The sequence below is a fragment of the Hippopotamus amphibius genome, chromosome 9, assembly GCF_030028045.1.
Source record: "Hippopotamus amphibius kiboko isolate mHipAmp2 chromosome 9, mHipAmp2.hap2, whole genome shotgun sequence".
In the NCBI taxonomy this organism is placed as follows: Eukaryota; Metazoa; Chordata; class Mammalia; order Artiodactyla; family Hippopotamidae; genus Hippopotamus; species Hippopotamus amphibius.
This window is the reverse complement of record NC_080194.1, coordinates 104,408,135-104,465,290: the sequence shown is the minus strand read 5'-3', so window position 1 is coordinate 104,465,290 and position 57,156 is coordinate 104,408,135. Positions and strand designations below refer to the sequence as shown.

The 57,156-nt window shown below is 53.6% G+C and overlaps 5 protein-coding genes across 10 annotated transcripts; 4 read left to right on the top strand and 1 right to left on the bottom strand.

The window, feature by feature from the left end:
* The first annotated feature begins 7,277 nt into the window (after positions 1-7,277).
* On the top strand, positions 7,278-11,005 carry FIS1 (fission, mitochondrial 1). Its single transcript, XM_057748380.1, has 5 exons — positions 7,278-7,419; positions 8,274-8,406; positions 9,738-9,814; positions 10,258-10,363; positions 10,696-11,005. The coding sequence occupies exons 1-5, from the start codon at positions 7,375-7,377 to the stop codon at positions 10,791-10,793; spliced, it is 459 nt and encodes a 152-aa protein (XP_057604363.1). The 5' UTR covers positions 7,278-7,374; the 3' UTR covers positions 10,794-11,005.
* Positions 11,006-11,150: 145 nt separating this feature from the next.
* CLDN15 (claudin 15) lies at positions 11,151-18,056 on the top strand. 3 transcript variants are annotated; one of them, XM_057748375.1, is made up of 6 exons: positions 11,151-12,684; positions 12,801-13,268; positions 16,024-16,188; positions 17,141-17,254; positions 17,349-17,465; positions 17,548-18,056. In XM_057748375.1, the coding sequence occupies exons 2-6, from the start codon at positions 13,052-13,054 to the stop codon at positions 17,973-17,975; spliced, it is 1,041 nt and encodes a 346-aa protein (XP_057604358.1). In that variant the 5' UTR covers positions 11,151-12,684; positions 12,801-13,051; the 3' UTR covers positions 17,976-18,056. The 3 variants fall into 3 exon arrangements, with proteins under 3 accessions (XP_057604358.1, XP_057604360.1, XP_057604359.1); XM_057748377.1 differs by having other exon boundaries at positions 17,173-17,254; positions 17,548-17,807; XM_057748376.1 differs by having other exon boundaries at positions 17,141-17,465; positions 17,548-17,807.
* Positions 18,057-23,857: 5,801 nt separating this feature from the next.
* On the bottom strand, positions 23,858-32,113 carry ZNHIT1 (zinc finger HIT-type containing 1). Its single transcript, XM_057748378.1, has 5 exons — positions 32,042-32,113; positions 24,983-25,153; positions 24,479-24,558; positions 24,183-24,352; positions 23,858-24,089 (listed from the first exon to the last, which is right to left on the bottom strand). Exons 1-5 carry the CDS (start codon positions 32,061-32,063, stop codon positions 24,068-24,070), a joined length of 465 nt encoding a protein of 154 aa, XP_057604361.1. The 5' UTR covers positions 32,064-32,113; the 3' UTR covers positions 23,858-24,067.
* A 173-nt stretch (positions 32,114-32,286) lies between these two features.
* On the top strand, positions 32,287-40,622 carry PLOD3 (procollagen-lysine,2-oxoglutarate 5-dioxygenase 3). Of its 4 annotated transcripts, none has more exons than XM_057748372.1 (19): positions 32,287-33,158; positions 33,538-33,629; positions 33,776-33,912; positions 34,021-34,184; positions 34,331-34,443; positions 34,615-34,678; positions 35,255-35,352; positions 35,599-35,700; positions 35,888-36,013; positions 36,193-36,314; positions 37,003-37,107; positions 37,219-37,344; positions 37,635-37,776; positions 37,865-37,978; positions 38,171-38,239; positions 38,734-38,838; positions 39,250-39,396; positions 39,712-39,837; positions 40,184-40,622. In XM_057748372.1, exons 1-19 carry the CDS (start codon positions 33,047-33,049, stop codon positions 40,337-40,339), a joined length of 2,220 nt encoding a protein of 739 aa, XP_057604355.1. In that variant the 5' UTR covers positions 32,287-33,046; the 3' UTR covers positions 40,340-40,622. The 4 variants fall into 4 exon arrangements, with proteins under 4 accessions (XP_057604355.1, XP_057604353.1, XP_057604356.1 ...); XM_057748370.1 differs by having other exon boundaries at positions 32,289-33,158; positions 39,250-39,483; XM_057748373.1 differs by having other exon boundaries at positions 32,290-33,158; positions 39,337-39,396.
* A 3,048-nt stretch (positions 40,623-43,670) lies between these two features.
* On the top strand, positions 43,671-46,796 carry LOC130861001 (2-acylglycerol O-acyltransferase 3-like). The gene is given in 8 exon segments (XM_057749509.1): positions 43,671-43,708; positions 43,966-44,267; positions 44,489-44,596; positions 44,681-44,747; positions 44,999-45,207; positions 45,517-45,691; positions 46,257-46,459; positions 46,548-46,796. Coding segments are annotated over 8 exon segments (1,257 nt in total). The 3' UTR covers positions 46,703-46,796.
* The last annotated feature ends 10,360 nt before the right edge of the window (positions 46,797-57,156 follow it).

The following is a 57,156-nucleotide window of genomic DNA, read 5'->3' as shown; positions in this document are numbered from 1 at the left end:
TAATGATCTAGAATATTAAATAAACTGGATTATTTTTAATATCATTCTAGTATTGTTTAAGGGAGTGTGAAATAATAGAAAATATATGTATCAGTCCCTGCCCCCATTCATGTACAGAGCTCCTAAAACCCTTGTAATTTCATAATAAGAGCAGTAGGAGCATAGGGACATCTTTTGTACTGATGTTTGGTGTTCGACCCTGGTTCCTGACACACGGTTCCTAAATCCCTCAGAATTTTTCCTGAGTGATAGGAGCATCTTTTGTTCTAATAGCATGACTCCTGGTGAGTTCCTGAATGAGAGACTGGTTACCAAAAAGACCAAGACATGATGAGAAGCTTAGGACTTCCAGCCCCACCCTCATTCTCCAGAGAGGGGAGAGGGGCTGGAAGTGGAGTTAATGATCAATCATGCCTACATGAGGAAGCCTCCCTAAAAATCCCCAAAGTTTGGGGTTCAGAGAGCTTCTGGGTCAATGAAAAAACCCATGTGCCAGGAGGGTGGTGCACCCCCAACTCCAAGGGAACAGAAACTCCTGAGCTCAGGACCTTCCAGACCTCAATTTATGTATCTTCTCATCTGGCTGTTCATCTATATCCTTTATTATATAATAAACAGTAAATGTGTTTGCCTGTGTTCTGTGAGCCGTTCCAGCAGTGGTCATGGGAACCTCCAATTTGTAGCCAAGTCAGACAGGGGTTACTGGTAATACTGGGTACTATTACTTGAGACTGGCATCTAAAGTTGGGGGGCCAGTCTTGTGGAACTGAGCCTGTCACCTGTGGGGTCTGCGCTAACTCTAGTGTCAGAATTAAATTGAATTGAATTGTAGGACACCCAGCTGGTGTCGCAGAGAATTGCTTGGTGTGGGAAAACCCCACACATCTGGTGTCAAAAGTGTTGCGACTCTGGTTGTAGCATGAGAGTAAAGGAGAAACTCAGGAGGAAGAGTGAATTTTACACACGCAGTGAGCCTGGGACTGAAATTACAAAAGAAATAGATGACATAATATATTAGGAGGTTATACTCTATCTCTTCAGCAGGTGGAGAGTGATTCAAAAGTTTAGTGAAAATATTATTTCTCAACTACCTTAATGAAAGCATTATTATATTCAAACAAATTCCATGCTAACCAGATAGGTTACCACACCTCCCCCCATTCCTCATTCCTTTTAAAGCCTTTTTCTGCCCCTGTCACACTCGTGAAATTACTCTAAGCTCTTTAGGCTCTGATAACTATTATAAAATGTTTATTATGTGTGTCAAGTACTTTACAATCATCTCACGTTTCCTCCTAATAGATTCACTAGAAAGGTATTTTTTCATCCTGATTTTTCAGCTGATGAAACTGAAGCTTAACTAGATAAGGCAAATTGACCACAGTCACAAATGTGTAGAAATGGGGCTCAATTTGACTTTTCCGCTGTCCAGGGGCTCTCAGACTCCAAAGTGCATCGGAATCACCTACAGGGCTTGTAAAAAACATCGACTGCGGGGGCCCATCCCGATTTCCTAATTCCGCAGGTGTGGAGCCGGGCTCAATAATCTGCATTTCTAAACAATTCTCAGGCGATGCCCAAGCTGCTAGTCCGGGGAACGTATTTAAGAACCACTGTTTCACACCTTTGCTCCTCAAAGTGTGTAAGAGAATCCGCAGCATCGGCGTTCTGTGGGAGCTTATTAGAAACGCAGCATCTCTGGCCTCACCCTAGACCTCCTGCATCAGACTCTGCACTTTTAACGAGATCCCAGGTGACTCACGTGCACGTTGTGTGTACTCATCACACACTTTTGAGCCAAGGCAGACTCTAAAGGAGACAGCAGGTACATTTTAATTTACACAGAGCGTCTCTGGGGGAAGCTATAGCAAGGAGGACTTCGCTTTCCCCGAAGCCCCAGGGACGAGTGGTGAGTTCGGGGACTTCCAGACCTCGGGACCCACCCGTCCACCTCTCACGCGCCGCCCCGCCCACGGAGCTACGCCCGTTAATTGGCCAGCGGAGCCCCCGTGCTCCGCCCCGGGCTTCTCTCGGCTCCGCCTCCCTGCAGAGGGCTACTACTGCGCAGACGCAGACGCCTGGCTCGGCCCTCTCGAATCTCTCCAGGTCCTCCGGACCACCGAGCCCTCCTCCTAGAGCAGCCCCTGAGGAGGCACCTGTGCCCACTTCTCCCATCCTCGGGTGCCGACCGAACCGCCACCCGGAAGTGCAGACGTCTCCGAGGTTCTTAGCGCCTTTTTTAGAAAGCCTGCCGTTGCTCTTTCAGTAACCCCACGAACGATTCTTGGGTGCCTGCCCTTTGGCAGAGAGATGAACAAGACACGGTCCCTGTCCACATAAAGGATTGTAGGACTGGGTGATAATACTATATACCTTGTAGGAGCTGGAGGCGCGGGGGTCGGATAGAAGAAAGCTGCCCCGGAGGGCAGCGGCCCTGAGCCTGGCTGTTAGTTGCCGGCCATTTAGGGACTCGGGTGTTTGGTGGATGGAGATCTCCGGTTGGAGAACATTCCGGGTGGAAGAAAGGTGGCCGTCATGAAAACTCGCCGTGTGCAGGGCGCGTGGATGCCTGGAGATGAAGCTGGAGAGGTAAGCAGAGACGATCCTGAAGGGTTTCATTTGCATGATAAGAAATTTAAACAATGTCCTGAGTAATCTGGACAGAGATGTGAGGTCTGATTTGCACTTGAAAATGCAGCTGACAGCCAGGCTGGGTTGGAAGAGGAAAACATCTGAGGGCTGTTAAAGTATGACGACAGAATGGAGACAGCGATGTCCTGACATTATGTGTTTATTCGTTAGCTGTCTTTCTCTTCCACTGAGATGTAACTTCCATGGGAGAAGGACTATGTCTGTTTACTTCATTTCCCTTACCCAGCACTTAGAAGGCTGCCTGGTACACAGTGGACCCTTAACAGACGTTTGTTGGATGGATGGATGAATGAATCAATTTGTGGTTGATAGGACTTCCTAACTAATTAAATAGTAGATCAAAGTGGGAAGTAGAGGAGACTGATCATTGAAGACTGGAAAAACACAAATAGTGAAGTCCTGTTTAGTGGGTGTTTGCTGAGAACTTCTCCTGGGCTGACCACTGACAAGATGCTGTAGGGCAGAAGTTCACAACAGGCTCCAATTTCTGGTGTAATAAAGGGAAGGGAATCTGCCACCAAGTACCGTTCTAGGTTTTAGTTCTCCCAACAAAAAATGTCAGTTTCCCTTCTGCCCACTCACAGTACTGAATTTGAGAAGTACATCTTTGTTTTGTTTCGAATATTATCAGCCACACGCCTAGAATCCAGATGATTGTGACTTTAAAGCTGTTTATTATTATGTTGATGTAACGTAATATTGATGTACCATCATTTAATAAAACCATTCCCTGGTGATTTTGATGTTTATTTACCTTTGCAGATATACAGGAATGAATATCTTCATGGCTTTTCTTTTCTTTATTTTTCATCTTTTTTTCTGGCTTTTGTTGAATATTTTCCCCCCACAGGAATAGAATACTAGTCAAATAATATTTTACCTTATAGCTCTTACTATATACTGCCTGATTCTTTTCCAAAAAGTTAATCATGGCAACAGCAATATCCATTTATGCAACAATTACAAATTGAGTATCTACCAGCGGTAGGCACTGAGCAGAGGGCATAAGATGCACAAAACAGACCCTGCCCTCTTGTAGCTTCCAGTCTAGTACAGGAGGGTGGCATTTATCAGTTCATCACACAAGTTCATCACAATTAGAAACTAACACACAGCGTAAACTAAAAATACAGGCCACTTGCCAAGAGGCGGAAACCAGTTTCATAACAATCTCAGCAGCACTGGTGGTGGCTTTGGGGGCTTCGTTTTTAATTTTACTCCCGTATTTTACTTTTAAAAAAAAAGGTTTGTCAGCATTACTTGGCCTGTTTTGATTTTGAATCAATCTAAACTGTTCCTTCCTCATTCATCTGCTGCTTAAGGGAAATCCTCTACTGTGCAAAACAAAAAAGTTACAAATTTACACCTACTTTTTTTAAAGATGAAAAACTAGAGTGTACTTACAAACTTGTCATATCCTTTCTTTCTATTTATTCTTTAACTGACTTCTCATCTCTGAAGCTGAAGCAGGACTCAGGCTTGAATTCCAGCTCCTCCACTTCTAGCTCTGTGACCTTGGGCAGATGACTTAAGCTTTTTGAGCCTCAGTTTCCTTCTGGATCAAAGGGAGCTCATACCTTCCTGGTGTGATTTTGGACCACAGGTCACGTGTGAGCATTCCTTTGGGGGAGTGGAAAGAGATAAGAGCAGAACAGAGTCTCTGGCTCCTTGCAGATGTTATTACCATACCCAAACCAATACTTGTATGGCTCACACAAATACAGGGCTAACTAAGAAAGGAATGAGCAGGTTACAGTTTTATATTCTGAAAATGTAGGATGGGTAACGCTCTGCTTTTCTACAGGAGACCTCAGTCTGGATGCCAGAGAAGGCCCTTCCTAAGGAAGAGCCTTAGAGCTTAGAACTGAGGGTCAGTAGGAGCTCACCAGGTCACTCAGGGCACACACCTATCTGTCCTCCTACCCCCCCTCACAAGTCTAATCCATCAGCAGATCCTGCTGACTCTACCTTCTGGCCACATATCCTGAATCCTTTCACCTCCACCACTGCTGCTGTAGACCAGGTCACCAATGTCTCTTGCTAGGGCCCCACAGCAGCTGCCAGAGGGATTCCTTTATGATGGGTCATTTCATCCTGCTGCCCAAAACCCTCCAGTGCTTTTCCATCATCACTCATCAAATTAAATCCACATTCCTTCGCAGAGTCTACAAGGCCCTACATGATCTGCCCTGGCCCCTGCCTCTGCCCTCATTTTCTAAACAACTCTTGTGTGTTCATTCCTTAAGGCTTCTGCACTTGCCGACTTGTCTGCCTGGAATGTTCTTCTACCATTTACCTGCAAGGCTCATTCACACCCTTCAGTTCCCTGCCTAGGTGTCACCTCTCAGGGTGGGCTTCTTTGAGCTCTCCTCCAATAATATCCTCTTCTCTCACAATCCCTTTCCCCTGCTTTGTTTTCATAGCACCTTGAAATCCTGCCATTATTGTGTTTTTAGTTATTTACTTGTTCAATTATTTTTTCTGTTTTCCCCATTAAAATGCAAGTTCTGTGAGAACAGGAACTTTATTCAGTGCTGATCCCTAGCACTTAAACAGTGCCTGGCACATAGCAGGTGCTCAATGAGTATTTGTTGAATGAATTAAATCATGAATGAATGAGCCTTATAAACAAAGGGGGAGGGGAGAAATGTTCCAGATACTGGGGGCTGCATGTGCAGAGGGCCTGTGGCCACTGGGAGTTTCAGAACTGAAAGAAAGCCTGTGGGGCTGCAGTGCAGACAGGGAGAGGCAGTGATGGAGGGATGAACCAGAGAGGTAAGCACGGACCAGATGCCAGAGGACCTTCTAGGTTTTGCTATGAGATTTTGGCCTTTGTTCTAAGGACAGTGAGGAGCCATTAAAGGGTTTCAGATAAATTGAGAATTGTGTTTTCATAGGGTCCCTCTGACTGCTGGGTGGTAAACTGACAGTAACAGGGCAAGAATGGATGCGGGGGACCAGTGAGCTGGCTGTCAGTGTCTCCCAAGGCAGAGATGACAATGGTTTGCATCTGGATGTCGAAGAAGATGGAGAAGCATAATTTGGATGTAAAGTTAACAGGCATTACTTATCCCTATGATCCAGGGTGGATGCCTGTGCTAAACAGACCCGAGAAACACAAACTCAGACTTAGGCTCTCTTCATTGGCACAGAATTGAGCCATGTGAGTAAGGCATTCTTCCACCCGCCCCCCCCAGAACTATACATTTAACAAACCCTGATGGAGCTTTTGACACATGCCAGGCCTGTGCCAAGAGCTGCAACAGATACAAACATGGATAAGGGGCAGCAGGCCACCCGTGGGAAGTAACATCCTGATAGAAATAATGCCCTTTGGCCCTTCTTATATTCCCTGCCTTGCTAATACTTGCCCTTTGTGTCCAGTCCTGTTTTCACTCATCTGCTTCATATTATGCACATCTTTTTACCCTCTCTGCTTACCCCCAAAGCCCAGCCAAAATTAGGTGCTCAATACATCTTTGAATGAACATGAAATTTTCTCCTTGACTATTATACTGCCAGTTTCCTAAACTGAGGTTTCTCTCAGAGTTTACTGAGCTCCTATCAAAATCATTTCAACTGTCCAAGCCCAACAGAGAAGAATAACTTGCCAACTTAACTCACAAGGCTATCATGAGGGGAAGAAAAAAAAAATTCAAGGGGCTTCGCAAATGTCAAAGGTGTTTGGACGATAATCCCCTGCATCTGCACTGCTGTCCTTACTATTGTTGGCTTTATTTCAACAAGTATTTATTGCACATTTACCTTGTGCTCAGAGCTGGAGATGCACGGATAAACAAGAGACAGTCTCTGCCCTGGTGGAACTTACATTCACATGTGTTCTGGAGCACTGTGGGTCAAAGTAAAAACAACTTGAAAATCATTACCTACCCGGTCCCATCACTGCACAGAACAGAGATGCCAGAGGGTCGGGCAGCATTTCTCCTTTGCATGCTTTGTTGCTACTCACTGTCAAGCTCCTTGTAGCCTATGAGCCCACAAAGCAGCCCTTCCCCCTTGGGTACACGCAGCGGATGCTTTATTAAATACTATTTAAAAGATGGGATCCTCTCTGCAAGCAGTGGCAACAGATTTTCTTTAAATTTCCATTAACAGCAATCCCCATTATTATGTGTTCCAGTCTCTGGGAGTATGGTTAACAGATCCAGTTTCCTTTCCAATAGCATTGTAAAAGCCTGCCGAGGCCCTGCAACCCCTGTAACTAGCTACGATTTTCTTGCAGGCACTGAAAAGTCACATAGCCTCTAGGGTCCTAGATATCTGGGAGGGGAGAGCTGGGTGGCCGGGAGAGCTGGGGGGCGGGGAGGAGAGAGAGAGGGTCCCTAAAATTATGTGATCCATGCACAGTTTCCCACCTTCTCTTTCCGCTGTTTTCAGTCTGGGGACTAACCACCAAGACATAGCCTCAGCCTTTATTGAGACAGCCTCCGTAGACGGAGGCAGACGCAGAGTACCCGGGAAGACGGACTCGAGGACAGGCCTGGCACCCTGCACGGGCCGTGGTGGGTGACGGGGGACTGTTAGAGCGTGCGCATCAGTGACCCGAGCGGCGCGGCGACCACGCGAAGCGATTGGCTCTGCGTAGGGGAGGGCGGTCCCGCTTCCGCTGGACGCCGGAAGTGGCTCTCCGCCCCTGTCAGTGGGCCATGGAGAAGGTGGCACAGTAGCGTCTGAGTTGTGAGCATTGCGGGGCCGGCGGCCATGGAGGCCGTGCTGAACGAGTTGGTGTCTGTGGAGGACCTGCGGGTGAGGCCCGGCCCCGAGGGAGGGAAAAGGAAGATTCGGAAGGGCGGGCCCTGAGGAGAGCCGCGTAGGGGCCAAACCCTCCTCCCGGAATCAGCTTTGCCTAGGGAAGCCGAACTACGGTTCCCGGCAGGCCTTGCAGCGTCAGGCTCCTGCCCAGAGGGTCCACTTTGCCCCAGAGGCTAATGGGAGGCGTAGTTTCCTGCGCCACTACACCTCAGACTCGGGGCCTGGAGTCTGACGGGTGCTGGGTGCGCGCAGGAGTTAGGAGGTCAGCGTGCGGGCACCTGATTTTGAGTGCTCCTTCAGTGGCGGGGGGACACAGCGACCACTGTAAAGTTTCACATATTACTCCCTGAATCCGGTACGGTGCTAAATACCTTGCAGGGATGTCTCGGTCTTTGTAGCTCTAGTAGGAGGTAGGCACTATTTTTATTCCCGTTTTTTAGATAAGAAAGGGTCCAGACCCGGCAGGGCGGAGATGGGAGAAGTAGTCTCTGACGAGGGCCGGCGTGGGCTATTGTTGAGCGGTGCTGACAGGGTGTTTACTGTTCAGCCTCTGGGGGTCAGCTGCTCCGGGAGCGGTGCCTGGAGCCGCCACCAGGTGGCATCTCCACTCGGTACCACGGGGTGGGGGGGGGGGGGGGGGGGCGTCCAAGGAGACAGCCCGCCACTTAGAAGCGAATGCCTGGTCCCCGGGATGGAGATGGCAGAATCTGGGGTGCCAGGCCCCAAGACCTGCAAGGGGAATGTGGCAGAGGGTATGGAGGGTAACAGGGAAAGGGACACCCAAGTCCTGCTAGAGCGTGGCTTGCCCCCCTTTACTTCTCAATGACTGCTCTCCTCTCCTGTGGCAGAAGTTTGAAAGGAAATTTCAATCTGAGAAGTCAGCAGGCTCGGTGTCCAAGAGCACGCAGTTTGAGTATGCCTGGTGCCTGGTGCGAAGCAAGTACAACGATGACATCCGTAAAGGCCTTGCTCTGCTGGAGGGTGAGGTGCTAGGCTGGCTCCCCAACTCTCCCCTCCCCAACTGCCATCGTCCTCTGCCACCACTGGCCTGGCTCACTCCCTCCATCTCAAGTGCGGGGATCCTTTTTCAACATAGGACCGCATAGTACAGTCACCTCAGTGAGTAAACTCACTGTAAAAAAAAAAAAAAAGGACTGTACTTAGCCTGGCTTCTCCCACTGTGCTTTTGGCTACTTGCCAGACAGAGTCATAGCATGTCAGTCCCCACAGGACTTTGGTGATCTGGTAGTCTAGACATAAGGAGAGTGACTTGTCTCAGGTCACACAGCTGGTTAATTAATGGCTGAATGGGAACTGGAAGCTCCTGGCTTGTGTGTCCCAGTCCTGTGCTCTTTGCCCTCCCACCATATTGCTTATTTAGCAGCTGTTGTTGAAAACCTTTTGATGGCAGGGTGGCATGGAAGAAGTACAGAACATGGTCCCCAAAACCTGTGAGCGATGGTGCTTTTTTGATCAGAATCCTATTTCCCGTTGGTTTTGGATGGGTCACCATTTGTCAGAAGCCACGATACTTGACCTTTAAATTTCCCTGTACCCCCTTCTCTTGGTGAAATAATGGTGTATAAGAAAACAATCACTATACTAACCAAGGATGCCTGTTGTAAATCCATAAAAGTGAGACTCTTACTTAATGCAAATCCTCTCAGCCTTCATTTGTCTATTTCTCAGGTTTCCTCTACAGCAGGGCACAGCTGTAGAAGTGGTCTCTAAATATAGCCAGTCTAGTTGAGGAGACAGTACAGACACTTGGGAAGATGTATAAACACCTGCAAAACCATTTAGCAACAAATTCTAATGCACAGGGTACAACTGAACACATGAGCCTCTGGAAAGTCACTTTCAAAAGTTCAGAAAGTCAGGTGGGGTCTTTCAGGGAGGGGTAATTGAAGGTGAGTTTGGAGCTGTTTTTTTAAAGGGGTAAGGAGTGCAGATTTATTTTGAACACTAGTCTGGGCAGCAAGCAACGGTAGTTAAAATGCACAGCAGATGCCACAGCCGAGTAGAGATGCCTTTTGGCTTCTCCGGTGCCTTGATTTCCTTTCAGTTCACTTGGATGAACCAGAGTTGACTGTAGTGTTGATACCAGGGTGTGGATCACTGGGGCATTGGGGCAGCCAGGGTTCAGAGCTCTGGCTGGGAAGCCTGGAGTGACCGGAGCTGAAAGGAGGCTTAGGACAGTGACTTTCTCCCAGGATCATATGGGGATTCAGGGGGTGGCGGGGGTCTCTGGGACACAAGCACTAGGAAAGGAGAGAAGGGTTGTTCACCCTCTGCCCTCCCCACCTCCCCAGAGCTGCTGCCCAAAGGGAGCAAAGAGGAGCAGCGGGATTATGTCTTCTACCTGGCTGTGGGGAACTACCGGCTCAAGGTAAGGCAAAGAGCTCCCTTCCCTTCTCCACCCGGCCTAGGAGGCCAAGCACACTCTTGCCTCTCTCCTCCATTGTAGAGCCCAGGCCCTCTGGAAGGCTGAAGAGGGCAGTAGGCAGGGGGTGGTGTTGGGTACAGAGGTGCAAGGTGATAGCAGGTCAGGACGCTGAGAAAAGGTGAGAGACAGAGGATCAGGGTGCCGAGGGTGTGGGGAGCAGTGTGACATCAGCATTGGGGTGCAGCCCCAAGCCTTGGGCTGTTATCTCCCTCGGCTTATCACCCCCACACAGTTGGGGTGGTTTGTGGACTCTACTCCACTGGGTGGGGCTGGAGCGAGGGAGCGGGTGGAGGTAGAAAGAGGAGCCAAGGGAGGGAAGGCCCCTGTGATGGGCAGGAGGAGGGATAGAATTCTGAGAGCTGGTGTGTTGTTTTCCCTGAGCGTAGGAATATGAAAAGGCCCTAAAGTATGTGCGAGGGCTGCTGCAGACAGAGCCGCAGAACAACCAGGCCAAGGAACTGGAACGGCTCATTGACAAGGCCATGAAGAAAGGTGAAGGCTGTCTTCTCTGCCCCCTCTTTCCATCTCCCTCCACTGCCCCCACTCCTGTCTCCTTGGCCCCAAGCATCCCCAGGTCCCTTTCAACTTCTGTAATGTCCTCTTCCTTCCCCTGTGCCTGGGCCCTCTGGGCTCTCTTCAGATGATGCCCTCTAAGCAGTTCCTCCTCAAACTCCCTTCTTTCTCCAACCTTCGGGGTCCCTCACCCATGACTCAGGTAGAGAGGCACATCTTCTATCGAGGAGCAGTGGGCAGCGAGGTGGTGGCCGAGATCCCCACAGGGACTGGGTTTGGATTCATGACGGTCTCCCTTTTCCTCTCCCCAGATGGACTAGTGGGCATGGCCATTGTTGGAGGCATGGCCCTGGGCGTGGCGGGCCTGGCTGGACTCATTGGACTCGCTGTATCCAAGTCCAAATCCTGAACAAGACGGCCTCTCTGCCTCTGCCTGGGGATACGTGGGAGCCCGTGGAGGCCACTGGAAGAGAGGCCTGCCCATCCTCGCCATCCCTTTCTTCTCCTGCACCTGTCACTGTCCTCTGTGGCCTTCAACATCCTCTCCCCTGAGACCTGTCCCCTGGCCCCAAATCATGTGTTTCGGGATGAGTGTAAATAAACTGGGGCTTTGGCTTGGGAGCCTCTGTGTCCGTGTTGAGGAAGGGGTGAGTTCTGTCGAGCCGGGGGTGGGGGTCATGCATGGGCCTTTCCTACCCAATGCCCTCCTCCTCCTACTCCCCAGGCTGGTCCCGACCCCACACTCTTCCTTCCTCCCCCTCTCCCCCAGCCATGTCCTTGAGCAGTGGCCGGCAGCAGAGGGACGTGGCCTTTGTATGGCCTTAGAATCCTGAGAAAAAGCAGTGACCAGAGGTGGGAAGGGCAGAGTTGAAGGGACAGGCAAGAATTTATGTCTCCCGTCTCCTCTGACCCACTCAGCAGTCTCTCAGCACATGGAGTTTTCCACACCAGGGGAGCCCCCACTCAGCTTCCTCCAAAACCTCTGCCCTTCCCTCCCTTTGTCTTCCTGCATCCTCTCCTTCCTCTTCCCCATCCCTCTCCTTAGGGAAGGGGGCCGCTGGTGGGGGTTAGGAAATGGGCATTTGGCATGGAGTCGGCAGAGGTCTTGGGAGAGGTTAGGAACCCAGGACATCTGAGTTGCAGAAGGAAGGTCAGGACCCAGTCCGCACCCAGCCTGCTCTGCCCCGCCCCTCCTGCCCCGCCACCCACCTTACTCCCCACTCCCCCCATCCCCCACCTCCGTGCCAGGCTCAGCGTGGGCCTGCCTTGCTTCACTGCATACCTCTCGTTCTTCAGCCCAGCAACCCAGCTTGGGGGGGCGGGGAGGGGATTGGGGAGGAGGCACCTGTGGGGAACACGGAGGAGCCTGACGTGGGGAGGGGGGGCTACACCTCAGTGCAGCGATGTCCCATGTGACTGTCTGGGTGTAGGATGGGACCCCTGGAACTGAGCCAGGGGAGAACCACAGCTGTCCTGGCTGTGGCCTTGGGGCAGGAAATGAGACCATCTATGCCAGGACAGGTGCTCAGCCTTACCTTGGGGTGGGGACCCAGAGGTTTCTAATCTGTTGTAATTAATAGAGCTGGTGACAGTTCCGATAACTCTGAGCTGCTTAGATTATCAGAGGATCACATCCTGGGCTTGTGAGTTCCCCTTTGGGGCCCCTTGGCAGCAAGATCAAGCGTTTTGCGTAGAGTCAAAGATCAACCCAACATGGGGGAAATTCAAGTTCAGGAAGTTGAAGTTTGGAGGAAAGCAACCTCCTGGTGGCCTCACCCTGGGCCTTGGGCACCCAGACCCAGGGCATTCACCAAGTATCGAGCCATTCATACTCACGGGGAGCTGTGGTCGGTAGTCATGATTCTTAATGCAACCTACAAAGTGCAGAGTAGTCGTTCTAGTTCACGGAAGCAGAAACAAGCTCAAGGGGCTCAAACTTCATGCCCATGTCGCCTTGGTAAATGATGGGACCTGGTTTGAATCCAGGTTGGGTGGATTCCAGAGCTGTGGATTTCCCCTGGATACTCATACCTTTATTCAACCTTAATCTTCCTTGGAGACTCAATGCCTCAACCTAGTTCTCACCAACATTCAGAGAGGGTGGCTCCGCTCCCTCGATCCTTCCCCACCGAGAGGCGCAGGGTACCCGTCTCGTCTCTCAGCCACCTTCTCTCTCCTTGTCCCTCTTGCTCCATTCTCTGGCCCCCGATGAAAGCCGAGTCAGAGGCACACGTTTCCCCTTGGCTCCCAGTGCCTCCCATGGGAGCCCCTCCTTGGCAGCATCCGTTAGTCACTCCCTGGTAAGTCCTCTCCCCCCACCCTCGTGGGGCGGGGAGCCCAGAGCAGCCCAGAGGCTGGGGGGAGGGGGTGGACTTTTGGCCCGTTTTGTTTATTCTCTCCATCTCCTCGTCACCAGCTGCCTCACGTACGCTCCTGGCTCATTCCTCTGATCAACCTGCAGGGAAGTGAAGAGACCCGGAGAGAGGGCAGGAGACCAACCGAGACAGACCTGGGCCAAGGAAGAGGCAGAGGCTGCAGCCTGCCTCCCTCTCTCTCCCCAGCCTGCCTTAACTGCCCTCCTTAGCCAAAGCCCCTTCAAATTCTCCTGGGGCTCAGCCCCTCCCCCTCTCTGGGGCCCAGGTGTCCCCTCGGGGTCTGTGTCCCAGCATGTCGGCGGCCGTGGAGATCTTCGGCTTCTTCGTCACAGCCCTGGGGCTACTGATGCTGGGGGTGACCCTGACACACAGCAGCTGGCGAGTGTCCACTGTGCACGGGAACGTCATCACTACCAACACCATCTTCGAGAACCTCTGGTACAGCTGTGCCACAGACTCCCTCGGCGTCTACAACTGCTGGGAGTTCCCATCCATGCTGGCCCTCTCTGGTACGCGGTGGGGAGAGCTGAGGGGGGCAGAGGGAGGCGGGAGGGTGGAGGGACCCCGGTGAGGCTGGGTGCTGCCTGTGGGCTAACCTTGGGGGCCATATAGACAAGGGAGGCCCGATCCAGCTGGGAGACCTGGCTTCCTGCAGCCAGGAGTGCGGGGGGCAGCCCTCTGTCTGGAACTGCGGTGGAGGCCTCGCCCCATGTGGCTCCCGCCTCTAATGTGACCCCCTGTCTTTGTGGCTACAAGCGCAGGCACCGGGGCCAGAGTGCTGCCTTCAGCACCTGTTGTTGACTGGCTCTGTGCCTCAGGCAGGTGATAAAATGAGCTTCCTTTGACCCACCTGTAAAATTAGGGTGGTAATAGCATTGGTTCACGGGTGGTCATAAGGGTCGTGTGATATAAAATGTGCAAAATGTTAATGTGATGTTAGCATCTCTCTTTGCTCAATCAAATTCAGCATTTTCGTTTCGGGGTGGGAGTGCTGGGGCTCATGGGGGGAAGAGGAAGCTCCGTCTTGGATTCTTGGGGGTTGAGATACTTGAAAGTCTCCATAGCTTTGCCAGGCTTCCCCTGGGGCAGTGGTCTCACCTCCGTGGCGAGTTCTAAAGGGAGTCCTCTTGCACGTCTCAGTGTCCACTATAAGCAGGGGTGTGTGTGCGTTATGTGTTTGAGGTTCTCGGTTGGCCAGAGACTACAGCTCTTTTGGCCCAGAAAGGCTCTCCCTGGTGTCTGCAGGATCTTCTTGCTCCCTGCTCACCCCATGAGTAGCACCCCCATCATTCCCCAGGGGAGTCCTGCAGGCGGCCCCTTGCCAGGCCAAAGAGGGGATGACCAGGAACCCGATGTGGTGCGGCTCCTGTGCCCTCACTGGGTGCTCCTGGAGCCATCATGCTCTTCCCAGCCCGCCACCTCAGAGGTTGGGGGTGGCAAAGGAAGGAGCTGAGGCCAGCACGCCACAAAATCGCCCCTGTGAACGTCAAAGATGCTCTGCGCTATTAGGGAGTCCAGGTGGGCCTCCCATGCCCCCACTATTCCCAGAATCTCCTGAGGCAGCTGCAAGGCTTTCATGCTCTCATCCTATCCAGGACACCACCCCACCCCCCAGAGAAAAAGAAAAGAAAAGAAAAAGCCCTCTATAAAAGTTGAGTACAGACTGGGCCAGACACGCAGAATGCTGGGTGGCCAGAGGGACATTGGCGGCAGCCGCTCAGCAACACTGGCCACCCCCACCTGACTCACCCCTCAGCCACACTGTGGTGTGAGGGGCCCCGCTTAGACTGCTGCTTGAAACCTCTTGTGAGTGCTGAGTGTGCAGAAAGGCAATGAAAGACGGGGGTGCGAGGGCGTGCTGAGGGGGAGGGCAGAGAGCACAGCTGCCCGGGTTGAGGTTCCAGGCCCCGGGCTGGGTGCTGCACATGCCCCATTGCAGCGCTGTTTACAGCCCTGCCGTTGGCGGTGTTAGTCACCTCATCTGCCAGAAGCTGGAAAACTGCAAGGTGACCTGCCCAGAACCACACAGGTGGTAAGAGGGCTGGAATCCAGACTCATGTGTCTGAGTCCAGAGCCAGCTGATAGTTCCTTCCCAGGCTGGTTCTGGTCCTGGGAGAGGTCCTATCAGTTATTCACACCCGCAGCCACGCAGCCCATGCCCTTATGGGTCCTTCAATAATCTCTGTCTAAGAGAGATACCTGGGGATCCTGAGCTGGTTTGCCCTAGGTGGGGATGGGTGGGTGGATGGATGGATGGATGAGGAAAGAATGTGGGTACAGGGAAAGGGTGGGAACTCTGGAGGGAGTGACGGGGAATAAGACAATGCTCCCAGAGAACTTTGTCTCTCCTCCCTGCTCCCCAACTCTGGGCCGCTTCACGTCCTCCTGGCAGGGACCCAGCCTTTCCCCTTCAACACAGGTGGTGCTGCCCCACCCAGGAAAGGGGTGCAAGGTCCTTGGGAGCGCTTGGCAACTACCAAAGGCGGAGAAGGAGGAAGGGGTGCCAGAAAGGGACCAGCCGTTTCCTTTGGGTTTGAGAAAGGGGAAACAGGCACTGAAAGCATCTGCGCTAGACTGACTTGGATTGGTCCTAGGCCCAGCCCACCTTCCAGATCAGAAGCTGCCCTTTGCCCAGTGACCCACAGGCCACTGCTGCCTCCCATCGGTCACTCCAGGCAGAGACTCAGTTCAGGATGTCCGACACTGCCCTGGGCACTAAATGGGACCCAGTAGATGTGGGGAAGGGGTGGGGGGGGTGCTCGGGTACAGGCTCTGTAATACCCAGCAGAGCATGGCAATTCTCAACCAGGGGTGATTTTTGGACAATGCCTAGACATTCTTACTGTCCTGTTTGGGGGGGACTGCTACTGACGTCTAGTGGGCTCAGGCCAAGGATGCTGCTGAACATCCTACAAGCCAGAGGATGCCCCCCAGAACAAAGCGTTATCTGGCCAAAGTGTCAGTGGCGCCGAGGAGAAGCCCTGTAACGGCGGTAGAGGTGAAGTGCGCTGGCGCAGGCAGGAGGGTGGGGAGGCGCTGAGCCTCACTGGCACTGAGGTGAGCTCTTGGGAGGGAGTGGGGGGTGACCCTTCAGCCTGACCCCTTAGGCTGGATGAGGCCTGAAGGGGAAGGAGAGGACTTGAGGGCTTTTCAGGACTGGGACCTGAGCAGGTTATATAAGGCGATGACTCTGTCATAGACGGGAGAGCAGACGGAGGGGAAGGGGCTGGCTCTGGGACCCATGGCTGTGCCCCATCTCCCCAGGATACATCCAGGCCTGCCGGGCGCTCATGATCAGCGCCATTCTCCTGGGCTTCCTGGGCCTCTTCCTTGGCATGGTGGGGCTGCACTGCACGAACATTGGGAGCCTGGAGCTCTCCAGGAAAACCAAGCTGGCGGCCACCGCAGGGGCCCTACACATACTGGCTGGTAACTGAGGGAAAGTGATGGGGGGGACCCTGCACTGTGGTGGGGATAGGGTGGCCCCTGGCCCAGACCCCAGGGTTGCCTCACCTTTCCCTTTGCATCGACACCTGCCTTCTCTCCCTACTTACCCCACCCTCACCCATACTCACCAAATCCCTTGGCTGCAAATCAGTCCATCAGCAATGTTTCCTGAGCCCCCACTAGGAGCCAGGCATGAGTGAGGTGTGGGAGGGACTCCAAAGGTGAGAGTTTCCGCCCTCCAGCGCTTACAGCCTGGCTGGGAAGACCAGAGTTAGGATGTGCGCACCCACACACACTCACACAAACTGTACACAACAGTACCATGCAACTCGCCATCCCTTTTTAATTGTCAAAACATTTCTAAATACATCACCTCACAACAAGCCTGTGAGGAAAGGTGGGTCTTGTCCTGTTCTCCAGGTGTGGAAACAGGCTCAGTAAGGCCATGTGGCTTACTGGAAGACAAGGCCCCAGGGGGTGACCAGGCTGGACCTGTAGTCCAGGGGCCTGGCTGGCCTCAGGCCTTCATGCACCGAGTGGTTTAGACTTGGCACAGTGCTAAGGCTCTGGAAGGCCAAGGAAAGGGGTGTCAGGGTAGGCAGGGCTGATCAGGGAAGACTGCTTGGGCTTTTGAGGTTGGGAGGACTTGGATGAGCAGGTTCCCAGCAAGGAAACGATGTGGTCCAGGCACTAGAGGTAGGAACGACAAGGCAGGTTGGGGATAAACGGGGAAGAGGGGCTGAGGAGCAGAGTGGGAGACTAAACGAGAGAGGTGGGCTGTAGTTGGGTCCTAGGTGCTTGATCAAGCAGCTGCAGTTGACCTAGGAAACAGAAGAGTCATGAGCTGGAGAGGGGAAACAAAAGGGATCCAATGAAACTTGCTCTTGGACTTGATGCCCACACCCTGCTCTCTGGGCCACCCCTTCCTCCACAGGGCCTAGTGTGGTTCTCCTCTCCCTCCCCCAGGTGTCTGCGGGATGGTGGCCATCTCCTGGTACGCCTTCAACATCACCCGGGACTTCTTCGACCCCTTGTATCCCGGAACCAAGTGAGTGTGGGAGCCCCACCCACGGGGGTAGTGGCGGGGCGCGGGGTCTCCGCCCGACCCGAGCTAGCTCGGCCTGCTCTTCTTCTTGTCCCAGGTACGAGCTGGGCCCTGCCCTCTACCTGGGCTGGAGCGCCTCCCTGCTCGCCATCCTGGGCGGCATCTGCCTCTTCTCCAACTGCTGCTGCTCTCAGGACGAAGACCCCATCGCCAGGTAAGGGAGGGCGCGCCGCTGGGGGCGGGTCGTGGGGGCGAGGGCCGCACCTCCCTCTGACCCGGGTTCTCTCCACCACCAGCGTCCGGCTTCCCTACAAGGCCTCGGCGATGCCTGCCAAAAGCCTCACTGCCCGCCTGCCTACCGCAGCATCAGGTGACGCGGGTGACAGTAGCTTTGGCAAGTACGGGAAAAAGGCTTACGTGTAGGAGGCCTGGCCATGGACCGCATTCCCTTCCCACTGCCCCCAGTGGAGAGGGGTACCCGGAACCCCAGGGCTGCAGGCGCTGGCCCCTACTCGTGGTAACGAGCTCAGGGCCAAGCCAAGCTTCAGGCTCCAACCCGGTGCCCGGATGCCACGCCCAGCTCTGGCCTCAGGCCCTGCCTTCCCTGTCGGAGCTCTGCCGTGGTCATGCCTCTTTCATCTGGCCTGGATCCTGTCACACCAAGAACCCAACTCCTGAGAACTCACCTTTGGCCCCTGACGCTGGACCCCTCTTAACTTTCTGAGTCTGGGTTTTGGGCCGTTGAGGGGGCGGAGGCATCCTCAGATGTTTGTAGTCTGTGTAAATACATGCATAATAAATGTGTATTGTGAACTGTTCAGGGGTTGGAGGTGTCATGAGGCAGTAGGCCCAGCAATGGGTGGCTGAGGCTGCACCCAGGGTCACTTCAGTTCCTGAACCCCAGGCTGTCACCTGTCTTCCTCTCCATCGCCTTTGGACTGTCCCATCCAGCATAAGAGAGGAGTTGCAAGTGAGTTCTAGAGTGTGGCACTCTTACAACTACAGGTAAGGGCCATCAAGGAGCAGATAAGGAACATCCAGCCCGAGGAACCCAGGAACCAGAATAGCAGAGATACCCTCTGGCCAGACTGATAACAAGTCACTCCTTTTCCTCCTGACCTTTCTCACAGCTGTAGAGGAGACAGCTGATCTAGAGCAGAGTTTCTTTACCAGGGCCTGAGAGTGGATATCAGAAATTGATAAGCCCTTTGCAATTGTGTCAAATGAACCAAGCCTGGTGCAAGTACATTTTTCTGGGGGTGGTTCAGTGACTTCCAGAAAAGGCACTGGAGGTCTGTTCACAGAGGCCTGCATATTGATGGTGTGTGTGACTGAACAGTGTCCAACCCAGATGGGGCACTGGGTCACGGGCATGCTTGGCACAGGCCCAGTGAGTAGTGAGAAGAGCCGCCGGTACCCACCTGAGATGGGAAACTGAGGCCGTGAGAAAGAAGCCTGGCGTGCAGTGGAAGGAGCGGGGGCAGGGCCCTATCCTGGCACCTGTCCCCTGCCGTGCTGAATACGGCGACCAGTCACTTGGGGGTGGCGTGGGTCTGACCTTGGCCCCCTCCCCTTTCTCTTCCATCTCATCTGCTCTACTGCACTGACTTTCTCCTAGGACATGGAGACCTCCCACATCTGCATTCTAAAGCGGGCCCTCTCTCCCGAGCTTCAGGACTTGTGCACCCACCGTGTGCTTTCACCAGGCTGGGTGAATTCATCACTTTTCCCCAAAGCCGCAGTTTGGAGTCTCAGAGATTGACATCCTCAGTCCTCTCTGGCTTCTCCCTTCACTTCCTCTTCGCCACCTCCCCTCAGTTGGCTGCCAAATCCTATCAATTCTCCTTTCACAGAGTTTTCCACATCTACCTAGTTCTCCCCCTTGACCGCCTGGTGTTGGGTCCACCCTTGTCCTCTCTTGCCCGGGCTCAGTGCAGAATTCCCCTAAGTGAGCCTCTCATCCCGTCTTGTGACTCCGTCCCCATTCCTCTACTGCAGCACTGTTCATTGTCCTGTCCCGGCAGCTCCCCAGGACCTCAGGAAGAAAAAAAATAAGCCACAATGCAATTACACCTTGACACACTGCCTGGCCCTAGCCTGCCTTTCTATCCCCATTTCTTACTATCCCTTCATACAACCGAGTTCTCCCAGTGAGCTGGGCTGCTCACTTGGACGCACATTCAGGGTTTTCTACTGGGCTCCACCCAGAAACACTTATGCTTTTTGCACTGTTCCCTACATAAAGCGTTCTGTGGCCTATCCCTGCCACCCCCCATACTCTGCTTTCAGACCATTTGTGGATGTCCCCTGGCCAAGTCCAAAGTCCATGTGGAAGGGACTGTACAGGAGCGTGGACACTGGGAAGCATATTTCATGCAGCCCTTAGTGTAACAATCTACCAGGGCAGCCCCAGGGCCACGTGATACTGACCTGCCTCTTCCTGCACCTTCCCCCATTCAGGAAAACAAACAAGTTTTCACATTTGAGCATTTACTATGTGCCTTAATATGCCATGGGTTAAATTTTGACTTCCTTGTCCAATGGCTATAAAGAGCGATTGACACATGTACCCTTTTTTATGTAGTTTTTAATTGAAGTATAGTTGATTTACAATGTTGTGTCAATCTCTGCTGTACAGCACAGTGACTCAGTTATACACATATATACATTCTTTTTTTATATTCTTTTCCATTGTGGTTTCCCACAGGATATTGAATATAGTTCCCTGTGCTATACATTAGGACCTTGTTATTTATCCATTATAAATATAATAGTCTGTGTCTACCAACTATGTGGAATCTAAAATAAGGCACAAATGAACCAATCTACAAAACAGAATCAGACTCTAGACACATGTACCCTTTTTAACACTTTTTTTCTTTGCTAGAATCTACAGCAGCAAAACCTGGCCCCTGCCCTCAGAGAACTCACAGGCCGGGTGCACATAGAAATGCAGACAGCGGACTTCCCTGGCGGTGCAGTGGTTAAGAATCCACCTGCCAATGCAGGAGACACAGGTTTGAGCCCTGCTCTGGGAAGATCCCACATGCCACAGAGCAACTGAGCTCGTGCACCACAATTACTGAGCCTGAGCTCTAGAGCCCGCAAGCCACAACTACTGAGCCCATGTCCCACAACTACTGAAGCCTGCATGCCTAGAGCCCATGGGCCGCAACAAGAGAAGCCACCACAATTAGAAGCCTGCGCATCGCAACGAATAGTAGCCCCCACTAGCCACAACAAGAGAAAGCCCGTGCGCAGCAATGAAGACCCAATGCAGCCAATTAATTAATTAGTTAATTAATTAAAAAAAAAGAAATGCAGATAGCCAGTTACCATGTAATCAACAAGGTGCTAAGGCTACTCCAGGAATCCTCCAGTTTTTGAGGGACTGGCTATGAGAAAGCTCAATAACAAACTGCATTAGGTCTTGGGCAATGATGTCAACAGCTGAGTACTTACCAGACGCCAGGTACTGGGCTCAGTACAGTCTCCTTTCATCCTCACAATTTCTGGGAGGTGGCTGTAACAGAGTAAGAGAGGCAAAGTGACCTGTCCGAGCTAGTAAGTAGTAGTAATAATTAGTAGTATAGTAATTAGTAAGTAGTGGGCCCAAAATTTGTCTGAGACTGAAGACCCAACTGGCCTGCTTCCCAGAATCCCTGGCTCTCCTAACTAACTCATGTCAATTAAATTCAATGCTCACTGGGACTTACCTGGCGGTCCAGTGGGTAAGACTCCATGCTCCCAATGCAGGGGGCCTGGGTTCAATCCCTGGTCGGGGAACTAGATCCCACATGCATGCTGCAACTAAGAGTCCACATGCCGCAGCTAAGAAGTCCGCATGCAGCAATGAAGATCCCATGTGTCACAACTAAGACCCGGTGCAGCATGGATGGATGGATGGATAGATAGATAGATAGATAGATGATAGATAGATGATAGATAGAGAGTGGGAGTGCCCCAGTCTCCAGCCTTCCAGATTCTAGCATCAACCTCTTCTGCCCCTGTGGGCCCAGGAAGGGGCTGTGCTGCCCTATCACATGACAATGGATCTAGCCTCTAGAAGCTTTGGCATAGTGTAGATTTCCCAAAGACCAAAGTGTTTCCCAAGGTGGGGACAAAGTCTCCACTAGTACATAGGAAGCTGGCAAAAATCGCTCAAGGATTTCCCTGAGGAGTTATGGTTTTAAATGGAGGTCTGGAGATCCTTCCTAGAGAAGACCAATGAATGACTTGTGGAGCCACTCAGCAGCATCAGAGCATCAGGAGGCCCCTGCAGTCTGGCTCTGTCCCATCAAGGTCAGTTGGGAAAGGTCAAGTGTGTCACTCAGTGGACAAATCTTACACCAAGCAGAGACTACATGATTCTTTTTATAACAAAATATGGAACAAAGTCAGTAAATTTAGGAAATAAACTAAAGAGGTTGTTCTGACTCAGTGGAAATCTGAAAGGAATTCCAACACAGGTGATCACAGCGATGCACAGAAGGTGCTTCTCAGCCAAGAAATAGTCTTTTCTTTTTTTTGGGGGTGTTTGTGGGATCTTAGTTCCCTAAGCAGGGATTGAACCCATGCCCTGGCAGTGAAAGCGCTGAGTCCTAACCACTGAATCACCAGGGAATTCTATTTTCTTTCTTGAGTGTACTTCTTGGTGGAGAGGAAAATAGAAAGGTTGGGATCCAGGAAAGTTTCCCCGCCTGAGAGCAAGATAATTAATCTAGGCCAGGAGTTAGCAGCCAGCAGACTGAATTCCTGATGTCCCAGTTATGATTGCTGTGTAACCATCTATCTCAGGACCCAAAGGCATGACCAGGTTTATTATACATGCAGATTCTGTAGGTCAGGAATTTAGATAGGACACAGCAGAGATAGCCAGTGTCTGCTCCATGATGTTGAGGATGCAGCTAGGAAGACTCAAATGGCTGAGGGTGACGATGTCTGGAATCATCAGGAAGCATCTTCACTCCTATGACAAAAGCCTGGGCTGGGCTGGCTTGAAGGCGTGGCTCAGCTGGACCTGTCAAAGGGAGAACTTGCAAGTGGCCTCCTGGTGTAGCCTGGGCTTCCTCATAGCATGGAGGCTTCGGGATGGTTGGATTTTTTTCATTTAATTTAATTTGTTTTTGGCTGTGTTGGGTCTTCATTGCTGCGTGCGGGCTTTCTCTAGTTGTGGTGAGCGGAGGCTACTCTTCCTTGTGGTGCGCAGTGTTCTCATTGCAGTGGCTTCTCTTGTTGCGGTGCACGGGCTCTAGGCACTCGGGCTTCAGTAGTTGCAGCATGCAGGCTCAGTAGTTGTGGCTCTCAGGCTTAGCTGTTCCACAGCATGTGGGATCTTCCCAGACCAGGGATCAAACCCATGTCCCCTGCACTGGCAGGCAGATTCTTAGCCACTGCACCACCAGGGAAGTCCCTGGTTGGATTTCTCACATGGTAGCTGACAGCTCCGAAAGCAAGTGTCCTAGGGACAAGGCAGAAACTGCACTGCCTTTTACCACCTTGCCTTAAGTGTCACATGGTCGCTCTTCTACCATTGTCTACTGGTCCAAGCAGTCATAAGCCTGCCCACATCTCAGGGCAAGGGGACTAAGCACCACCTTTTGATGGAAGGATGGTAAAAAATTTTACAGCCATTGTTTTAAAACCACCACAATGAGGACTATCTCTAAACCTTATCCTCACCACCATTCAACACAAAGCTGTCACCAACACCACTGGCCCAAACAAAAGTCTCCAGAGAAAGGCCAAGCACCTCCTCAGGAAAACACTGGGAATATCTGGGCCAACCCCAAAAAGTCCCACAAAGTGGGGAGAAGAGCCTAAGAAGTTCCCTAACACCAACTTGGCTGGATCTCATTAATATCTTTTTGAGGTAATTTGTGCAACAAATATTCCCTACGCACCTGCCTTGCTATGTTGCAACAGAGTACTGGGCCTTAAGACAGCAACTCCAAGGTACTTATGAGCTGACAGCTTGTAATCCACTTAAAGAAGGTATGGGTGTAAGAAGCTCTAGTACCACACAAGTTAAAGCATCCAGGGCCACCAAGAACAGGAACCTCTATACCATGATCTCCCTGATGCATCCCAGAAATTTCTGGGTTTTCGCAGCTTCTAATAATTTCACACACTGCAGCCCTGATAAGAGGGGCTTCCTAAGGACAACTGCTCCCTCAGACGGGCGGCACCAAGTAAGGGCACCCAGTCTCTCCCATTTGGTTAAGAACCAGAGGACAAAGAGCTGGCAGCTTCTGAGGTACCCTTCTCCCCCCCTCCCCAGCCTCCCCCACTTCCCCAGCACCAGTCCTGGGAGCCAGCAGTACTCAAAAGATACTCAGAGGAACTAGAGAAACAAAATGAAAGAAAGAAAAAAAAAGAACTAGATCAGTAAACAAAAAGTGACATAAAGAGGCAGCCAAGAAATGCAGAGGCATGCGGGTGGCAGGAGCATGGGGCAAAATCTTTCATGCTCAGGGACCCAGAGGGGCAGACAGTGGGGGCAGTGAGTGACAGGTAGGTGGAGAAGACACAGAACAGTGAGTTCGAGAGACAGGAGACTCATCAGCCTCACCCCCAAAACACCACAGGACCAAGCAGGCAGGCTCCTCCTCACATGAGACCTTTTATTACAACAGCACTCTGAGGGCTCAGCCACTGCCCTGCCACAGTCCCCGGGAGTAAGAAGCCTGGTCTTCCCTGGAGGACAGGACACGAGCTTTGTTGGGCTCCTCTCTCGGTCTGGGGGAGTGCCTCGGTGCTGCCCTCTCCAAGGCCGGGTGATGCACGGGGGGCCTTCCTCTCTGGGGATGCCCAGGGTCACACAGTCCACTTCAGGCACCTGCAGGCAGAGGAAGCCCAGGATGAGGAGAGGATCCAGGAGGCTGTGGGGGGAGGAGGGAGAGGGCATGGACCCAGGGGAGGCCCTTCTCACCTGGTTTCCTGGTGGGTGCCCAGACAGCGCACAGTACAGTACCGGGCGCCGCAGCTGACGCAGGTGTAGGGGGAGGGGAAGCCGCAGACAGCACAGAAGGGGCGCTGGGGCCGGGATGGGGGTCCTGCACAGGCTGTCAGGTAGTTGGGGCCCTCGGCCACACTCAGGTTCTGCGGAGACAAGGGGGCCAGGCTGGTGACTCCTCCGCCCACCCATGCAGGAACAGCCGCCAGGACCAAGGATCTCTGCAGGTGCATCCTTGCCCTCTGGGGTCCTCCCCAGCCACCTTCTCTCACCTGCTCCTCCAGCAAGGCCTGAAAGTTTTTTCGGAAGCGAAGTTTAAAATGATCACCTCGAGTTTTCTTCTTTTTCTTACCTAGAAGTCAAGAACAATGAGTTACTTAGCTTCTCTGTCTCACTGCTCCCATGTCCCCATGTCCATTCCTTGCCTAGGTGCCCACCTGGGTTCTAAGCCAGCCTCTCTTTACCATCCTTCCCCACCCCCCACTTCTCCAATCTGAGCCTTCCTCCATCTCCACACTCCCTATATCTAGAGCTTTGTGTCCAAGCTGGAAGGGATGTCAGAGCTCATCTGCTCCAGCTTCTTTATTCTACATACAGGAAAGGAAACTAGGCACAGAAAGGGAGAATGGTTGGCTCAAAGGAGCTAACGGAGCTCCTGGGTCATCCATCCCCCAGCCCGATGTCCTTACACAACCCTGACCTGGGCAGCCTCTTCCCTCTTCCTGCAGCCTTGCCTCCCAGCACGAGACCCCCGCGTCCTCCTCCACCCAACTCACCAGTGTCTGCATCATCATCAAACTGAGGCAGCCGCTTGCCGAGCTGGGGGAGCCCCGCGTGGGGGTCGTCCTGGAAGTTGTCATTCTCCAAGGCCTCGAGCTGCCTGTTGATGCGGCGCTGCCGGGCTGCCCGGTCCAGCACCCGCCGCTGTCCAGGGTCCTGGGAGCGAACTAGATGGGACGGGGCCAGAAGAGTTATGGGGGCTGAGAAGAGAGAAGCTGGGGTGGCCTCGGCTCTGGGCCGTGTGTGGAAGATGTCCGGGGGTGGGGAGGCACAGTCTTCTGATCTCATCTTAGTCCCCAAGCCCTTGGCCCCTGTATCTTCTCCTAATATATCACCCACTCTGGCTGCTTCCTTCCCAGCTACCTAAGACTGCCATTTCACTCACTCATGCCTGTTTTCTCTCTCTCTCTCTCTCTCTTAAAATATTTATTCATTTGTTTATTTGGCTGTGCCAGGTCTTAGTTGCAACACATGGGATCTTCATTGCTGGTGTGGGATCTTCATTGTGGCAGGCGGGATCTTTAGTCGTGGCATGCGGGATTTTTAGTTGCGGCATGCGAACTCTTAGTTGTAGCATGTGGGATCTAGTTCCCGACCAGGGATCAAACCCATTGGGAGCACGGAGTCTTAGCCACTGGACCACCAGGGAAGTCCCCACTCATGCCTGTTTTCTATCCTTTTGGCCCCAGCCTTTCCTCCCAATACCAGACCCAGCCAGTGAAATGCCTCCTGGGGACCTCTCACTGCTGGCAGAAATCATACAACCAGGCCAACAGAGACCAGGGTACACTCGGGCTTCCAGGCTCCACTGGGAGCTTGATGCACTCTGCCTTTATACTCAGCAATCTCATTTCCCATCTCAAAGGAAATGAGCCACCATGTAGAGAGGCTCATCCATCAGCCCACCTTCCATCACACCTGCATGGGTACCCCTGTTCCTCCATTCCAAGTGGATGTACCCCCAAGTCCCACTGCTAAACCCAAACATTTCCCCCAGCTGAGTCCTCCCTGCCTCTTGCATCTTCGACCCCTTGCACTCAACTGGTACTTTCTTTTTTTTCTTAATTAATTAATTAATTGGCTGTGTTGGGTCTTCGTTGCCATGCGTGGGCTTTTCTCTAGTTATAAGCAGCGGGGGCTGCTCTTCATTGTGGTGCGCAGGCTTCTCATTGCGGTGGCTTCTCTTGTTGCAGAGCACAGGCTCTAAGTGCGTGGGCTTCAATAGTTGCGGCACATGGGCTCAGCAGTTGTGGCGCACGGGCTTAGTTGCTCCACAGCATGTGGGATCTTCCCAGACCAGGGATAGAACCCATATCCCCTGCATTGGTAGGAGGATTCTTAACCACTGCACTACCAGGGAAGTCCCTCAACTGGTACTTTCCCCTCCATAGAAAAACCTGCAAAACTCTCATGTGTCTACCCAACTTCACACCTACTCTGCTTTGAGAGTGCAATCTGTGTGATGTTTTATTTTCTCGCCTCCCATGCACTCCTAACTAACCCCTAGCAAACCAACTCCCATTCAGTGGGAACCACTCACACTCAGGACACCAGTGACCATCTAGGACCACATCCGATGTGTTTGCTTGAGCTCACTCTAGCCTGAGACTGTGTCTCTATGTAACATTTTGGTAATTCTTGCAATATTTCACACATTTTCGCCATTATTATCTTCGCTATGGTGACCTGTGACCAGTGATCTTTGATGTTCCTATTGCAACTGTTTTGGGGCACCACAAATTGCGCCCATATAAGACGGTGAACTTGACTGATAAATGTGTGTGTGTTCTGACTGTTCCAGCAGTCAGCTGTCCCAAGTCTCTCTGCCTCTCCTCAGGCTTCCCTATTCCCTGAGACACAATGATATTGAAGTTAGGCCAGTTAATAATCTTACAGTGGCCTCGAAGTGTTCAAGTGAAAGGAAGAGCTGTATGTCTCTTACTTTAAGTCAAAAGCTAGAAATGATGAAGTTTAGTGAGGAAGGCATGTCAGAAGCTGAGACAGGCCAAAAGCTAGGCCTCTTGCACCAAACAGCTAGCCAAGTTGTGAATGCAAAGGAAAAGTTCTTAAAGAAAATTAAAAGTGCTAGTTCAGTCAACACATGAATGACAAGAAAGCAAAACAGCCTTACTGCTCCTATGGAGAAAGATTTAGTGGTCTGGACAGAAGATCAAACCAGTCACAACATCCCCTTAATCCAAAGCCTAATAAAGGGCAAGGCCCTAACTCTCTTCAATTCCGCAAGAGCTGAGAGAGGTGAGGCAGCTGCAGAAACAAAGTCTGAAGCTGGAAGACGTTGGTTTATGAGGTTTAAGGAAAGAAGGCAACTCCATAACATAAAAGTGCAAAGTGAAGCAGCACGTGCTGATGTAGAAGCTGAAGCAAGTTAGTTATTCAGAAGGGAATTCCCTGGTGGTCCAGTGGTTAGGACTGTGCGCTTACAGTGCTGTGGGCCCGGGTTCAATCCCTGGTTGGGGAACTAAGATTCTGCAAGCTGCACAGCACGGCAGTGAAGGAAAAAACAACAACAACAGCAACCAGAAGCTCTACCTAAGATAATTAATGAAGGTGCCAACAGACTTTCAATGTAGACATGTAGACAAAACTGCCATCTATTACAAGAAGAGGCCATCCAGGACTTTCCTAGCTAGGGAGGAGAAGTCAATGCTGGGCTTCAAAGCTTCAAAGGATAAGGTGACTCTCTTGTTAGGGGCTAAAGCAGCTGGTAACTTTAAGTTGAAACCAATGCTCATTTACCATTCTGAAAATCCTGGGGGCCTGCAGAATTAGGCTAGGGGCTTCCCCGGTGGCACAGTGGTTAAGAATCCGCCTGCCAATGCAGGGGACATGGGTTCGATCCCTGGTCCGGGAAGATCCCACATGCCATGGAGCAACGAAGCCCGTACGCCACAACTACTGAGCCCATGTGCCACAACTACTGAAGCCTGAGCACCTAAAGCCTGTGCTCTGCAACAGGAGGAGCCACCACAGAGAAGACTGTGCTCCACAACAGGAGAAGCCACCATACTGAGAAGCTACAAAGAGTAGCCCCCGCTCTCTGCAACTAGAGAAAGCCTGCGTGCAGGCTGAAGCCTGAAGACCCAACGCAGCCAATAAATAAGTAAATTTATTTAAAAAAAAAGAATTAGGCTAGATCTACTCTGCCTGTGCTCTATAAATGGAACAACAAAGCCTGGATAACAGTGCATTTGTTTACAACATAGTTTACTGAATATTTGAAGCCCACTGTTGACACCTACTTCTCAGAAAAAAAGATACCTTTCGAAATATTACTGCTCATTGACAATGCACCTGGTTACCCAAGAGCTCTAATGGAGATGTACAACAAGATCAATGTTGTTTTCAGGCCTGCTAACACAATATCCATTCTGCAGCCCATGGATCAAGGAGTCATTTTGACTTTCAAGTCTTATTATTTAAGAAATACATTTCGTTAGGCTATAGCTGCCATAGATAATGATTACTCTGATGGAGCTGGGCAGAGTCAATTGAAAACCTTCTGGAAAGGGTTCACCATTCTAGATGCCATGAAGAACATCTGTGATTCATGGGAAGAAGTCAAAATATCAACATTAACGGGAGTTTGAAAGAAGTTGATTCCAATCCTCATGGATGACTTGGAGGGGTTCAAGATTTAAGAGGAGGAAGTAACTGCAAATGCGGTGGAAACAGTAAGAGAACTAGAATTAGAAGTGGAGCGAGAAGATGTGACTGAGTTGCTGAAATCTCATGATAAAACACTCACGGATGAGGAGTTGCTTCTTCTGGATGAGCAAGGAAAACGGTTTCTTGAGAAAAAATCTACTCCTGGTAAAGATGTTGCAAAGATTGTTGAAACGACAACAAATGATTTAGAATACTACATACCAGGGACTTCCCTGGTCATCCAGTGGTTAGGATTACGGACTTCCACTGCACGGGGCCTAGGTTCAATCCCTGTTTGGGGAACTAAGATTCTGGAAGCTGTGTGAGGTGGCCAAAAAAACTTAAAGAAAGAGAGAGAGAGAAAGAAAAGGGGAAACAAAGACCTTTTATAAAATGGAATATTATTTTAAACATTCCACAAGAGGAAGTGCCTGCGGGTTCCTTTTTTAGAAGCTTTGTGGGTTGATTTTTTTTTTCTTTTCTTTTTGGTACATTTTTAATTGCCTTTTTAAAGTGAATCGTAAGAGAACCTCAGCATTGTGCACGATAAGAAAATGTGTCAGTATTTCAGGGTTCTACATTTTATCTGTAAAATGTGACTTTTTTTTTATCACAACAAAAGTAAAATGTTGCTTTGTAAAAAAAAAAAAGAATACTACACAACTTAGTTGATAAAGCAGTGGCAGGGCTTGAGAGGACTGACTCCAGTTTTGAAAGAAGTTCTACTCTGGGTAAAATGTATGCATGCTACAGAGAAATCCTTCATGAAAAAAGAGTCAACTGATGTGACAAACATCATTATTGTCTTACTTTAAGCAATTGCCACATCCACCCCAGTCTTCAGCAAGCAGCACCCTGATCAGTGAGGAGCCATCCAAATCAAGGCAAAAACTTCCACCAGCAAAAAAGGTTACAATGCGCTGAAGACTCACATGATGGCTAGCATTTTTTAGCAATAAAGTATTTTTAAATTAAAGCATATAAAGTTTTTAAAGACAATGCTATTGCACACTTAATTGACTATAATGTAAAAAATATATCTATCGATCTCTATATATTTGGCTGTGCTGAGCAGCATGCGGGAATCTTAGTTCCCCAACCAGGGATTGAAAGTGCCCCCGGCAGTGGAAGCGCAGAGTCTTAACCATTGGACCGCCAGGGAAGTCCCTAAACATAATTTTTATATGCACTGGGGAATCAAAAAATTTGTGTGACTCACCTTCTTGCAATATTTGCTTTATTGCAGTGGTCTAGAACCGAACCTACATATCTCTGAGGTCTGCCTGTACTAAGCTCTTTGCATAAATAGAATCCTTTAATCTTTACATCAACCCTATGAGATAGGTATCATTATCATCCCCAGTTTACTGGAGTTCAGAGGTTAAGAAACCTGTCCAAAGTTCACACAGCTAATAAGCACCTGGGTCAGAATTCAAACCTAGAACTGCCCAGCATCAAAAAAGACATCCTCTTGATCACTGCACTATACTGCCTCCCTTCCAAGTACCAGGCGGTGCCCTGGGTTCTGGGAATACAACCAGAGCTTACAGTCAGGTGGGGAATATAAATGGTCAAATAAACAAGCACAGTACAGGACAGTACATGCTAGGATAGCGAAGTACAAAGTACTACAAACCACATGACAGAAACACATAACCAGGTCTTGGGGTAGTCAGGAAGATTTTCCATAGGAAAGAAGTCCTAGAGTGAGGCCTGACTGATGAATAGAAGTTAGCCTGGTTGGGGTGGGGGTGGGGGTGTCTTAGGCCTTGGTACCAGCGTGAGAGAAGGCCTGGATGAAAGACTGCAGTGCCTTCAATGATTTTTTTTAAAGTTCTGTATGGCTGGTATATAAAGTGTTTGTGTCTGTGTGTGTGTGTATGTGTGTAGGGTGGGGATATAAAGTCAGGCAGACCATTAAGAACCTTAACTTTAAGTATCTAAAGGAATTTGGATTTGGGGATTTTATGCTGAGGGTGATGGAGATCCAGTGAGGGGTTTTAAGATGACATGATTGCATTCATTACAAGTCAATCTGGCAAAGTGTTCCGACTCTGATCTCTTTTCATCTGGATTACTCAATAGCTTCCTAACTGGCCTTCCAATCTCTGGACCTGTGCTACACAATAAAGCGGCCACTACTCACATGAGGCTATTGAAATTCAGATGTCGGTTAAAGAAGATATAATTAATTATGATACACACAATTTTAAATTCAGTTCCTCAATCTTACGAGCCACATGTGCTCAATAGCCACATGTGGCTATCGGCTGCCATGAATAGTGCTGATTAAGAACATCCCCATCATCCCAGAAATTACTACTGGACAGCGCAGCTCTAGTCTCTCCAATCCATCCTCCGCACTGAAGCTAGACTCCCTTTCTAAGAGATAAACTTGTTTGGATCGCTCCCCTGCCTTAAAAGCCCTTGATGGCTCTCCACCGCCCTCTCCAGAGAGTTCAAACTCTTCCGCGGTGTATATAACGCCTTTTAAGAGTACCCTTCCCTAGCTCTCCAGCCTCTCTCCTTTGCAAGCCTCAGAATTGTGAACTTGGCTTCCTAAGCGATTTGCTTTTTCTTGCTTTACTACCTTGGCACGTGTGGTTCCCGCTGCAGGGAAGGAGTCCCCACGCACCTGCACTGAGCAAAACCCTAACTTTCAAGACTCGATCCAAGCGTTTTCTTTCCCTCCAGTCCCCTCCTGCCCAGAAGCTGGGTTGGATGCCACTCCTTCCTGAGCCCAGGTGCTTTGCATCTCTCTACCATAGCACATATCACTCTAAAATGCACTGGTGGACTTCCCTGGTGGCACAGTGGTTAAGAATCCTCCTGCCAATGCAGGGGACATGGAGTTCGATCCCTGGTCCAGGAAGATCACACATGCCGCCAGGCAACTAAGCCCGTTGACCACAACTACTGAGCCTGTGCTCTAGAGCCTGGGAGCCACAACTACTGAGCCCACGCGCCTAGAGCCGGTGCTCCGTAACAAGAGAAGCCACCTCAATGAGAAGCGGGCACACGACAAGGAAGAGTAGCCCCTGCTCCCCACAACTAGAGAAAGCCCGCGGAGCAGCGAAGACCCAATACAGCCAGTAAATAAGCAAACAAGTTAATTTCAAAAATTAAAAAATAAAATGCACTGGTAAGACTGTCTGCCCCGCTCCCGGAATGCCAGTACTTGGATGTTAAGGATCTTTTTTCTCTCTTCCTCCCCAGCGCCCAGCTTGCAGCAGGCATGAACAAAACGTGAACGGATGGTTTGGGGGGCTGCCCCGACGTTAGGACCCGAGGGCCAGGGGAGGGATTTGAGACTAATAACTGGGTGAGGGAATCCTAGGCCAGGTTTGGACTTGAGAGGATAGGGGGCCAACGGCCAGGGGCTCACATACCCGAAGTTTTCTTCTCCACCATTTTCACAACACAGCTGACAGAGGAGCCTACTGCGCACGCGTCCTAAATCACGCGCTGTGGTAAGGACACCACGACTTCCGGCGGCGCTTGCTCCTGCGCGTGCGCAGAGTAATCCACTGGTTTGACTAATTATGTGCTGTTCCCTTGGAGACAAGAAAGCTTTCCGCCATATTTTATACTGGCAAAACCACTTCCGGCCTCGGTGTAGCTGTGTATTTTGCGGGACCCCCGAAATGGGTCATTTTAAAGAGGTGTTGCCAGTGATGTTTCAAGAAACGTTATTTTCCTTTGGTCCTTCTGAAGATACAGTCATCACAGAGGCAGCCCCTGGAGCTTCTCCTCTGGGCAGCGGAGATGATGGACCGGAATACCAAAGAAAATGGGCAGGCTCAAGTGGCAATTCCAGAGGTCCCCGGTGACCCTCTGCCAAAACCTCAACCCCCAGCTCCCTTGGGGCCGCGGACTCCTCGGCCTTCTCCCTCCCTGCCGCCATCCCCGCTCAGCGCGTTCCCACCGCCTCTCTCTCCAGGTCTTCTGCCCGGCTGCTCGAGGCAGGGCTGTGGCAAAGACCCGCCTCCGCGTCCCGCCGGACCCGCAGAGGGTCACTTCCCCCTCTCCGCGTTTCAGTTTCCTCAAATGTTAGGCTGGCTGTGGGCCGGGCTGGCTCTGAAAGTCCTCGGCTCGGGATCGCCCGCCCTAATCCCCGCCCCTCCCCCGCCTCCGGGCCAGGCGCCCCCTCCGCTCGTTCAGCTCTGCCTGCGGCCCTGGACAATCCTCGCCTTGTCTAGGGCCCGGCATCTCGAGTTTTCTGTAACCTCCGGCTACGCCTTTTTTTCCAGGGCGGAGCCCCAACCCGGCTCCTCCTAGCTGCGGGCCGCACGGCAGCCCCGGCCTCTTTCCCAGAGCCCGTCTCCGGAGTTGGGATCCAGGCGCACAGCCAGAGCCCGGTGCGGGCCCGTGTGCGGCTCGGCCAGCTCCCCGCCATGGCCTCGGGCCCGGAACTCCGGCTCCTGCTGCTCCTGCTGCTCCTGCTGTCGCCGCCTCCTGCGGCCTCGGCTTCCGATCGTCCCCGGGGCAGCGACCCCGTCAACCCAGGTGAGAACCCCGGGAGGGTCGAGGGGCGCCAGGCTGACGTGTCTGCCTGCTGGGCCCAGGGAGTGGGTCTAGGCCGGCCTCTCGCACGCCCAGCGGGCTCCCTAGGGCTGAATTACGAGGCCCCTCGCCCACTCCTCACCCTAAACTGTTTCCAGCGTCCTCATGGGAAGTGACCGCGAATTTCTGGGTGTTGCTCCCATCCGGCTCTCTCTGGGGTCGAAGTTTCCCGGGGTTGGAAGAGTTTAAGGGGGAATGGGGAAAAGAGGTGAGGAACAGGAGCAGAGTCAGAGGGAGGAGAAGGGGGCCTGCGGTGAGCGGAAAGCATGGGGCAGCAAACTGGGCGAGTGGCTCCTGAGTGCCAATTCCTCGCTGGTGACAGAGAAGCTGCTGGTGATCACCGTGGCCACAGCCGAGACAGAAGGATACCGGCGTTTCCTGTGGTCAGCGGAGTTTTTCAACTACACTGTGCGGGTGAGGAGAGGAACAGCCTCATGGCCCTAGAAGGAGTGGGGGTGGGGTCTGGCCTAGGAGTGGGCTGAGGGCTGGATGCCTGGTCAGCGCGGTGGGACCACCTGGCTGCCTGAGCCCCACCCTGGCATTCTGGGTCTCCTCCACAGACCCTGGGCCTGGGAGAGGAGTGGCGAGGCGGTGATGTAGCCCGAACGGTTGGTGGAGGACAGAAGGTCAGGTGGCTAAAGAAGGAAATGGAGAAATACGCAGACAGGGAAGATATGGTTGTCATGTTTGTGGACAGGTAAAGGGGTTGGGGCTGGGGAGAAAGAAGAGGGGCGGACATAAAGAGGGGATGAAGATACTGAGGTTCCTAGTGGCTGTCCTGCTCATCCTCCCCTTCCTCCTTCAGCTACGATGTGGTTCTGGCTGGCAGCCCCTCAGAGCTGCTGAAGAAGTTTGTCCAGAGTGGCAGCCGCCTGCTCTTCTCTGCAGAGAGCTTCTGCTGGCCCGAGTGGGGCCTGGCGGAGCAGTACCCTGAGGTGGGCACGGGGAAGCGCTTCCTCAACTCTGGTGGTGAGTGGCAGAGTGTCCAAAAGTGGTGGGGCATGGAGTGTTCCAGGTGCCTGAGGGCTGGAGAGGGAGTGGGGACAGGTCCTGGGACCCTGGGAGTCTTGGAGTCAGCACCTCCCCAACCGCCCCCCCCACCCCCACCCCTGCAGGATTCATCGGCTTCGCCCCCACCATCCACCAAATCGTGCGCCAGTGGAAGTACAAAGATGACGATGATGACCAGCTGTTCTACACTCGGCTCTACCTGGACCCAGGACTGAGGGTAGGGAGGGGCAGAGGAGGGGTCCTGACCTGCAGCTCTGGGGGTGGTAGGCCTCTCGGGCTAAGTGGGAGGGAAGGGGTAAAGAGGCTTTGGGAAAGACATAAAGAGAAAAGAGTGGGAAATGATGTCCCACCCCCTTTTTAATTCACTGTCCCGTCTCCTCGCATCCAGGAGAAACTCAGCCTTAGTCTGGATCATAAATCACGGATCTTTCAGAACCTCAACGGGGCTTTAGGTGAGGAGAAAGCAATCAGAAGGGTGATGAGAGAGGCTGCTGGGGTCTTGATGAGAGAGGGGCTCCTGGTGGAACTGGGGTGCTCTTCAACTTACCTCGGTGTTAACTTTATCAAACGTCTGGACGGCTGATAGAGTAAGTTGCATTGTGCTAATTGTGATAAAAGCAGCAGTGGTGGTACCTAATGTCTGTTGGACATATGATGTGCCAAGGCTCTGGGCCACCACTCTACTTCTGTAATTGCATTTAAAACGACAGTCCTACAAAGGGCAGGTCTGTGATTATCCACCTGTTACAGATGGGGAAACTGCCTCTCTGAGGGGCCATTGACTTACCTGGGTTGCACAGGTAGTGAGTGGTGGGGCTCCCCAGAGTGGCCGAGCCTGGTCAGTGCCCTTGGAGAGAGAAGGTATCCCATCCCTGCCCCATGGGTCACAGTCCTTCATCCTCCCCTTCCTCCTGAGAAGCTGTGTGCCAACCCCCCCCCCACACACACACACCCACCATATTTAGAAGCACCTGCTGTTTGGCAGCTTTGAGAGAAACGGAGTCTGAAGCCTGGCCTTTCTTCCCCAGATGAGGTGGTTTTAAAGTTTGGTCGGAACCGTGTGCGTATCCGGAATGTGGCCTACGACACACTTCCTGTTGTGGTCCATGGGAACGGTCCCACTAAGGTGCCCTGATTGCTTATACCCGCAGCCCTAGCCCCAGTCAGTCCTGGCCCCACAGCCCCTGCCCCAGACCCCGCTCCAGCCCCCGGGTTCCTCCAGCCCTGCCAAGCAGTGAGTCCTTCCCAGCCCCAGAAGCACAGGTGCTGGAGGAGGTTCTCAGTGGCCCCTGCTCCCCATCCTGCCCTGTTCCCTGCCTCTCGCTTACCTCTGGCCTCCTCTGCCTCAGCCTCTCTCCGTCTCTCCCAACAGCTCCAGCTGAATTACCTGGGAAACTATGTCCCCAATGGCTGGACCCCCGAGGGAGGCTGTGGCTTCTGTGACCGAGACCGGAGGCCACTCCCGGGGGGGCAGGTGAGGAGGGGGTGCCAGGGTGGGTGGGAGAGTGCTCAGAAGCAGGGGGTGCAAGGAGGGCATGCCCGGCACCAGGGTCGGGGGACAGCAAAGCTCCTGGAGACCCCCAAACATGGCGGAGTTGTGAGGGGCAGACTGGGTGGGAGGCTGGGCTTTCCTCTGAGCCCCGGCATGTTGCATCTTCCAGCCTCCCCCCCGGGTGCTTCTGGCCGTGTTTGTGGAACAACCTACTCCCTTCCTGCCCCGCTTCCTCCAGCGGCTGCTGCTCCTGGACTATCCCGCCGACAGGGTCACCCTCTTCCTGCACAACAACGTGAGACACCCCAACCAACAGCCTCTCCCTGTCAAGGGATCCCGGCCCTGCCCTCAGCAGGACTCCCGCTCCCCACCACAGGCTCCTTCCTTTACCCTTTCTGCCCCCCTTTTGTCCCTCAGGCACCATTCTTCTGCCCTCTCAGTACCCCCAGCTCTCCCTTCTCCCCTCATCTCCAGGAGGTGTACCATGAGCCCCACATTGCGGGCTTCTGGCCCCAGCTCCAGGACCACTTCTCAGCTGTGAAGCTGGTGGGGCCTGAAGAGGCCCTGATGCCAGGCGAGGCCAGAGACATGGCCATGTGAGTGAGCTGCAGGCGGGTGGGAGTGAGAACGGGGGGAGGGGCTGCCATGCACTGCGCCCCCCTCGTCCCTCTCCATTCACCATCCAGCATCTCCCCAGCCTCCGCAGTGTTGCCCTCCCAGCCGCCGCACGAGCTGTTCCTCCCTTGCCCTGCGCAGGTGGGAGGATCCGGGGGTCCTGGGGGAGGAGGCACCCCGACCTTGGCCTCCCCTCTTCCCGCGCTCCCCCATACCCCACAGTTTTTTTCTCTCTCCTGTCCTCTTTTTTTTTAATATTAAAAAAATTTTTATATTTATTTATTTGGTTGCGCTGGGTCTTAGTTGTGGCAGGTGGCCTCCCCAGTTGCTGTAAGCGGGCTCCTCAGTTGTGGCTCCAGGGCTCCGCGGCTCACCGGCTCCTTAGTTGTGGCTCATGGGCTCCTTAGTTGTGGTATGCGAACTCTTAGTTGCGGCATGCATGTGGGATCTAGGCTCCCTGCATTGGGAGCGCAGGGATCGAACCCAGGCCCGCTGCATTGGGAGCGCAGAGTCCTATCCACTGCGCCTCCTCTCCTCTTGCTGGTGCTTCTACCCACTTTCCTCCTCTTCTCCTCAGCGGGTAGGGGGAGTTCCACCCACTCTGCAGTCCCCCTTCGCCCCCACCTGCTCCCGTTTCAGCTCATCTGTCTGTTGGTCTGTCACCTCCAGGGACATTTGTCGGCAGGACCCCAAGTGTGAATTCTACTTCAGCCTGGACGCGGATGCGGTCATCACCAACCCGCAGGCCCTGCGTATTCTCATTGAAGAGAACAGGTCGCTTGCCCACCTCGGCCAGAGGGCCCCAAATAGTCCCCAGGGAACCCCAACTCCTCCCCTGGGCGCAGGGCACAACTCTGCCCCACCCTCACCTCTGCTTGTCCACAGGAAGGTGATAGCACCCATGCTGTCCCGCCACGGGAAGCTGTGGTCCAATTTCTGGGGAGCCCTGAGCCCCGACGAGTACTACGCACGCTCTGAGGACTACGTGGAGCTGGTGCAGCGGAAGCGAGTGTGAGTCCTGCAGCCCCTTCCCTCCCCCAGCCTGGGCCTGCAGAGGCCCCTGCCTCCTGCCCCAAAGCCCCGGACTTGGGGGTCCAGTGGCTACCTGTCAGATGTGCTGGGGTTGTGGGTTAGGGACTGATCGTGCAGGGGGACATGAGAGGGTTGCGGCCAGCAGGGCTTGACGGGGGACGCCAGGGAGACCTCGCAGCCAGAGCTCCCGAGGGAAGGGGCTCCTGGGATGAACAGGGCAGGACTGTTGGGGTCACCCACCTAGCTGACCCAGATGCGGACACCTCCAGGGGCGTGTGGAATGTGCCCTACATATCCCAGGCCTATGTGATCCAAGGGGAGACCCTGAGGACGGAGTTGCCCCAGAAGGAGGTGTTCTCCAGCAGCGACACTGACCCAGACATGGCCTTCTGTAAGAGCCTGCGGGACAAGGTGAGCAGGCCTGGGGCTCCAGGCAGGGGTGCTGGGAGGCGAGGCCCTCGTTCCCCATCACCCTTCTCATACCCTCCCTGCACGCCAGGGCATCTTCCTCCACCTCAGCAACCAGCACGAGTTTGGCCGCCTCCTGGCCACTTCCCGGTATGACACAGACCACCTGCACCCCGACCTCTGGCAGATCTTCGACAACCCCCTGGTGAGTAGGCGGCCCCTCGCTTAGAAGGCAAGTGCCCTTCAGTAAAGGAGGACATCCCAGCCCCACCCACCCCACCCCACATGCATGTGCATGATGCAGGATCTCCTACTGCCTGGGCAGGGGGCTTCCTGGGTGGGAGCAGATGGAATGAAGAGGGCCCAGGTCAAGGTGCGCCTGCTCCACCTCCCGCAGGACTGGAAGGAGCAGTATATTCACGAGAACTACAGCCGGGCCCTGGAAGGGGAGGGACTTGTGGAACAGGTGAGCCCCGCTCAGGACCCCGACCCATCGGGTGGCCATTGCCCCTTGGGTCCACCACCTGGATCAGTGGTTTTCAAACTGACCTTCCCCGGGTGCCTTAGGGTTTTCTGCTTGGGCAAGATGAGGGCAAAGGCTGAGCATATAGGCCTGCAGCCCCCACCCTGGCATTAATCAGAGTGGTCCTCTCTCGTCTGTTGGGTATATTGGTGTATGGGTGAAATGACATTTTTTAAAACGAGATTGAAAACCACTATCCCAAAACCTGGGGCTCTGGGACCCCCGTGCCACTCGTGCCGTGTTCCCAGCACTGCTCCAACCTTCTCTGGCCTGGCCCCTCCTGACCTGTCCCCACGCTCAGATCCCATCCCTGCAGATTCTCTGATCTCCTGGCTTCCCTTTCTGCTGCCTGCTTTCTCTCCCTTCTCTTACCTGCCTGCCCCCTCCCTGAGTGTGACCCAGTCGTGTTGCTCTTCCCTTGCCCTGTCCGTCCTCAGCCCTGCCCAGACGTGTACTGGTTCCCTCTGCTGTCCGAGCAAATGTGCGATGAGCTGGTGGAGGAAATGGAGCACTATGGCCAGTGGTCAGGAGGCCGGCATGAAGTGAGGGGCTGGGGCAGGGGAGGAGGGAGGTGCAATTTCCCTGACTGAGGGAAAAGGAATCCAGAGGGTGGGAGCAGAGAGGGGTCCCCAAGGGGGAGGAGCCCACAGGGGCACGATGGTATTCATCCATTCATTCAAGAAATACTTACTGGGTGGGTCCTAGATGCCAGCCCCTGACCTGGGTGGTGCAGGTTGAGCTCTGCCCTCCCGGGTCTCACCTGCTGTCAGTAGCAGCAGTGACCCAGCTTCTAAAGGCTGTGATGAGCAGCCCAGGTGCTGCGAGAGTCACAGGAGGGACCCTTGACCCAGACGTGGCGGGACCGAGGGGCTTCACAGAAGAGGTGACATCTTAGCTGAGACTTAGAGGACCAGGAGGAGTGAGTCATGCTAAGACGTGGTCGACGCTTCCAGACGGAGGGAACACAGGCTTTAAGGGCCAGGAGCAAGAGGAGGGGGAGGCTGGCCCTGTCCTGTCGGCTCAGCGCCCACTGCCCACAGGACTCAAGGCTGGCTGGAGGCTACGAGAACGTGCCCACCGTGGACATCCATATGAAGCAGGTGGGCTACGAGGACCAGTGGCTGCAGCTGTTGAGGACGTATGTGGGGCCCATGACCGAGAGCCTGTTCCCAGGCTACCACACCAAGGTGGGCCACTGTAACTACCACCCATTCTCCTCCACCTTCCCACACCCTGTCTTGGCTGGATGTCTCCATGCATGTCTTTTTGGCCCCCCTAGTGTTTGGGGCCCCAAAGAATGAGATCCTGCAGGAGGGCAGCCCTGCGGGAGGCAGCCCCCAAGTAACAGTGAGAACCCCTCCCCCTCCCTGGGCCTGACGGCCATCTCTCCAGCCTCTCCTCCCGTGTCCCCACAGACCCGGGCAGTGATGAACTTCGTGGTCCGCTACCGGCCAGATGAGCAGCCCTCTCTGCGGCCACATCACGACTCATCCACCTTCACCCTCAATGTCGCTCTCAACCACAAGGGCCTGGATTATGAGGTGAGTCCCAACCTCCCTCCACTTCAGGGCGCCACCAGGTCCCCTCCCCACATGCAGGACCGTGTATCCCAGCCCCTCACAACCCCTGTTCTTCACACCCCTCAGTCACCTAACTGCCTCGCCTGCCCTCTTCGTATTTCCCAGTGATTTCGTGGGTATCATCTCCTGGACCCATTGGGGGCCGGCTGCCTGCCCCTTTCGCCTGGGTTTCCCGTCTGCCGATGCCCACAGCCCCCAGGTCCTCCTTCCCTGACTCCCCCGGTCAGCCTCTCAGCCCTCGTGTCAGCCTTCTGCCCAGCACCCCCGTCTGCTCACTCTCCACTCCTGCCGCTTCTCGTCTTCCCAGGGAGGTGGCTGCCGCTTCCTGCGCTATGACTGTGTGGTCTCATCCCCCCGGAAGGGCTGGGGGCTCCTGCACCCTGGCCGTCTCACCCACTACCACGAGGGGCTGCCCACCACTCGGGGCACTCGCTACATCATGGTGTCCTTTGTGGACCCCTGACACTCAACCACTCTGCGCAAGCTTCCCTGCCATTGTGCCTTCTCGTGCCCCCTACTCAGGGGGGTCTGTCTGACTCCTCGCCTCCTGGGTGTGTGTTCCGTGTGCTGGGACTGAATGTGTCTCCTCGCTCCCCACCGCATGGTCCTCAGGAAGCTCAGGGAGCCCCCTTGCCCCGCCCCTCAGCCCCCAAGCGTTCGGGGAAGAGGGCTTCTGGGGGTTCGCCACGTCATAAGTTATTGTTTCTTAGTCTCCCTCTCAATAAAGGAGGATTTGTAATTCTTAAGTCCATTAATTCTTTCATCTACCTGTGGACCTCATATCCCTCCGGCCACCTAGACTAGACGGGAGAACTGGGGTTACTGCAAAGGAAGAGAACGGAGAAGAAAAGGCAGACACGTGTTAGAGCAGAGTGGGAGCCTGGAAGCTGTCCTGGTTCCCATGCTTACCTCTCCGTCAGTGCCAGAGCTGGGGAAGGGCATGAGGAGTTCCAGACCTAAGAAGGACTTCCCTTGTCGGGCTGAGAAGAGAGCCCCCCACCCCCACCCCCTTGAAGTCCTCAATTTCTCCTCCCTGATTCTCTCCTCACCTGATGGCATCTTCTCCTGTGCATGAAGGGTGGGGGTGGCCCAGCCCTGAGCTGGGATCCAGGGACAGTGCTGAAGAAGTAAGTCCCCCTGGGGGCACATGTTCTGTGAGGGAAGACAGGCTGGAAGCTTACTGGCTTTTTGGACCTGAGCTTTTAGTTAGGTGAACTCAGGAGAGGGGAATCCGGACAGTCAACCTAAGAAAGCTTCCTGGAAGACGGGGACGGGAAGCGGCCTTGAAAAAGACAAGACCAGGACTGCTGGCGGTCCAGTGGTTAGCACTGCTCGCCTCACTGCAGGGGGCACTGGGTCCATCTCTGGTCAGGGAACTAAACTCCCACAAGGCAAGGCATGGCCCCCCCAAAAAGCTGACATTCCTTCAGGGGAAAACCTGCTGGCTCTGCAGGCCTCTGGTCACTGTTGAACAAGGCCATGGCCATGGTGAGGCCTGGCCCCAGCCCACTGGAGGGTGTGCCCACAGCCCAGTGCACTCCCTCTTAGAGGGACTCCCCAGTCCTTAGCCTTTCCCACAAAGCCCTCCCCTCTGGAGGTCTCCCCACAGAGGCCTAAGCTGCTCCTTAGGGAATAAATCCCCCTGCAGGTCCCCTACCCCTCAGGGCCAGGCCTGGGTGACAGATGGTGAACCCTATTCAGGGTTGACGCACATGGCAACTCCCACTGGCCCAGACCTCTGCCAGCCCTGCTCCTCACAGGGAGCTAACCCTGACCTCCACAAAGTCAAACACCTTCCTCAGCCCCAGGCTCCGAGCCACACCCCTGGTCTTTCCTTTTGGTCACAGCCCTGGGAGCCCCAGGAGTGGTTAACCCTTCCTTGCTGGGGGTCAGGACGGTCCAATGTGCAGGTCAGTAGAGGGGGTGGAAGTGAGGGCAGAACCCAGGTCAGGGGTCAGGGCCAGTGGGTTGAGCCAAAAGAGGGTAAGCTTCAGAGCCATAGTGGCCCCTGTGTGACTCCCCTCTGCAGAAGGCCAGCCTCCTCCAGCCACCTCCACCAGGGCCTCCAAGTGTTTACTGTCTGGCAAGGGGTCTTCTGCTTTTGGGGGCTCTGTGGGCCCCTGAAGCCCCAAGGACCCCTGTGTCTGGCACTCAGCTTCCCCATTCCAACCTCAGAGGGAGGCGGGGCAGGGATCTCTGGGGTGGGGTCCTTCAAGGGAGGAGAAAGATGTAGATTGGACAGATGGGCCTGAAGCCATGGAACAGGGATGGGGCAAAGAGGGGACCTGGGACTTAAACCTCCGGATCCTGAGTTCCCCCAGCTCCACCCCTACCACCTCCAGCCCAGGTGTGCCTGGCTGCCTTGCTCCTTGTACTCCTGGGCCAGGCCTGGATCCTAGTGGTCCTCTACCTGGTCTGGTTCTATGCAGATAGAAACACACCTTGGGCAGGAGGCCGCCCCTCTGCCTGGGTCTGCAGCTGGGCCATCTGGAGACATTTCCACGACTACTTCCCCATCTCAGTGAGGCACTCAGAAAGGCTGCGGTGGGTGGGAGCAGGGCTTCAGTATAGACTCTTGCGACTGTCACCTCCAAAGTCCAACGTCAGTGCCCCGGTGGGGTGTGCACCCTCTGTCCCCTAGCTGGTTAAAACCGCAGAATTGGATCCCTCTGGGAACTGCCTCTTCAACATCCACCCTCATCCCCTCACGAGGGGAGCACTGGGTCTCCAGACCCCCAGCACCTGCTGTCACCTCTTACCTGCCCTCCTCCTGCCTGGGGGCACCTGATATCAGCTCTACTTAAGATTCCCAGTGCCCTCCTCGCTCTTTTGTGGAAGACTCAGGCTTCAGTTCTACCCTCCGCCCCCAGCCAGGTTTGGTGTCCTCTGAGAAGGCCAGCACCTTCAATATCTGTCTGGCCTGGCCATGGGAGGGCCCCTGGAGGCAAAGCCCAAGCGCTGAGCTTGCGGATCCGAAATCAGAAGGGATTTCTCAAGTTGGCGCTGGAACCCGCGGGTGGCCAGTCAGGGCATCCGGGGCAGCGCTGCAGGGGAGGAGCGCGGCGTGCCCCAGGACCCAGAGTCAGGCGCGCCCCTGCTCCCCCCCAGGGCCTCCCTGGTGCCAGTCTTCTCTTTTGAGGAGAATGGAGCGCTTCCAGGAGTTTCCTAACGCACCAGGCTCAAGGGTGAGAAGGGCACAGGAAGCGCTGCAGCCGCTGCTGAGTGTGGCCCTGACTCTGTTCCACGGCCACTGGGGCCTCCTCGTGTCGTGCCCTCCAGCACGCCCATCCACCCCGCCGGTGAGCCCAGGCCTCCACCCGCTCCGCTCCCCGGCCCGCCCACCCGCTGCTCCCGACAAGCTCCCGCGCGGGGAGGTGAAGGTCCCCAGCTGGGGTCTGAAATCCTGGCTGCCGGCCTCGCCCGCCGGCGGGCCTTTGGCAACCGCGCCAGCCCTGAACTCTGTCCCACTTAATCCCGGAGGGGGTGGGGGGGTGTGCCGCGGCGGGGACGCGGTGGGGGGGTGGGTGGGGGGAGGGGACCTGCGGGCGGCTTCAGCGACCACCCCTCTGGACTCCGCTTCCGCCCACAGTGGGGCCCCGATCCCGGCGCAGCGAACCCCGCGGCCCAGCCGGGCGCAGGTGGACGCGCTGCATGCGGTCTACGCCGAGCGGCTCCCGCAGCTCCTGCGACAGCACAGGCCGCGCTGCTGCGTCCCCGCCGACGGCCACCGCCTCCTCACCTAGGCGCGCCCCTGCCCCCGCCGCCGCCCCGGGTGACGGCGGGTGGGGACTGGAATGAAAGGTGGGCGCGGCCCCGCGGGCTTGGCGTGCTCGTGCGCCTGGCCGCGCCCCCTCCGAGGGGCCTAGACGCTCCCCGACACCCGCCGACACGCCCGCGGCGCGCGTCCTGGCCCTGCTGCCGCCCTCGGGATCCAACAGGGCCGGCTGGAACGCAGTCGGTGGGTCTGCGGCTTCTTCTGCGACCCCGCCCGCGAGGATTCCTAATGCAGGGGCGGCTGGACTCCAGCGCACGCGCCCTACCCCGCCTCCCAGCCCCGCCCAGCGGCCAGCCCTGACCGACCAACTGGAGTTCAAAGATCAATGTGAGAAGACCTGTGGAGCTCCGACTCCCAGCGTCTCCACGTCCACGTAGCCCCGCTGCAAGTTACCCCGGGAGGCATCAAGGGCTTGGCCCTCAGAAGAGAAAGGCTTTCCGGATTCGAACCCAAACCTTCGTCTTTTGTCCCCAGGGGTCCTGGAGCCCTGCTGGCAGAAGGGGAGCAACTGGGAGTCTCACAGCCCCACCGCCCTCCAGCAGCATGGAAACCCTGCAGAAAGAGTGGCTAGAAGTACTGAGCACCTACTACTACGTGCTCACTTTCGTCTTCATGGGTGAGGGGGTTGCTGCCTGCGGTCCACTAGGGAAGCAGGGAAGGGGGAGGATGAGGGGAGAAAGACTGGAGCCCCACCTGCCTGGAAGCTGAGGGCCAAGCAGGGGAAGGCGCCAGAGGTCCAGCTGGGAGATGGCCAGTGATCTCATTGGTGAGGGTGGAGGGCAGGAGCCACTGGGGTTTCAAAAGTGAATTCATTTTTCTTTCTCATCTTTCCCCCAGCCCCTTTCTTTTCCCTTCTTCTCCTCTTCCTCCTCTTCACATCACTCTGATGTTTCTCTGTTCTCTACTTGGTATGGTTCTTCCTGGACCGGGACACACCCCACCAAGGTGAGCACTAAACCAGGGCCCAAGTAGGGAGTGATGATAAATGGTGCCTCCAGGAGTTCTTTCACCCTTATCCCTCTGCCCAAGGTGGAAGACGTTCTGAATGGATGAGGAACTGGACTCTGTGGAAACACCTAAGTGATTATTTTCCCATTAAGGTAACAGGTCACCTTCCAAGGAGATGCTCTACTTCCTCCCTCTCCCACCTACCCAACCCCTCCCTAAGCTGGAGACTCAGCCCAGGCTGCCTAAGTTCAGCCAAAGGGGCAGGGGGTGGGATGGTGTTCCAGAGGGGACCCCTTGTGCCCTCGACCACAATATAGGACCTTGAACTCTGAAGTCTGTTGGTTCAGCTGGTATCCTGCTGTCTATGCTTTCTTCCCCTCACCCTGCCCACCGCCCCCCAAAACTGGTGAAAACAGTCGAGCTGCCCCCCAACCGGAACTACGTGCTGGTCTCTCACCCACATGGAATCATAAACTTGGGGAGCAACATGAACTTCGCCACTGAGGACACTGGATTCTCCCAGAAGTTCTCTGGGATTTGGCCCTTTCCAACAGGGCTGAATGGCATCTTCTACCTCCCAGGCTATCGAGAGCAAGTTCTATCCCTTGGTGAGTCTTGAGCTGAGTAGGAGGAGACAGCCCCACTCCCCCAACCTGCCAGAGTGGCCCCCACCCACCACCCAGCAGAGGCACCTGGCTTGAACATTGGTGGATCACAGCGGGTGTCAGTGAATGGCTTTGGGGCAAGTGTCCTGCATCCTTGCTGGGAGAGGCGCTGTAGGGCACAGGGACTGCAGCACAGGGAATGGGAGTTTGGAAGGAAAGTGGGGGCACCTTTCCTATGTTAATGGGTGGGGTGAGGGACTGGGGAGCCAAGGTTGGAGTCATGACTGTTTCCACACCTCCTCATGTCCCCAGGACTGTGTTCCGTGAGCCGCCGGAGCCTGGATTTTATTCTATCGCGGCCCCAGCTCGGGCAGGCTATGGTCATCACAGCTGGGGGGGCCCACAAGTCCCTGGACGCCATCCCAGGGGAGCACTGCCTCATTCTCTGGAACTGGAAAGGTTTTGTCCACTTGGCACTGAGAGATGGGTGAGTTGGTGCTAGGTGAGGCTGCCTTGAATAGTCAGAATGTCACAGTGCGTCTGGGGATCTACACTCCCTGTCCCTACACACCTGTGCCCCTGTAGGTGGGACTGTGTGTCCCCAGAGCTTACACTGTGACCACAGCTACAGGGCTCTCATGGCAGCCCTGGAGTGCACCGGTGCCAGTTCCCCAGGCTTCCTCCCACTCGGAGAGAGACAGGTTCACAGTGAAAATCACAGGACCTTGGGGCTCAGACACCCTCGGTTCAAATTATTTTATGACACCTTCTCAAAGCCAAGACCTTGCGCACTTCTTTACTTATGAAATAGGGTTCATACCTACCTTGCCGCCATGCTGTAATTGTACACAGTGTGAGGAAATATGTATAGGAAGGCCAGTACACAGTGGTTTCTCAAGGAATGTAAGTCCCTTCTTCCAGATGCTTCTCTGTTGTCATTGTCACTTGCTTCAAATGGCCTGGGGAAGTGGAATCCTGTGGGGGAGGAATTTGGGGCACTCCTAGAGCCACTGATCTGAGTACCCCTCCTCTCTCTTGCCGCCCCTTCCCAGCGCCTCTCTGGTGCCCGTGTACTCCTTCGGGGAGAATGATGTCTTCAGAGTTAAGGCTTTTGGCCCAGACTCGTGGCAGCATCTGTGTCAAGTCACCTTCAAGAAGCTCCTGGGCTTTGCTCCTTGCATCTCCTGGGGCCGTGGGCTCTTCTCAGCCAACTCCTAGGGCCTGGTGCCCTTTGCCAGGCCCATCACCACTGTGGGTGAGTGCCCGCCTCCAGGGAAGAAGGTACCGTCAGCTGTGTGGACAGCAGAGGCCCCCGCCTCACTGTGTCTCCCCTCTCCCCACAGTGGGCCGCCCCATCCCGGTCCCCCAGTGCCTGTGGCCCACCGAGGAGCAGGTTGACCACTATCACATGCTCTACATGAAGGCTCTGGAGGAACTCTTTGAGGAGCACAAGGAAAGCTGTGGTGTCCCAGCTTCTACTCGCCTCACCTTCATGTAGCCCCCGCTTTACTGCACCCACCGCCAGCCCCCTCAGCACTGATCCCACTGCCTGGAGACCCCCTACTACTCCACCAATAAAGCTCGATTGTATTTGCACAGCATCAGCTCTGCTTCATAGAATTGGATTCCTGCAGAGCTCCCGCCCTCACTCTGGAGTGAGCATGCCCAGGTGTAATCCACCCCCATGCTAATGGACCACAGAGTGGCTGCCTTCGACCAGGTATCAGGACCCTGAATTCTCCTCCACCAGGGGCTTAACTCGGCTGCATGAGCTTGCAGAAGTCTCTTCGCTTGGCTGGGTCCCTTCTCCCTCTATAAATAAAAGCATCTGCTTAGCTAAGAGCTGTAGGGCATCAGGAAGGAGTTGGGGCGGGTAGCTCCCTGGATATGTGGGCTTTGAAGAGTGGACAGGATTTGGGTAGCCTGAGACGATAGCGTGGATGGTGAAATACCGTGACTAAAAGCTGACTGTGGTCAAGGGTACCTGACAGTAGGGAGGGTTGGAATGATCCCTGGATATAAAAAAGACAGAGTAAAGTACATAGCTTGCTTCTGCATCTCCTCCCCCTCCTTTATGTTCCCTTGGGGCTGGGAGATCAGATGAAGCACGGATTTCTGTTACCAGCCTTCAGCTCTCCTGCAGGCCCAGGATTAGGTCCACATGAATCATTCGCTTAATGACACAGACCTGCTGTGAGGACTTAGTGATTAAGACTGAAGGGTGTGGAGCAGAGATTGGCAAAATAAGAGCCAATGAGTGTACTGTCATCATCACATCACCCCCAGCACCATCAGTGCGCAGCATCCGTGAAATGAGAGGGGCAGATGAGACAGTTTGAGGGGCTTTAGGTGGTCCGAGCATCCTTTGACTTGTGTCTGTCCTGTTTGCTGACTGGCTTTGTGTGTGTACCCAGAACTTGGATACAGAATAACTTGTTTGAAAGGTAACTGAATGTAACTGTATTTCTCTTTGTCTGTCTTAGAAAATGTATTCACTGGAAGAATTTTCCCTTGTCCCTGGGTAAAAATCTTGGCAGTCCCATGATGAACCTGGGTCATTATCAGGTGATAAGTTTTACATTCATGTAAAGTTGGTACATAGAAGTGTTTAATCGGTGTAGTAACCAACACTTCCGTCTTCATCCGAGGGTAGGAATTTTCCCCTCTCCAGCAAGCAGGCTGTAAGCAGGCTACCTGCTTGGCTAGAAGTGACCGTTGGTGGACGACAGAATTGGATGGGATGGAATGGATGTCTTTCCTCCCCCTCCCTTAGCAGCTGCTGTTACTGGTCCCCTTGGTGTTGGAGTGTGGGGCAGAGGGGGGAAAGAGGGCCCCAAAGTTCTTGAGTGCACTCTAAGAAGATATCAGAAATCTCATGGGCTTCCAGATGTTTGAAGTCGATTTCTTTTCCTCGTGCCTACTTGCATGGATTCTTTGGAGGCTTCCTTTAAGGTCCCCTGGGAGTTCCTGTGCTTTCTCCACCTCATCATCTCTCCCTGGTTTCCTGCCCATTCATTCAAGGAAGGTTTCCCTGTAGGAGCTCCATCACTATCCCAGGCTGCGGGATGGAGAGAGGAATGGGGACAATTTTGGGGGAAAAATGCCTCCAGGCTTGGACATCCTTGGCCTGGAATCTGTTGGAGAATACCCACTTGTCCATCTTCCTTTCCTAACGGAAACGTCCAGTCAGCCGCAGTCTGGCCCCTAGATTTCTCCGGTAGGCACAGCCCGAAAGCACTGGCGACATATGAAGCTCTTTGAATCTGGAAGCCTTTTGCCACTGACCTTGTGGACTTGCCCTTTGTGGGAAGGGCTCTAAAAGTCCTCCACAAACCCCTCTCTCTTTCATCTCCAACTTCTGATCTTGTTATAGGTAAGGGGCTGTTGGGAAGTTAGTAATATAGTACTTCTCCAGCCTCAGAGACAGAAACAGGTCTCTGACCAACCTATGTCCTTGCCTGGACCGAGCACTTGCTTACACACCTAAGAATTGTGGTAGCAAGTCACACGGCACTTATGATAAGAAAGGGAGTGGGTCTTGGAATTTCTTGAGCCCTGGGGGTCTGGCCAGTCCCCCGGTGTCTGGTGAATCTTGTGACTGACATGAAACCAACAACATTGTTAAAGTAAATCCAGAGCTGCCTTGTTTTCACACTTATAAGCGGGAATTATAAGCAGAAGCCCCCAGAACTCCAATCTGAAGTCTCCCCCGTGGAGTGGACGCGCTGGCCGGGACCCTTGCCAGCTGGGACTCCAGAATGCTGTTCCAGGGACTTCCCAGCGCGGCTTGGACCTGTATGGAGGTGCTTCCCCTATTCGGTGATGTATGAACCTCTGTCTTTACTATTCTTTCTTAGCTACTTATGCTCTTAGTTAGTATACTGTGAACTTTGTTAATTTAATGAATTCTCTCTTAATTGGTGTTTAAGTATGTGTAGAGTGGTTATTTTGCCGGCAAATCCCGAAAACCTTGAAACCGAAAGGAAGCCTTTCAGCAAAGCGGGGGCTCAAGAGTTGCTTCTCAACCATTTGCTTGGAAAACACTGCCTGTGGTCTGGCCTGGCCCCTTTTGGAATGCGGGACCTATTGATTGTAGTTCGTGCCACAGCCCTGCTTCAGTGTTAGCTTCATGTGTGTTTTTCCCTGGGTTCTTCCCCTGAGGGGCAAAGGTAGTATCTTGACTGTGACCCGGCCACCAAGAGCTGGGCTGTGCGGATTAGTTCGTCAAGGGTCTGACTCCAGAAAGCCCCCAGCCCTTCCTGTCTGTGAGCAGTGGGCCCCTCTGTCTGGAGCAGTAAGTTTGGGCTGGAGGGTAGGTGAGTAATGGGACTCTGCACGGCACTGGTGGATGGGGAAGGAGGAGGGGACATCATCCCCCATCAGGCCTCTCTTTGAAATCAAAGGCCAATGAATTGGGATGGGGTGGGGGACTGGCCTGAGGCTGGAGAGGAGTAGGAGAAGCCAGGGAGTCCACTTAGGAAGTGAGATTGGCCCTGGAAGAGAGATATGGTCAAAGGGGAAACGTGATGCCAGTACCTGTGATGCCAGTTTGGCAAATTTCCTAGGAAAGGGGCCAGATCGGATCCCAGTGGAGAGAGGAAGAATCACAAGGGGACATGGCCCCTCATGAGAAGCATCTGAGTCGGGGAGAAGCCACAGCAGGAACCAGAAAGGTCCAGAAAGGGCAAGGTCAGACTTCTGTCTCTGGGAGAGACACTTGGCCTTCATGTGTACGTGGGGCAAGTAGGATATGTTGTTGAGGGTTGTGGAGAGTCTGTGCAGGGCAGAGGGAGTGGAAACATGACAGGTGTGCCACTCCCATGAATATCTCTCCAGGGTCCACTTGAGTAAGATGAGTGCCACTTCCCTGATGACATGCCAGCGTGGCAATCTTCCTGTCCAGAGTGACCGGGCACAGGCAGCCTCCCCCCACCCCCGCCACCATCCACCTTCTGAGTGTGCAGTGCAGTCTCTCCAGGAAGCCATCCACGACTGGGGAGAAGCCATAGGCCATGCTTCTCACCCTTTGCTGAGCCTCCCCAGGCAAGCTCTGCACATCTCTGAGGGTAAACTAAATGTCCCCTGGTCTCCATTTGCCTCCTGTCATCTGGCTTTCTAGCCTCCCTCATCAGGCATCCGTCTTGGGTGAGAGCTGGTCTAAGGGGCTGGCGTCTGGCCTGGAGAAGGGTGGAGAATCCCACTGCCAGGGCCAAGGCACAGCCTTCCGCTAGTCCCGGAAGACCACGGACCACATCGAGGCAAGGGGCACAGCCCACTGGACTGAGATACCAGGTAGACCCCTCAGAATGGCCTTTTGCACATCAATTGCATCCCAGCAGCTGCTGTCCTATTGTATCCAAGTAGAAATTAATCCTTCCTTGGATTTTCCTTTTTTTGTCTGCATTGGGTGTTTGCTGCAGCCAGTGGGGGTTACTCCTCTTTGCGGTGCGCAGGCTTGTCTTTGTGGTGGCTTCTGTTGTTGCGGAGCACGGGCTCTAGGCCCACAGACTCAACTCAGTAGTTGTGGCTCTCGGGCTCTAGTTGTGGAGCACGGGCTTAGTTGCACCACAGCATGTGAGATCTTCACGGACCAGGGATTGAACCCGTGTCAGTTGTATTGGCTGGTGGATTCTCATCTACTGCACCAGTACGGAGGTCCTGGAACTAAATCCTTAAACTCAACTGTCAGCTTCACAGCTTGGGGTCAGGCCCAGACCTTGATCAGCCCTGGATGCCCTCGTAGGAATTCGACTAAACAGGATGAGTTTGAGCCCAGGCTGCAGAGAAGGAGGTCTGTTTCTTCTGCTTACAGCTTCCAAGTTCTAGGTCCTCACAGAGAAATATGCCACATGGCTGCCCTGGTGCTGTGATGATAGACGTTTTTTAAGAGCAGAAATAGGACAGAATTGCAAGGCGTATAGTTTCAAGTGGAAGTTTGAGCAAGAACCTGGTTTTGTGGACCCAAAGTGGGCCATGGGCCATCTCATCACTGATGGGGAAGCAGCAGGGAGAAGGGTCCACTCAGTGGTCAGTGGGGAAAGGGCACCCATCTCTGAGTCCCACAGACCTGGCTTTGATCCAAGCTTCAGCAGCAACTGACCATGACCTTGGCCAATTCGGTGAACATTTCCAAACCTTACCTGTTTCCGCCTGGCTAAATGGGGCTGGTGGGACTTCCCTGGTGGCACAGTGGTTAAGAATCCGCCTGCCAATGCAGGGGACACAGGTTGGATCCCTGCTCCAGGTAGATCCCACACGCAGTGGAGCGACTAAGCCCGTGTGCCGCAACTATTGTGCCTGCGCTCTAGAACCCATGCCTGGAACCATTGAGCCCATGTGCTGCAACTACTGAAGCCCACGTGGCTAGAGCCTGAGCTCCACAACAAGAGAAGCCACCAAATTGAGGAGCCTGCGCAGCACAACAAAGAGTAGCCCCTGCTCGCCACAACTAGAGGAAGCCTACGTGCAGCAACGAAGACCCAACACAGCCAATAAATAAATCAATAAATAAGTAAGTAAATAAAGTTGGTACCTAGAAATGTGTAGTCAGTGTAGTAATTAACACTTCCATCTTCATCCGAGGGTAGGAAATTTTCCCTCTCCAGCAAGGGCTCGCTAGCTGTACGCAGGCTGCCTGCTTGGCCAGAAGTGGCAGTTGGGGGAAGATAGAGTTGAAAGGGGTGAAATGGATGTGTTTTCCCTGCTCCCTTAGCAGCTGCTGTTACTGGTCCCCTTGGTGTTGGAGTGTGGGGCAGAGGAGGGAAAAGGGGGCCCCTTAATTCTTGAGTGCACTCTCATGAGATAGCATGTGTTCTCTGGGCCTTCAGATCTTTGAAGACCATTGCATTTCCTAGTGGGTACGCACATGGATTCTTTGGAGGCTTCCTTTAAGGTCCCCCTGGGAGCTCCTGTGCTTTCTCCACCTCATCATCTCTCCCTGGTTTCCTGCCCATTCGTTCAATGTAGGTTTCCCTGTAGGGGCTCCATCAGTCTCCCAGGCTGGGGGATGGTGAGAGAGATGGGGAGAGTGATGGACAAAAACAGCTCCTGGCTTGGGCATCCTTGGCCTGGATACTCTTTGCGAGCAGCACCCACGTGTCCATCGTTCTTTCCTGGATGGGAACATCAGTCAGCCACAGTCTGGCCACTGGATTTCTCCGGTAGGCACAGCCCCGAAACACTGGGGACACACCAAGCTCTTTGACTCTTGAAGCCTTTTCCCACTCAGCCTGTCGACTTGCCCTTTGTGGGTAGGGCTCTAGAATACCTGCCCAAACCCCTCTCTCTTTCATCTCCAAACTCTGATCTTGTCATGGGTACAGGCCTTAAGAATTGCTTCTCAACATTTGCTTGGAAAACACTGCCTGTGGTCTGGCCTGGCCCCTTTTGGAATGTGGGACCTATTGACTGTAGTTCGTGCCACAGCCCAACTTCAGTGTTAGCTTCATGTGTGTTTTCCCCTGGCTTCTTCCCCTGAGGGGCACAGGTAGTAACTTCAGTGAGAACCGACCACCACGTACTGGGGTGTGAGGAGGAGATGGTCGCGTATCTTCCTCCTAGAAGCCCCCTGCCCTTCCTTCCTGTGAGCAGTGGGCAGCTCTCTCTGGAACAGTGGGGTTGGCCCAGTGATAGGTGTGTAATGGGACCTGTGTATGGAACTGGGGCTTGGGGCGTAAGGAGGGGACTTCATCCCCCATCAGGCCCCTGTCAGAAATCCAAGACTAATGAAATTGAGGTGGGGGACAAAGTGTTCCCAGTGTCTGTGATGGCAGGTCGGCAAGTTTCTTAGGAAAGGGGCCAGATTGGATCCCAATGGAGAGAGGAGGAACCAGAAGGGGATGTGACCCTCCACGGGAAGCAGCTGGGTCGGGGAGAGGCCACAACATGAACCAGAAAGGTCCAGGAAGGTCAAGATCAGGCTTCTGTCTCTGGGAGAGAGACTTGGCATCCGTATCTGGCTGGGGCCAGTAGGACGTGTTGCTACTACAGAGGGTTGTGGAGAGTCTGTGCAGGGCAAAGGGAGCTGGAAACATGACAGCTGTGCGCCTCCTGTTAATATCCATCCAGGGCCCACTTGAGCAACACGAGTGCCACTTCCCTGATGACATGCCAGCTTGGCACCTCCCTGTGCGGTGTGACCAGCCACAGGCAGCACCCCCCCAACACCATCCACCTTCTGAGTGTGCAGTGCAGTCTCTCCAGGAAGCTATCCACGACTGGGAGGAAGCCATAGGCCATGCTTCTCACCCTTTGCTGAGTGTCCCCAGGCAAGCTCTGCTGCAGTGTTCTGAACCCCAGCCTCTGTGAGGATAAACGAAATGTCCCCTGGTCTCCATTTGCCTCCTGTCATCTGGCTTTCTAGCCTCCCTCATCAGGCATCCGTCTTGGGTGAGAGCTGGTCTAAGGGGCTGGTGTCTGGCCTGGAGAAGGGTAGAGAATCCTGCTGTCAGGGCCAAGGCACAGCCTCCCGCTAGTCCGGGAAGACCACGGACCACGTCCAGGCAAGGGGCACAGCCCGCTGGACTGAGATACCAGGTAGACCCCCCAGAATGGCCTTTTGCACATCAATCATGTCCCAGCAGCTTCTGTCCTATGGGTTCCAACTTGGAACTAAATCCCTAAACCCAACTCTTATCTTCAGTGGTTTCGGGTCAGGCTGAGACCCTGATCAGCACTGGATGCCCTAGTAGGAAACAAGAGCAGACAGGAGGAGCTTGAGCCCAGGCCTCAGAGCTGGGGTCTGTTCCTCCTGACTCCGGCTTCTAGGTCCTAGGTCCTCACAGTAAACGTGCCACACGGCTGCCCTGGTGCTGTGACTATAGCCGGTTTTTGAGAGCAGATATAGGACAGATTGGAAGGCACATATTTTCAAGTGGAAGCTTGACCAAGAACCTGGTTTTGTGGACCCAAAGTGGTCCATTGGCCATCTCATCACTGATGGGGAAGCAGCAGGGAGAAGGGTCCACTGAGTGGTCAGCGGGGAAAGGGCACCCATCTGCAAGTCACACAGCCCTGGGTTTGAATCCCAGCTCCACCAGCAACTGATCATGACCTTGGCCAAGTCTCTTAACCTTTCCAAACATTACCAGTTTCACTCGGGTAACAGGGGGCTACCAACTTCAGAGATGTGGGGTTTTTGAACTTTTTGTTGAAATACCACACAGGCAAGTGCACGAATCACAAGGGCATGCCTTGATCTTTCATCAACTAAACATACACACGGTTGTCCTGGGAAGTGACTGAGATGCACTCAAGCTTGTGGGACGGCTGCACTAGTGTCCTTGTGTGTGAACTGAGGAGAATTGTCATCCACCGGCTTCCCACCCTTCTGTACCTGTGGATTTCCTGCTGGATCGGTATCCACTCATCCAGGATGGAGCCAGCAGGGAACATGTGGAAGCCTTTTCAAAGAAAGTAGACAGGAGACAGCACTTGGAAGCCTGGGCTGGCGAGGAGCCTTTAGAACCGGTGGAGGAATCAGCCCAGCAGGCTGGAGGAGGTTAGGGCAGGTTCAGGCATCATTACAGCTGCTTTGGAAGCTCCAGCCACAGATAGTGAGAATCCTGCTGGGTGAAACTCCAGCCCTGTGCCTCGTGCCATCCCCACTCACCCGTCACCCATGCAGACTCGAACGTGGGCTCTTCTCCAGACCTATTTCTGGTCCTTCCTCCCAAACTCCAGCCCCTGTGGCTCCTCCCCAACTGCTCGTCCTTCCTGCCCTGAAAAGGCCCCGATGTGCAGGCAAAACATAGCATCTGGGTGTCCATTGAGCTCCATATCCTGCACATCCTGCTGCCACAAGTTGTTATCCTTCCGCGATTACACACTAGAGATGCCATAATCGCCTTCATCTCCTTGCTCTCTGTCCATCTTCCAGAATCCCAGTCACACTTCCTGGCTTCCTGACTTCCTTCTAAGCTCTTTTCAGCTCCTTCTCTTTCCCCATCCTTCCCGTGGACTTCCTCTGGGACCACTCCTCAGAGAGCAGAGGTCTGGCCTCTCATCTCCCATCTCACACCTTCTCACGCTGGCAAGACGCTCTCCCTAAAACACTGTGTTCATCATGTCATTCCTCCTGTTCACTGGAAGTGGATCCTCTCTGGTAGAAGGTGTGACCTCCTCAGCACAGCATTCGAGGGACCCCCCAAACAGAGTCCAACCCAGACACACAGATGTACTCTCTGCTTGTGCCTCGGGGCTGCATCCAAAGAGAGGTGGTCTCTGTGCAACTCAGAAAAAGAAAGTTCCAGGTTGGGCAGTGACAGCCATTTGCTATGGGATCTTTTCTTTGAGGAAGTGCAGGTGCCACATGCACGGAGAGATGGGTCACTGAACTGCCTTAAGGGGTCTATGCTATTCTCAAGAGCTCTGGACTCCGCAGTACAGAGCCATCAAGGAGCTTCCCCGTCCCATTTCTCCTTCCGGCTATCTGCATAATAACCCCCAACACTGTGTGCTTTCTCCTCCTCCCTGGAAGAGTCTAACTGACAAATACATGACTATAGCCTTAGGAGCACAGCTAATTGCCTCCTGGCAGGTTGTCTTCCTTCCCTGCCATTGTCCATGTGGCCACCAGAGGGCGACCTCTACTCACAAGGCAAACGTGTCACTCTCCTGCTTAAAGCCCTCCCCTGGCTGGCCAGCCCCTACTTGCAGGATGGGTGTAAAGGAGAATTGCTTGTTCTTGCAAAGCAGGCTGTTTCTCAGCTCTGGCTTGGCTCAGACTTCTCCTCCACACAGAGGGACCCTGCCCTTCTTTGTCATTGGGGGGGAATTTCTTTTTTCTATTTTTGGGTGCACTGCCTGGCATATGGGATCACAGTTCCCCGCCCAGGCATGGAACCCTCGCCCCCTGTATTGGAAGCGCAGATTTTTTTTTTTACCACTGGAGGCCTAGGGAAGTCCCTGGAGGGGAAGTTTGAAGAGCCAGGTGGGGTCTCACTTCCAGGACATCTCCCTGACCAGCCAACCTGCCATGCTGGTCCAGGGCATCCTCTCCTGTGCACTCACATAGGGCTTCCTGAAGATCTAGCACAATCCTCTCTGTCCCTTTAAAACATCAATTTATCCAAAAAGTTGGATAGTATCAGCATTAAGAAGGACAATAACAGCGCTGAGCTGCATCACAGTAGCCTGTGTAAAATCCATGAGTTCATATTGGTTCTGAAAGTAGTAATCAATCCCCACTGAAGGATGCTGAGGAACCACCACAGCATTTCAAAAGTTAACAAATAAAGGGGGAATGCACGCATTTATCCGCTCTTTCCTTCACAAACTATCTCTAAGGGTAATTAATCACAGTAGAAGGGCACAAGTTTCCTCTTACACGTATGTCCCAGGGGAGGGGAGGTCAGAGACACAGATGACAGAAGATCACCACTAGGTAACCCCGATAACTGATCGGATTCAAATCGTGAGCATCAATATCTGACAAAATTCCTTTAAGGAACCATGTTTGAGCCTTTGATGGAAGAATACAAGACCACCTATAGCTTGCACTTGACAGAACTGGAACTTTCCGAAACTTTCAGTACTGATTGGTTGAGGCAACTGGAGGTGGGTGAATGACAGACCAATCCAAGCGTGTCTGGTGTCAGAGGGGATGCTGCTGATGAAAGAGGAGGAATTCAAATATGATTGCATCTCCTTTTGGCCACTAGTGACTTTTTCCTCCAACATCTTTAACTTTTGGAGGTCCTTTGCCACAGCTGAACATAGTCCACGTGAACTGCAGCTTTGTGAGATGCACAGTGTGTTAGCAGTATCAAAAAATTTGAAATGGGAGAAAGTTCCACTTTTAAATAATGGTTGAGTGACTTACCTACTGGCCTTTTGGCCTTGAAGTTAGGAGATGACTGTGATCTCTTTAGCTCTTGGGGTGTCTTTGTGTGGGGGAGTCCAGGAACACGATCCTCCATCTTGTCACTTTAGCACAGCCAATGGGATCAGGTT

Excerpts from the sequence above, each read along its gene's own strand:
- CLDN15 (XM_057748375.1), top strand. The coding sequence starts at position 13,052 with ATGTCGGCGGCCGTGGAGATCTTCGGCTTCTTCGTCACAGCCCTGGGG. Across the intron at positions 13,269-16,023 it reads ATCCATGCTGGCCCTCTCTG|GATACATCCAGGCCTGCCGG; the intron begins GTACGCGGTGGG and ends CCATCTCCCCAG. Across the intron at positions 16,189-17,140 it reads GGCCCTACACATACTGGCTG|GGCCTAGTGTGGTTCTCCTC; the intron begins GTAACTGAGGGA and ends CTTCCTCCACAG.
- FIS1 (XM_057748380.1), top strand. The coding sequence starts at position 7,375 with ATGGAGGCCGTGCTGAACGAGTTGGTGTCTGTGGAGGACCTGCGG. Across the intron at positions 8,407-9,737 it reads AGGCCTTGCTCTGCTGGAGG|AGCTGCTGCCCAAAGGGAGC; the intron begins GTGAGGTGCTAG and ends CCACCTCCCCAG. Across the intron at positions 10,364-10,695 it reads TGACAAGGCCATGAAGAAAG|ATGGACTAGTGGGCATGGCC; the intron begins GTGAAGGCTGTC and ends TCCTCTCCCCAG.
- PLOD3 (XM_057748370.1), top strand. The coding sequence starts at position 33,047 with ATGGCCTCGGGCCCGGAACTCCGGCTCCTGCTGCTCCTGCTGCTCCTG. Across the intron at positions 33,630-33,775 it reads TTTTCAACTACACTGTGCGG|ACCCTGGGCCTGGGAGAGGA; the intron begins GTGAGGAGAGGA and ends TCTCCTCCACAG. Across the intron at positions 39,838-40,183 it reads ACAAGGGCCTGGATTATGAG|GGAGGTGGCTGCCGCTTCCT; the intron begins GTGAGTCCCAAC and ends TCGTCTTCCCAG.
- ZNHIT1 (XM_057748378.1), bottom strand. The coding sequence starts at position 32,063 with ATGGTGGAGAAGAAAACTTCGG. Across the intron at positions 24,559-24,982 it reads TGATGATGATGCAGACACTG|GTAAGAAAAAGAAGAAAACT; the intron begins GTGAGTTGGGTG and ends CTTGACTTCTAG. Across the intron at positions 24,353-24,478 it reads AGGCCTTGCTGGAGGAGCAG|AACCTGAGTGTGGCCGAGGG; the intron begins GTGAGAGAAGGT and ends TTGTCTCCGCAG.